The 69,546-nt window shown below is 38.1% G+C and overlaps 3 protein-coding genes across 10 annotated transcripts; 1 reads left to right on the forward strand and 2 right to left on the reverse strand.

Annotated features, from left to right (window-relative positions):
- Window positions 1-201: 201 nt before the first annotated feature.
- On the reverse strand, window positions 202-14,005 carry hnrnpk (heterogeneous nuclear ribonucleoprotein K). Of its 7 annotated transcripts, none has more exons than XM_059338184.1 (17): window positions 13,921-14,002; window positions 12,611-12,684; window positions 12,315-12,478; window positions 11,464-11,561; window positions 11,075-11,131; window positions 10,060-10,103; window positions 8,533-8,605; window positions 7,906-8,019; window positions 7,385-7,513; window positions 6,699-7,033; window positions 6,082-6,129; window positions 4,459-4,498; window positions 3,637-3,652; window positions 3,232-3,264; window positions 3,020-3,087; window positions 2,367-2,536; window positions 202-1,124 (listed from the first exon to the last, which is right to left on the reverse strand). In XM_059338184.1, exons 3-17 carry the CDS (start codon window positions 12,370-12,372, stop codon window positions 1,094-1,096), a joined length of 1,314 nt encoding a protein of 437 aa, XP_059194167.1. In that variant the 5' UTR covers window positions 12,373-12,478; window positions 12,611-12,684; window positions 13,921-14,002; the 3' UTR covers window positions 202-1,093. The 7 variants fall into 7 exon arrangements, with proteins under 7 accessions (XP_059194167.1, XP_059194171.1, XP_059194169.1 ...); XM_059338188.1 differs by having other exon boundaries at window positions 12,315-12,461; window positions 13,842-13,932; XM_059338186.1 differs by having other exon boundaries at window positions 13,842-13,932.
- A 66-nt stretch (window positions 14,006-14,071) lies between these two features.
- rmi1 (RMI1, RecQ mediated genome instability 1, homolog (S. cerevisiae)) lies at window positions 14,072-27,303 on the forward strand. 2 transcript variants are annotated; one of them, XM_059338182.1, is made up of 9 exons: window positions 14,072-14,372; window positions 14,487-15,088; window positions 16,734-16,844; window positions 20,268-20,417; window positions 22,316-22,386; window positions 22,664-22,787; window positions 23,082-23,166; window positions 24,157-24,340; window positions 24,959-27,303. In XM_059338182.1, exons 2-9 carry the CDS (start codon window positions 14,927-14,929, stop codon window positions 26,118-26,120), a joined length of 2,049 nt encoding a protein of 682 aa, XP_059194165.1. In that variant the 5' UTR covers window positions 14,072-14,372; window positions 14,487-14,926; the 3' UTR covers window positions 26,121-27,303. The 2 variants fall into 2 exon arrangements, with proteins under 2 accessions (XP_059194165.1, XP_059194166.1); XM_059338183.1 differs by having other exon boundaries at window positions 14,114-14,163; window positions 14,869-15,088.
- A 27,584-nt stretch (window positions 27,304-54,887) lies between these two features.
- Window positions 54,888-68,364, reverse strand: LOC131975001 (solute carrier family 28 member 3-like). The gene is made up of 17 exons (XM_059337521.1): window positions 68,286-68,364; window positions 67,531-67,616; window positions 67,305-67,387; window positions 66,152-66,341; window positions 64,952-65,096; window positions 64,751-64,864; window positions 64,434-64,511; window positions 63,279-63,359; window positions 62,979-63,059; window positions 62,743-62,868; window positions 61,494-61,624; window positions 60,490-60,658; window positions 60,164-60,361; window positions 57,892-57,973; window positions 56,800-56,898; window positions 55,271-55,385; window positions 54,888-55,087 (listed from the first exon to the last, which is right to left on the reverse strand). Exons 1-17 carry the CDS (start codon window positions 68,352-68,354, stop codon window positions 54,970-54,972), a joined length of 1,965 nt encoding a protein of 654 aa, XP_059193504.1. The 5' UTR covers window positions 68,355-68,364; the 3' UTR covers window positions 54,888-54,969.
- Window positions 68,365-69,546: the final 1,182 nt, after the last annotated feature.

Consider the following 69,546-nt stretch of genomic DNA (forward strand, 5'->3'; position numbering starts at 1 on the left):
TCAAATGTACTGTTAATGAAAACCCTTGATAGAAATAGCTTCAATTAAAACATGCATGAAATAGCAGCTGGACCACCGCCTTCACAATCACATTAGCTTTTAGCCCAAATGCCATCTGTGCACAGAAAACTGATCCAGCTGCAATGGTTTTGCACAAATAAAAATAGTTCAATAAGCAAGCTCATTAAAAATGCAAATTGGTTCAGTAAAAAGTGGCACCATCTTTATTCATTTTACAATTTGACAATGTGAAGTCTACAGCATGGAGAGCAAACAAGTGTAGAGCACAGGAAATTGCAGGGACAAAATAGATAGTTCAATATCTTTTTCTCTAATAAAATGTCAAAACAAATTTCTAGCTACAAGTTTCCATTTGTGAGGAATTACTCAAATTATTTAGATTTATTTCATCACACAACTACAATGGATATTCGTACAAATTTGTCAGACTGTCCTGTATCTGGTGTGTACATGAGTCCTAACTTAAACATCCCAAAATCCACTCTGAAGGGTAAAATGTCCCACATCTCTTAAAAAATCAAACAAAACAAATGGTTCAATATGAAAACAAATGTCACTTACATTCTGCATGTTGCACAGAGTGGTAATGTGGTACAACTGTGAGTGAAGAGACCGATATAGACGAGAGAGCACACCCAACCCACACACGCTGACATGCTCGCACACACACATACAGGACAAATTCAAACCAGAGACACAAACATACACATATAAGTCATAAAAATCAAAACCATCAAAAATAAAGGTTATGTTTATTTTTTTGTCTGTCAGGAGACTGAAGAAGATTTTGATAAATGTGAGTGTTAGAAAAAAGCAAAGTGTATCTGATAAACTATTGGACTACACTCTTAAAATGCAGAACACCTACATTTTATTTGATGCACAGGAATGTTGGACATTTATTTCATTAAAAAATACAAAAATAAAATTCAAAAAAGACACCCACAATCCAGAATAATAGTCTGAAGGGGATGTGTTGGACAGGGGCAGAAAGGTTGAGGGGAGGGGGCAAGTGGGGGGGGGGGTGGGGGGGGGGGCAATCTGAGTCTGCTTCAATCTGAGTCTCCTGGGTCTACAGCAAATGACCAGAGTACTGCTTCACACTGAAATAAAAAGAGTGGAAAAATAAATAAAATACACAAGAAGAAAATTGCAATTCACAAGTCGGTGACAGTGTAAATATATAGCTATGCAACTGTGGGAGGATGAAGTCTTGGGAGGAAATGGATGGGGAGGCAGAGCAGGAAGAGAGACAGACAGCGAGGAAGAGAGACAGGCGAGGAGAGGAAGACGGGGGAGGATGTGAAATAAGTGGCCGACTGAAAGCAAGGAAGAGGAAGAGGAGGAAAAAGAGGGGTGTGGTTAGTCCTTGTGTCCAAGCAGGTGCAGCACACTGAAGAGGGAGAGGAGGAAGGAAGAGGGAGGCAGGGTTAGTTACCATGGCAACACTACACTACTCATGAGACAGCGGCGGCAGGTCTACAGCTGTATTAGCAGTCGGGCTAAGCTCAGATAGCATCAACAAGGAAGTAGTGTATTATACGTGCCTACTGGTTGCCAGAAGGGAGACAGAAGAGGAGGAGCCCGTGCTATTTGGCAGACTGTGATTTGTTGTCGGTTGATCTAACTAAAAACAACAAAATCACTAGTCTTCCATACAGCAGCAGCCAGGGGAAGAATCAATCCACTCCCTGCTTCACAGTGAAACGGCTTTGATGGCAAATAGACATTCTATTTTATTTATTTATTTTTTTTTACTTCTACCAATCATATTCAATGGACAAATGTGACAATCAAAGAAACATGTCAGTCACATTGACCCTTTAAGTTTGTTTAGTTTGTCTACTCCTTCACAGCCATTTCATGCAAGAGGAAGGTTTGAACTAGTTGCAGGTTGCATGGGGAAGAAAGGAAGGGGGTTAGTGGAGAAGAGACAGCAGGCAACAGAAATGCATAACCCAACAGGAGTGGGTTAACTAGTATTAGGATGCAGTTTTAGAAAAATACGTTTATGCATTTACAATCTTAGCAAAAATGTATCTTCTATATACTTCTGGTTCAGTGGGTTGAAAGTGAGGTAAAGAAGGAAAGCATAATCTATAGTTCTTCGGCTTGCATGAGTTTTACAAGACTGCACTTTGTAAACTATTGTGAGCTCAGGCCAGGTTAAGAGTCCACCAGACAATGTCATGGAGGTTTTGAAAGGGCTCTACTGCAAGAACACAAGCTAGTAGGGTCTGATGACAGAATCTGATGGAATAAAGGTTTCAACTACAACTACGGTGCTAAATTAATTAATTAGATGGAAGTCAGTGTAATAAAATAAAGGTTGCGTCACAACTTGCCTGTTCTGTAGAAGGTACTGGGCATTCTGGATCTGATCCTGGGTGCCAGTAATGGTGATTATTCGGTCCTCGGAACCTTCCAAAGGCTCATCGATCTTGATGGAGGCTCCTGACTCATGGCGGATCTGTTTGATCCGTTGGCCTCCCTTACCAATGATAGAGCCAGCCAGCTGTCGTTGTGGTACAGATGAAAGAATGAGAAGGATAGAGAGGAAAAAAAAACAAGAATGCAGAGAAACATTGTGGGCATAGTGGAAAACATGTGGAGCTCAAAAAATGTGCTATGTGTGATATGTTCAGGAAAATATGGTATAAAATATTTAAGGTGTTTTGCCACAATGTGAAAAGATGAAAAATATTTCTCAAATGATTTTTGCTAACACTGAAATACTATTATGACCTTGTCTAGTGAAGTCCGTGTGTGGGAGACAACATGACTTATTGGTCCCTACGACTGGAATACTGTACCAGTCTATTGCTGCACAAATAATGGTAACTTATGAGGATAATGAGAGAATGCAGATGATATAATCACAAATGGAAACAGGGTTTTTACTCAGTCTGACTGAATGTTATTTATGACAAGAGGGATATTATGGGTGAAGTATGCTGATCTTTCTTTGTTGTTCCAGTTTGTAGGGTAATTTACTTACATCTTTAGGGATCGTCACTTGTGTGGTGATGACAGGGCCTCCCATGTCATTATAGGAGCTACGTCCACCTGATAGCAAGCCAGAAAGGGGAGTGAAGAAACAGAGGCAAGGTAAGTAGAGCACTAAAAATCCATTATTGGCTGCCAGCATTATCACACATGGCTCAGCACATTTTTCTAATCATTCTGATTGATAAAAGTGTATGGACTAACCTGACTGGTAGCTATCCCATGAGGAACTGTTGTCTGAGCAGGAGAGAAACCAGGACAGAACACTAACTCAGTGATAAACATTAATTCAAGTATTTTCTGTAACATTTGTAAACAAATGAACCATCTCAATACTAATTCAAACATGTGACTCGACTGTTAAATGACATGATACAGCTTTAACAGAAGGCACAGTATTATTGCAACAGATAGCCACAACGCCTTAGTGTGAGCTGCAATGTCCTTCCAGCCACGTTGTCACTGTACAGATTGTCATTTCTTCTATGAACACTACGTTTAGAGAAAATGACACTACAGTAGATTGAAAGAACATAGCAGGCTGCACACTAAGACACATTCACAGCCTTGAAACAACATTCATATAATGACAAAAAACATGAGACTTACCATATCCTCCTCCACTCTGTAAAAAATAAACAGAAACAGAAACGGGTTACATACGGTACAGCCGATTCTTTTCATCTTCCCACAGATCCCAGATGAATGGACGCAGGACTGTTAGCACAAATGTATGGATGATGCAGCAGCCTCGTCCATGGAGTAGACTCAACTAAAAGCCACCCAGTTTTCATCCATAAGCCAGACTCCTCCTTCTCCTTCCCTCCCTCCATCCCCCCTTCCCGTCTCTCCTTGCATCTCCATCAGCCCCCATTTTCACCTGCTATTCAGCTGCTGCTGTCACCAGGGCAACAGGCAATTCAAAAAGCTGTTGCTGAGCAACGGCAGGCAGTATCCTGCCAGCTCTCAGAGAGGGAGAGAGAGAGACCTTCCAGTCTGTCAACAAAGCGTTATTATTGCCTAGCAACCAACCATGGCCACCCCCACCCTCCCCACCCCCAACATCCTCCCTCTCTTTGCAGGAAAAACAGGCTGGCCGTGAAAAGTACACAGTAAGAGGGCAATTATAGCTGATTATTATGGGGTGTCTCTGGCTGTGGTGATTACGGTCATTTGGTGGGATGGCTTATACCATGCAAAAACTACCTTCAATGCATGGCCAGGGCTGAGATGAGTGTGTGCACATGCATATGCACACAAGTGACCAGTTACAGTTGTATTGTCAATAAACCACTATTATCATTACAACACAATGGACAATCAGAGCATATTGTCTAGTGCTACGACCAACCAGTGTGCAAGCCTGAGGATGCTGGCACCCAATGAGATGCTAGAACCAGAGCTGCATGCATTTAGCAAAGGGTCACTAACCATGTTATCACTATAGCGATCCGGTCTGCCTCTTCTGTCACTGGTGACGAAAGTGTCATAGAGGGAGGGAGAGGGGCAGAGAAAGACAGAGAGAGAGAGATAGAGAGAGACAGAGATAGAGAGAGATGGGGGTGGGGGGTGGAAAGAAATAGAAAATGCTTAGAAAAAAGCTTGACAACATTCCAAAGGAAATTTCTGGTCTAGGTCAAACTGCACACACACGCTGAGCAAGATTACAGTATAAACACATTTCCACTCAGCCATCTTCCCACACAGTAACAGGAACAGCTCTGACAGTGTTATGGTGAGAGAAGTGACAGGTGGTGGTTATGATGATCAGAGCCAAGGGCTGCTGCCCCCCCCCCCCCCCCAAAAAAAACGAGCTCAAATTGAGAATTTGCTGAATTAGAAATTGCTTGTTTGCTGTTCTTGGACATACATGTATGAATGTCACTTAGTGTCAAACTAATGCCTCAACATGACTTAATATCACTTGTTTGCTGTAGCCATGTAGTATTATAAATTTAATCATTTGCAATTATGACACCAATATTATTTTTTTTATTTTTTTACAAACAGTATCAGCCATATTTATATTACTTAGATTTCCATTCATTTGGATGTGGACAGCTGACAGCAAACCGAGGCCAAGTCATGACAGTATTATTCTGGTTGTCAGGAGTGCGGGGGGGGGGGGGGGGGGACGACACATCGTATTGTTTTGTGAGTTACTCTGCGATTCCCACCCCCATTGCAGCTTCCTATTTTCCGTGTTAAAGTCTACCAAAATGGTGCATTAATGTGCAACTGTCCACATTAGTATAATCTTTTTTTAATTACAAGCCAGCTGGTCAAATTCATTTTTCAGGGGACAGACATATGTCAGCTTTACATCAGCACATGGCCCTCATACACACCACCACAGATACTTTCTCTCAACCTGGGAAAAACTGGGAGTGAATAGCAGATTGGATGGTTATTAACACAGGAAAGAGGAGGGCATACAACATCACTGCAGTTTCCTACAAAGCACTCCAAAAAGAAGTGGAGTGCGAACAGGTGAATGGGGATCAGGGTAAGGGTCTTAGACAGGCTAGGGCACTACAGAGAAACAGACAGTAAAGCAATGAATGTTCATAAAGGCAGTAATTAGTATTGAGGGCTAGGGATGACAGAGGGGCAAAAGTTTAAACAGGGTGTCATTTTCTCATGAGCTATGAGAAGAAGTGAATAACCAGGCATATTCAACAAACTGCAACAATAAAGTAGTAAGGCAAGAAGATGTGGGTTGTGTAAGAATACCTCAACACTTACAACTTTGTTTTAAACAAGCATGGTCAAGTATGTGTCACATTTGTAAATGGAAATTATGCTGAACACCTGTCAGTGTGAGTTAATGACTTATTCCTCACAAAGACCAAAGGATGAAATGCTACTCTGCAGGAATCACCACCCAGTGGTATTAATGAGGAATCATTGCTTCTGTGGATTACAATTACAGAGTATATACCTATCCTGTGGTAAGCACAAGTTATCTAAAATGACAGAATATCAAAAAGTCAAAGTATCCCTGTGAATATAAGTTAGGGAGGTTTAGGCAAAGGTTTGGGGACAGAAACTTACTTGGACCTGTCATCTGAGCCACGGTACGAGTCATAGTAACGGTCTTCTCTGTGGGCGAGATGGAGATGGGAAAAAGACACACACAAACAGACACATCCAGACATACAGTGATGAGCACATACAATAAATGGAATGATAACCATGAATACAAATGCTCCCAGAGGGGACCATGGACTGACTGGACTACATGCAGAATACTGGACTCAATTTACCCTCTGAATCTGAACGATGTAAAAACACCTGAATAGAAAATAAGCATCTGAAGAGGGATTAATCTTTGTATATGCAGATGCAGGAGGAAACAAGTGCTCTAAAAGAGGAACTCTGATATTTTAGACATACTAGAATCTGTTCAAACACTTAAAACTCAAGAGGTTAAGAGGAGAAAAGGACTCTCAACTTCAACTGATGAGTGGGATCATGCAGTCATTTGGCACCAAAGTGTTTCGTTAAAGTACACAAGGTTGTATCTGAATTAGACATAGAAAACATGTCCATTTATAATTTTAGACTTTTGTTTCAGGAGAACATGTTGGGCAGAAACTAAACAAATTTAATTCTAGTAGCAAGCCAAAGAAAAAGCAAAGAAGGAGAGTGACAGAGAAAAGACTTCTTACCCTCCTCTGTGTGGGTGTCCCATGGGCATGTTGCGTCCACGGCCACTCCCCCTGCCAACTCTACTCGGGTGGGGTGGTGGAGGAGGACCTCGGCGGGGGCTCATCTCATCGTAATCCCGACGGGAGGGAGGCATGGGTCCCCGTCCCCCTCTGCTAGAGGGCATTCGGTCAAATCCGCGGTCTCCCCCGCTGGACCTGCCCCCACGCATGGGGAACCCTCCCAGAAGCCTGCGACCACCTCCCCTTTCTTCAAACATCACAGTGAAACCACCGTATTCATACGTTTCATCGTAGAAGTTTGGGTCGTAGGGCTGGGCACGGCCCTTTATGGGAGCCTGGAAAAGGAGAAGAGAGGGAAATTAAGTGATCTGTTCAAGGGCTTTTGAAGTGCGATTTACAGGAATAAAGGCTTGCTTTATCAACAATAGAATATTCCTAACATAGAACTTAATCTGACTGTAAGGGCATTAAATAGCCAACATTTACAACATCTGTTGTAGAATGGCATGTTGCTGACGTGTTTTTACATTTGAGTGTCTGACGACAGGTTTTAAATTTCCAACCATCAAAGTATGTTTAATTAGACAAGGCATTCAATTAATGGCTTTGATATATTGAAATCCTTCAATGTATAAAACTTAACTGACAAAAAGGCCTCTCAACCACTGTTTCAACCACATTCTTACTTCAGCAATGAGCTCCAGCATAGTCTTGATACACTCCACCACCCTCTCAGTTTTACCGCCGACCAGCACCACCCGGTCTGTCGACTGAGGACAACACTCCTGAAACAGCTTGATGCTGGTCTTTGTGTTCTGGAGACACACAGACAGACCAAATATGAGGATCAAAGCAAAAGAGAAAGCTGCTACATGACACAGATTTTAATATAAAAGAAATTAACTCCAAGTATTTCACACATCATGTTTGAGGTACATGAAGTATTGAAGGACAAGAAAGGTTGAGTCAAATTAATTAAACGACAAACACAAACAATACAAAAAATTTACAAGAGAAAAATTACATCCTGTCTGGCTTCCTCCAGCTGGATTTAATCCAGCAGTTTCATGGAGGGTGTTCTTGTTACAACTGAAAAACTGGCAGCGGCATCAGGCTGTGTAAAAAATCTATGTTTTACATTACTCATATTTCAGTTTGTAAACTGTTTAGTTGCAATAAACTGATCCCCATCCCTTGTTGAACATACCTCTCGGAGCTCCTTGATCTTGGCTCCCTTCACTCCAATAATTGAGCCAGCCAGGCTCTGGTGGATCAGCAGGCGAAGCTCACAATCAAAATCCATGCCATTGTACTGCTGGTACTGAGGGAACGTTTAGCATGTTAATACTGATACAATTTTTTTTATGTCTGAAAGACTTCTTATTCTTGAAAAATCAAAAGCTAAAAGGCACATGATGCAAAGTTAATGTAGAAGGTATACACAATACACTAAGAACATATTATGTATCAGTTAATGTGTATTACATTTATGGTAACAGAAAATCTATTGCTTTTGATCTCATTTAAAATTTCTTATAACATTTTTCCACTTATGAATTGCAAATACAGAAAGATGGCAACAGCGTTAAACAGAGCTTCAAAGTATAGAGTATACACAAACCCTTTAAAAAAATAAAGACAAAAGTTAAAACAAATTCACAAAAACTGAACAGATTTACAACATATTTGATAGAAAGTTATCAATTTAGTGATAACTGTTACCCGACTTGATAAGTTCCAGTATTGTTTTCACATCCAAACAAATGTTTTAGTTCACTGGGTTTAACAGAACTTCAGATGAAGAGAAATTACAAAAACAAAAAAAAGTCCTCACCTCTTCCAGTGTTGGGATAATTTTCAGCAGGATTTCTCCAACTGTCTCGATGTCTGCACTGATGCTTAGGATGCTTCATAATTCACATAGAGGGTGGGGTTGGGGTTGCCAGCAAGGCATCCCAGGGGGGAGGGAACAACATTTTAGATTAGAGAATTCATGACATCCCCTTTTTTGCCATAAAAAATAGTCACACCCCATTAAACCAACTGAGACTAACACAGCTAAACAGCTGAATTGTTGACATCCAGTGTATTCTAAACGTGTCGTGGTAATTGATTATTCAACACTGTAACTGGAAAGAAAGCTGGTATCAAAATAATGCCATGAAAGAAAACAGTTGTTTGTCCAAAGAAAGTTAGAAAACAGACAAAATAAAAAAGGACCCAAAGAAAAGTGTCTGCATTGGTGACCACTTAAGGGGCAAGGTGGGGGAGGGGAAAATCTGAGGAGGATCTGGCAGGAATGAGCACCAAAAGACGCCAGAGAGAACTCTAAAGTCCTAAAGCATAGCTTGGTGGATGCACACCACAAATACTTTGACTACAAAGACCCCAAATAAGGTGCCCAACACAACTTATTTTATCAAAGCGTCATTTCAAATGGCTTTGACGGCCATTTTATGCTTAATTTGGCCAACATAGGTAGAATTTTGTAGTCTGCACCCACCTAGTAACATAATAAAATAAACAATGAATTAACTGATCAAGAGAACTTAAGCATTGTTTGTACATAGAAGTAGAATGGTAGACAGCTGAGGGAAAGTACCAGAGCAGATTATACCATGGAAATGAAGTTTGCCACCACTGGAGTTGATGCTTTTAAAGGAGATGGGAGAAGCAATAAACATAAAACCAAAGGATGCAGGGATGAGTAGGACAGACAGAAAATCTGTACGTTCAATAGCTTCAGCAGTCGAAAGAGTTCAGATAAAGCAGAAGACAGGAAAGGAAATATAAACACACACACACACACACACACACACACAACACTTGAATCCTAGCTTGCCTTTTGCGTCTCAGAATGGATGGACAATCTTTCAATATAATGAGGACATCTCAAGGAAAGAATAGGATGGTGCGAAAAGCAGGTGAGCTTATGAAACTAACGAAAAAACAAGTACACCAGTATATCCACTCTGAGGGGGGAGGGAGGTGAAACGCGAAAGATAGGAGGAGAGATAATCATCAATAAAAATAAAAAAAATAAAAAACACGGACATATTGCACAGATTACAGGAAAGATTTAAAAAGACAGTGGCAGATTGTTGAAAAACCCTGACACCAGCCTAAGTTTCAATGTTGACGTGACTTTAAAAAATGGCATATAAAAGGATGTTGACATGGCTTTTACAGGCAATTTTGGACATGAACGCATTTAGGCATTTTGACTTGGCTAAAATACTAAGAGAACAGGTAGGTTAAAATACAGTGACTTGACAGAGGCAGGATGACTATTTATTATTCATCTCTTGTTGTTTGTTTGACCTGTAGTCAGGCAGTGAGAGGGAGGAGCTTAGGGACATACCGCTCAGGCCCACTGCTGTCTGGGACTGACACACTGGCATTGTACTGGGCGTGGCATGGGCAGGGGCCAGGGCCATTCGAGCACAGATGTCAATCAAGTAAGGCGCCCATTTAGGGACAGGGCACGATTATGGACAGGGCCAACCAGGGTGTCAGGTGGGCGGGCGCAGGAGGGGCCATCCAGAACATGGGCAACAGAGGAGGAAGTGGGCAAAAGTCAACAATAAAATAATAAACAAGGGAGAGGGAAGAGGGAAGAGGAATACATTTTTAATATACAGGCTCTACACTGTTCAAACGTGACTTTAATTTAATTCTCTCAGAGATTGGTTTGTCAAAGAGAGAAAAGGAGAAAAGGTGACATTGGAAAATGGGTAATGGCATATTAAGAACATGATAAGTTCAATGTTGGGGAATAGACCAGAGACAGTGAGAGAGAGGGGAAGAATAAATTGTGGAGGGCTAGAAAAAGAGGCAATGGCATTGAATGAATTAAGAATTGGTCAGGTTGCCTTAACATTTATATATATATATATATTTAAAAAATTAGCTGGTGCTGCAGGTGACACCATTAACACTGTGCCCATAAAGTTTAATTAACAAGAGCATCAGTGTTGCCACAACAGCATTATTACAATGAATTATCAATATAGAAAAACAAATGGACATGAAATTGGGCTTTTGTGTCCGGGGCCAGTTTAGCTGAGGAAATCACATGATGAGCTTATGAGAATAAAAAGATAAACACAACCCAAAAATGGTTTGTCAGATGTTTTCATGAACAGAGGGCTTATATCAATACAGGCATCAGCTAACCACACCCTTTATTTACATGGAAGAAAATATTGCCAAATACCAAAACAAGTTTTTAAACAGTTATCCGAGTAAATGTTTGTAAAAAGAAAAAGAAAAAAAGAACTTATGTCCTTTAAAAGAGGCTGGGTGGTCATTGAAGAGAAAAATAAAGAATACAAAATAAAAATTGAGGGTGTGTGAAATTAATAAAATATACTCACGTCTGTACGAAGGGCTTTAATGTTTTTGCCACCCTTTCCAATTACAGCTCCTGCATTCTGAAAATACAGAGAATACTTGCAAAAACTGAAAAAATAAATGAGAAAATGTAAACTATAGTACTGCAATTAAAAGACTTTATGCAAGATAAAACTTACAGTGAATGTCTGAAAAAGACATGATTGTATGAATACCTCAAACATAGGATGGAAATTAATTATTCAAAGGGTAGAGATGTGATCAGGGTAACAAAAAGGAAACTATAAAAAATGGAGGAAGTACAAGAAATCAGCAGTCTTGCTGAAGGGGTGCACAAAAGAAAGAGACAAAAATACAAGTAATCACATAACAGTTGGACATAAAACGTGAAATGAAAGGGGAACTGATTTACTTTGCTCTGCAGGAGAATGCGGAGCTCAACCATCTCGTCCGAGTTCCTGGAGCGCTTGAATGATTTCTGCTCATCTGCATCCTCAGCAGGGCGCTTACCTGGAATAGGGAGATAAAAACACACACTGACAACAATGCATACACAGCCCTCCACTAGATAAAATGAAATAATCAAAAAGACCACAGAAAGCAGTGAAGAAATGATCGCAACACTGTTTTCATATTATAAGCTTAATCTACAAAGTACACTGTGTGCAAAACTTAGAAATACAAAGATAATTGAAATGTTTCTTTTAAAAACATGAACACAACTTTGGAGGGGAGATCAATTCTTATAAACGGCGTAGGCCCTTCATTTTTTTGAATCCAGAGTTTGCTATATAGCTTATTTACATCTGTGGTCCCTGACAGGCACATATCAAAGACAGTATAGTAGAATACGAAGAATAAAAAGCAAATCCGTTTGCAATGTAAATGGTTTGCAAAATCTGCAAACAGTGCATCACATATAAAATATACATTACATGTCTCCAAGTTGTCTCCATGTCCCCAAGCAATGATTTAAATGGTATTTTAAAATACTGAAGCTTGTGCTTTGTCTGATATGGTTGGGAATTGAGATGCATTTATCTGTTGTTCTGACTGAAAATGTTAATGACCACAAGCAGCATCTAGTGACAGATTTATTTATAGATAACTCTCACTATTTTCTGAACAGTAATTCATCAGCTACAACGGCATTATTTTTGCATCCTTTCACTACATAACAGATATTTCTAATGTAGATAGATTTTTAAAGCCTATAAACATCAACAATGTGAAAAAAGAAGAAAGAAGAAAAATGTTTTATACCGTTAGTCTCCGTGTTGCCGAATGAAGTATCTTCTTGCTGTTCAATTTCTGTCTCCATGGTCTTCTAACAGTGAGGGAGATGGGATGGGTACCTCGGTCCGGGGAACAGGTGGTAGCAGCAGGGAGAGAGAAGCAGAAAACTTGCCCCTGTGAGATGTAGTAGTCTGTCAACATTGTAAAAGGGGAAAAAAGACAAAACAATTCAAGCAGTGTGCTGGAGATCCAGCTATTCAAGAAGCTGGCACAACATGACGAGACAAACGGGAGAGAAACACTGGCAGAGAAGCGGCACTCACCGATATTTATTACAGGGACAAGGGCGTGTTGATAGGCGGAACTAAATAAGCAACGACCAAACAGCTGCTGCGACCTGTCGGGGAGGGAGAGGGCCGCTGAAATGCTACATAAAAAAGGCTCAGGATTGACAGCAAAGTTTAAAACGGACCAATTATGATTACATACATTTAATTTCGTCCCTATGTTTGAATCGCTGTGATTGAATATGAACTATTACATGTCAACAAAGCTTACGAACATCAATAATCCGCATGTGAACGGACATCATTATAATGTTATCAGTTATCGTGACGATAATAGGATCGTTTGGATGGAGAGAGAAGCAGGCATTTTGCATTGTTTCTGAGTGAGGGAAGTGTGCGACTGCTACGGTCCTACAATCGATGGATGAGTTAATTGATCCATGATTAAAGAATGATATTGACGTAATTAATATAACGAAGAATGAATGAAACACAGTCAAGAAGTGTAGACGCTCACTCTGTTTTTGTTTTGTTAGGTGAAGCATATCGCTCACTTGTAATCTGTTTTTGGGTTTTTTTGTTTTAAATTTTTATAATGTTTATGTTTTGTGTTTTCAACTGTATATTTCATACTGTTGGACCCCAGGAAGAATAGCTGTGGCTTTGTTGCAGCTAATGGGGATCTTAATAATAAACTAAACGTAAGATACCGAAATACCGTTTCTAGTCAACTAGTTAGCTTGTTGCTATATCAACCGGCAATCGGTACAATTTCAAGCCATGCAGCGTTACATTTAGCTAAATAGCTGAAGTCAGGTATAAAGGCACATTAGTGAACAGTTATACTAGTCTATAACGGTATACTGACATTGACCAAACCGAAAGTGAGCGACCATTAGCTGAGCTTAATGTTAGCTAGCTACCTGGGTTGCTTCATAGCCTGAGGGCAATGCGTTAGCTACGAGCTTCGACGTGTGGGTTAAAAATTTTCGCCAAGTGTCAACCACACACAATTTTCAAACACTGTAATAGTTACACACGAGGAAATGCGTCGCAACGTGTAACTTTAACGCGAGTGGGTTGATAAAACATGATCAATCGATCAATACAAAGCCCAGCCCGAGTCACACAGGCTAGCGGCTAAAAGCTAATTTCGCCATGTTGCCATGATTTCGGTTACGCACAAGGGGAGCTAGCGCGGCCAGCTAATTTGGCATCGTTAGAGCAGACACAAAAATGGGAACAAAGTAACTGCTAAAGACATTACCTTTTACAATACCTATGGCCTTCAACTACATTGGGTTCAATGTGGCAGAAAATAGAGCAAATGTCGTCAAAACACAAACCTGCAGTGCAACACCTCGCTCGTCCCCCTTCCTTCTCTACCGAACCTGGAAATGTACAAGTTTAGCTAAAGGGTGCTGATTGGTTGAACGGAAAGCAAATCAAACAGACGAGAGTCCCAATTGGCTAAGGCGGACGTCAATCACAAGAATAGAGGCGTTTCCAACGCGACAGGATAAGCCCTTTTCCGGGTGCAATTTAGTCCACAATTTAGTGTGGTTGCTCAAGTTATTCCTGTTTATAAGGTAAGGTCAGCAAGGCTTATATTAGGCGTTGTCCTCCTAAGTACTCGAGACGTAATTGTTATGTTTTAAAACTATTGTTGTGTATAAGAGCCACTGTAATCATGTTGCACAAAGCTAAGGTACAGTAGCACCAAGAATGCTAAATAATTTGGGTCAACTTTGGCGCCTTGGCTTATTTCCGTGGAAAATCCTGCCTCCATGCCTCTCAGGTAACCTCTCAGCAAATACTCAAACATAAACTCTTTTTGATGTCTTTATTATTCTGCCGCATGCTATCCCTGTCTGTATTTCTCATTCAGTCCCTCTTTTCCTCTCCTCCACAGTACCCAGACGTGACCATCCGCAGAGACACTGGGCTTACCAAAGTTGATGGGACCACAGAAAAATAACAGAAAGCAATTGTCTCAAGTTCTTGCATCATAATAAACTAATCCCTTTCTGTCGATAAATCACCACACGATTTGGTGTTAAGTGCTTCTGGAAATACAAAAAGAAGATGACCTCTTAACATAGAAACTCCCTTTAAGCCCTCAGGGATTGCAGGGTGCTAGGCAATGAATTAAATAACATGTAACATTACAACCACTACCTGGTTACTGAAAAATGTGATTTACAAAACCATTGCTCTTGTGTTCTACAGAAAAGAATCATTACCAATGAATGCAAATTAATATGAATAACTGACCTGTCTTTTGTTAACATCAGGAAGCAGTGGAGAATATATCGGGAAGGGGCCTAAGTGAAATACACACACAGAAAGAGGATGGCCCCTGAGATCCAGGCGGTGGTGCATGCTACCCAAGCCTGGCTGCAGTCCTCCTGGCATGTCCAGGTACCATTTGCCTGGCTGGAAGCCTGTGTGGAGTGGCTGCAGGAAGAGGCCGGAGGAGCAGGTCGCATGTCACAGCAGCAAATCAACCAGCAGGTAGGCATGGTGTCTAATGCCTGAATATCTCACTGTGCAAAGTGAGAAGTACTTGGGTCACATGATAACAGGTGGGCGTGTGGAGAGGGGAGATAGTTACTTCTGTCTCTGTTCCAAGATGGTTGATACTGCAACTGGTTTTGGTCTGGTATTAACAGACAGCCGATGTCTGTTTCCGGTGTTATTCAGCCTCTTCAGGTCTGTGTCTTTTCACCTATTTATAGTTCTCCAAAGCTTTCTGGATCTGAAACAATTAGTAATTTAGGCCATTTAATCAAGAAAAAAAAGTAAACATTATGTTTATTTCTGATTGGTGAATGTGAGAATTTGCTGTTTTTCTCATTTTGTTTTTATTTTTCATCTACTACACGGTTAATCTGACATATAGATAAAATATTAGTCAATTTTGGAAACATAATTGAATATTAGGTGTGTCACAATATCTAAAATTAGCTTTTATTTTCAGTTATTTTATATATATATTTGTTTAAATTGACCATGTTACCTCAGTCTATCCTTGAAAGAAGACTTTGAAAAGTGAATGACAGTTGTCGGAGCATAAAACCAATAATCTATTGACCTTTACGAACCAAGACTCAGTAGTCTAACAATAGCCTTCAGTGCTGAGAAGAAAAATGTTTAAATCGAAAACTGAATAACATCATGACCTTTAAATTGAAAGTCTAATCGTATCTTGGATTTGGAGGATCGTGACACCCCTATTGATTATGGTGCTATACAGCGCTGCTCTTTACCTCTCTGGGGTGATTCTGTCTGTATGGACTCATAGTCTATAAGGAGTAACCCAGATTGAATTGAAAAATCTCTTTGACACAGCAGATAGTGTATGCCTCTTTCTTTCTTGTTTGGAAGGAAATTCCAGTGCATGATTTAAGTAGCTGCTTTATTTAACCTTGCATGCCAAATATGCCTTACACACTGTGGGGCCCAGTATACGGCAACAAACAAAAAGAGAGAAAACTTGGAGCAGATCAGCATCTAAAGCCCACAAGCATGCACAACTCTACTACAGTCAGCTGATAAGAGGAAGATCATGCTACAGTCAGTAGTGTTCGACAAAAGTGGGCGATATAGGGGAGCGAAAGAACACCTCCTGGTCTGACAAATCCTGGTTTCTGTTGCAACATGCTGATAGCAGGCTAGCATTTTAATGTATGAATCCGTCCTGCCTTGTGTCAGCTGTCCCAGCTGGTGATGGCATCATGTGGGGGTATGTTTTCCTGCATTTACTCATCATTTGTACGCCGCAGTGTTCCTAAATATTTTTGCTTTAATGTTTGATTTCTCAAGGCACAAGTCATCTCCTGATGGTTCCAGGAACATGACAGTGATATCAGTTCATTCAAGAGGCCCACACAGTCACTAGATCTCAACTCAGGAGAGCACTTGAACTAGATTAGAATGTTGACGAATGAGAACTGCACAGATTTTATGACAGTACTGAGTCACTACATTCCTGTGACGTGATGTTACTTTATTTAATATATCATAATTTGATGGCCAATTATGTCTCAGAAGTGAATGCTAGCAATTCTTTGTCATGTTACATTAAGACTGTGAATGACAGAATTGCTAAAAGCAAAAGCAACCTTTGTGACCCTCACTGCATGATGTGGAATTGTAGGCCCTGGACCAGTGGCTGTTGACAGACCTGAGGGACCTGGGCCACCCGGTTCTCCCTGAAGGGCTCTCTCAGGCTCAGAAGACTGAACTCAGTGGCACCTTCTGTGTCCAGGTACAGGCTTCTCGATTATATCTTTCATGCTACATAAAAAAATGTTGTGTTTATTGTTAGATTTTATGTTTGGGACAATGCTAACATGTATGCTGCAAATTCAGAGGACAATATATGCACCTATGGCAAAATCAGGTAAGGGGGGATTGTAGAACCTGATAATGTAATAAATTCCCATTAATGTAATAACCCCGTTAATGTAATAAAAATCTGCACTTGAGTCCAGTGAAAATGTAATAAAACCTGATAATGTAATAACTTCCCAATAATGTAATAAAGTGCATTTCCCAATAATGTTATACACTTTTAACCAATAATGTAATAAAGTATTACATTAATGGGAGGCTATTACATTATCAGGTTAGCCTTCATTTCACAAGTCCTGATAATGTAATAACTTCCCCATAATGTTGGCCGTGACAACCAATCAAACTTGATGGCTATGTCGCCAAACAGGAAGTAAGCCCATTTCTCAGCAACCCTTTAACATATCTTTACCAAACTTGGTACATAGAGTCATGACATCATCCTGGGAACACCTAAACAATTTGGTGATCTTTGACATCTAGGGGGCGGTGCAATATCGTAAATGTGTTTTAACTTCTATATCTTCACATAAGTGGATTGCAAACTTATTTTTCAATGTCTGGTGATATTGCCAGACCTCTCCAAATAGCTCCAAAACTATTTTGCACATCAGAATTTGGCTGCCATTCTGATCTTTGAGCATCCTGGTGTTAAACTTTAACTCTTATTGACATCAAAAAGTGTGTAAAGTGTGTGTGTGTTTGTTTGTTTTTACTCTTCCTGTAAGTCACTTTAGATAAAAGCGTCTGCTAAATGTAAATGTAAATGTGTGTGTGTGTGTGTGTGTGTGTGTAATTAAATTATGGCATAGTGACAGCAGAGGTGGACAGACTGAAATTCCTGGTCTCGAACAGAAAGCATTTTTGGCAAAACCATAATACCTATCATTGATCCGACTTCACTTTGAGCGTCCTAAGTTCTTCCTGAACGTCTACATATGATTTTTTTAAAGAAAAATGAAAAATAGCTTCGTTAGAGTGATCTAAAAAAACAGTTTTTTTTTCCTTTTTCCGAAATCTTCCTGCGTTTTTAATATGGGAGCCAATGAGGCTGTTGGTGGGTGATGGTGGTGCATCTCTGTGTCTTACGCCCAAACTATAACTCTGACAGCTTTACCAGAGGATTGTGAGTGAGAAGACACATTTTCCTACGTTTCTATGTATAAATTATTTCTGTAGAGTAGAATTTGCGGCCTGGAGCGCAGTTTTAAAATTTATTTTTTGACAGTTTTACCTCTCCCTCTACACTCTGAGCGATGACATCACACACTTTGACACGAACATTCCGTGCAATACACACCCATTATAATCTCAGAATTTCTCCAAAAATGATCATGGTCATTGAACAGGGATTGATAAAAAACTATATGACCTATCGAAACGTGGATTAATACACCGATACACAATACTTGTGTCTACTGTTTAAAGTTAAACTTACGTCGCGAAAAATTCATATTCTGTAGAGAAAAGTAATAGCACACCGATCCCGATCAAACCGCACGTTTTGATATATAATTTGTCCTGCAACTCTTTAAGTTGTAGGACTAGTAGCGGGACGAAATTGCATCCGGAAGAGGAATAAGAAGAAATCCACAGTATAACAGTAGTGCTCGGTGCGATTGCCCCGAGGCCCTAACTAGAAACAACTAGAGTGGATGCAATATACTGGCTAAAATGTTGCTATGTTGCTGAGCTCACTGAGCTAGCTGCTTAATTTGAAACACGTGCATGAAGGAAATATAAGGAGAGACCTTTGACCTTCATCATCAAATCAATTAATCTTTAAGTCCCTACAAACACTCATACCAAATTTGAAGCACTTGCACCAATGCATTCTGGAGATACTGCACTCAAGATTATCATGGCTGTCAGAGAGCCAAATGGTTTTGAATTTGAAAAAGCTGTTTGACACATTTGTTCAACTTGGTCTGAAGATCATATGCAAAGTTTCATGAAGATTGGACATGTATGTGTACAGTATGTGGCCCCCTAGAGGTCAAAGGTCACCAGATGTTTTGGGTGTCCCCAGGATGATGTCATGAGTCATACGATGATGGCATGATGTCATATGTACCAAGTTTGGTTAAGATATGCTAAAGGCTTACTGAGAAATGGGCTTACTTCCTGTTTGGTGATCTCACCATCAAGTTTGATTGGCTGTCACAGCCAAGTGCCTTTGAATGTCAAGAAGATTAGAGAAGATAGGACAAAATTTGTGATAAGAGAGGCCTTTTAAAGGTTTTTGATCAAATCAAAGATGGCGGAAAATCCAATATGGCCGAAAACCCCCATTGAGGATGCATTGAGTTTGGATTGGCCCAAGGGCTCCAGTGATACCTTGTTTGTGAAAAACGGATGAACGGGTCAAAAGTTAATAAACATTCAACTTTGACCTGTTGGTGGCGCTAGAGCTCTTGAGCTAGAGTTGCCTACACAGTATCACCACTTGAACCCAAGTAATGGGTGGTCTGCTGCACTTTATTACATTATCGGGAAGTTATTACATTATCAGGACTTGCGAAATGATGGCTAACCTGATAATGTAATAACCTCCCATTAATGTAATACTTTATTACATTATTGGTTAAAAGTGTATAACATTATTGGGAAATGCACTTTATTACATTATTGGGAAGTTATTACATTATCAGGTTTTATTAGCTTTTTAAATGGACTCAAGTGCACATTTTTTATTACATTAACGGTGTTATTACATTAACGGGAATTTATTACATTATCAGGTTCTACAGGGATTGCTAATGCTAGTAATCTTTTTTTTTTTTTTTTTACCACTTAGATTTTATTTTAATTTTTATGAAAGCAAGAAACACAAACACACAGCCCAACAAGTATAGCTGCCTGACATCCAGAGTTCTCAAGTCAGGAAATACAAAGCATATAATGTTACAATCATATAACAGAGTTGCAGAGAAAATTAAAAAATAAGGAGGCGTAACTACCAGCCACGTCCTTTATTCCTTCCAGTTTGATGTCCAGTCAGTCTCTCTTTGTCAGATGTTTCAGTCTCAAAAGGAAAGTCAGTCTCTCTAACTCATGAGTCTCTTTTGTAACCATTTACATTTTTTTTGCTACAGTGAGTATTTTTTAGAAGAAATCTCGCTTCCTGTTATTTCTTCTGGCAGGTCCCCCAAATATAAAACTGTAGATGTGTGAATACTTTCTCAGAACTGATGTAACTTTGGGCAGCTGTGGTGGTTAAAACTAATAATCTCAAGTACAGTACTGTATATTCATTTATATTAAAGGCCATATTGTCAAACATTACACTAGATATTTTTGGAAAGGCAACATAATCAAAGGTTGCACTTTGTTTTAGGTTGACTCACTGCTGGACATCAGTCAGCCTGCGTATGGTCAGCTGCAGAAGTGGAGGGGCTCGGATTGCGCTAACGACGAGGTGTCTGATGTCACGCAGGCCACCCAAAGACCCTGGGAAGCCAGAACAACCCGTATGCTTCTATTGCAGGTCAGACACATGTATGATATAAAGTAGGTATAAAAAAATTTGATGTTGACATTACATGAACAGAACAAGTTGTCTGCCTCTAAGACGACCTCATAGTTGTGATAAAAGCTAACCAAGAACTTAAAGCCTTGAAACACAAAGTTCAGGGGATGTAAGATTAAGAAAAAAATAAAAAGTATTAACAATTAAGACAGAGATAAAATAAAAACTAAATTATTATTATTACTTGCATATTATTATTTTGTTAATTAAAAGAAGTTTCTGGTCACAATAGTCTGAGAGCAGTTAAATCTCTGTCTCTTAAATCATTGATAGTGGGAACAGCCAACAGTCTTTGTGTTGTGTTTTTATGATGGTTGACTCACAGTGTCCATTCTGTAATGATTTGTTTCTAGTATCTAGGGGGATACAAATGAATGGTTTCTTTACACAAGCGCAATAACCATTCACTGACAAATCAGAGGAACAGTGGTCTAACCTTGACCAGGATCAAACGTTTTTTATTGTTATTAAAAATTAAACCACAAAAAAGTATGAGTACACATTTAATCAATTTGGATATCACTATATTGACTGTCTCTCGCAGATAGACTATAAACTAATTTACAGGTTTTCATGCAACAGCTACCTGGGAGACATAAACCCGTTCAGACTTGTTCCCCCGGCGATGGGTTTTATAGCTGCACCGTTACCTTGGATACGGTCTGGGTAGCCTAGTATGAAATATGAAATAATGGCATAAAAATATGAAGATAACACATATGTACAACATAAAACTATCAAATAAGGTTTTGCTGTAGGTGACCATTTAAAGCTTAAATTATGTTTATGTGTAGTGTAATATAATGTGGGTAATACTTCACTTTTTTTAGCATTGTGTACAGCTATACTCAACAGTCAAACCATATTCTATGATCATCTTTATGTGTGTGGTTGAGTAGAATAATGAAGACTTCTACTTCTCTTCCTAACTGAATCAAAGTGGAGCTGACTGTAATTTTCACCTTAAGTAATACACTTGTCACCGCTCTATGGTTTCTCAAGAATAGCACTGGTGTTGCTTAGAAACGTTGCAATGGCTTTTTCCCTTTTTTTTCTTTCTTTTTTTACAGTTTCTGAGACTTGAAGTCTCTCAATTCAAGGAGCCATGGGATGCAAAGACCCATGGCAGTTTAAATACACTGAAATATCTGGCATTAGGCAACATAATAATGCATATGTGGCCAGACAAGCTTTGACCAGCTTTGTGTTTTGAAAAGTCCAGGCCAGCATATGGGTCAGTGACAAATACGGATTGGCAAGATGTCAAATGGTGTAACCACAAAAAAATGATAAATATTAAATACTTCATCCACCTACATTGTATTTTATATTATTTTTTATATATTAGTGGACTTGGACTACATATAATTACTTCATTTTAAAAAACATCAAATTATTTTTTTTAACCATTTCTACATTTACACATTTTTGTCAATATTGAGCAGAACATATTCTAAATACAACCATATTTTTCTTAAGTTTTGACAAATTATGTAAAATTTGTTGTATACCATAGTGTTGCAATGTAAACATGGATTGTATTTTTTTTTCTCATTTTAGTTCACATTTATTGTCCTGTATATCATCAGATTTTAATGGGAAGAAAATGACTGGTTACACCAACTGACACTGGGTTAGATCATGTCATTGACCCATATATATAATGAAAAAATAGAAAGGCATATATTTTTTAAATTCACTCAGTGTACATTTAAAAATGACATAAGAGTGTTGCAGATGAACAACCTCCTGTGTGAATTGAATGGTTATAAACCTTAAATGTATTTTTGTAGTTATTTCACAATGATTTTCCTCTTAAGTTGTTCATGGTCAAATACACCTTCTCTGTTGTGCAGGTGACAGATGGAGTCCAGAGCTTGGAGGCCATGGAGTATCAGTCTATCCCTGCACTCAGCACAGCGCTCAGGTTAACAATCAGTCTGTGAAACATTTTACTGCAGTGTGGTGTCTTTTCCTGCTACCAGTGTAAAAAGAAACATGCCTTTCTACAATATCTTTGTTTCAACTGTGTCTCAACAGCTGTCACTTATTTCTGTTTGTAAATGACAGTAAATAAACCTATTTTTGTTTCGTCCCTGCCAGTTTTTCAAGAAACATGATTGATTTTCTGAAACTGTTGTACTATATTTTTAGAAATGAAACTATATTTTTAATAGGCATCATCTTTTTTTTTTTACCCTCAGGCCTGGTGTGAAGCTCCAACTGCAAGGGCAGATAGTTTGCAGACTTGGGATGCTTCTGTTGAAACCATCTAACATCAAGGTCCTGGGTGGTGAAGTGGAGGACCTGGTGGAGAGGAATAACCAGGTAAGGTGTTGGTTTCTGTTCTCTATCAAAAGCAGATTTAAGCCAATACATGTTTATGTTTTCTTAATTTATGTTACAAATTTGATATGAATACTATTTACACTTAATCGGGCTTTGATTCATCTTTCATTTCATACAGTAAAGAGATTAAACCTAACTGTTATGGGGCAGTTACAGTTTTCACAGTGCATGAAGCAAAAGTGAAGACATAATATTAGCTGTTCCGATTCAGCAGTGTAAAAAATGCAAAAATGTATACGGTTCCAGTGGTATATTTCTATCCTACTCTGACAGGGCAGGATGCTGTGTCGGACACTAGGACTTCCTGAGGAACAGCAGCAGCAGGAGGGGGAGGTGGCCCCTCCGGCACCACGTCAAGGTATATTCAATTCAACAATTCAGATTTTATATAAATTAAGGCCTGTTTAAGAATGGAAACAGATGCCTATTTCTGAGCTTAAACTACTCTTTTTTTATTGAGGACTAGAGACCATTTTACGATGGGATCATACCAGCCATCATGCTGAATCAGGCCAGGGGCGTACTTCTGGTGCTCTTTCTCAGACCACACCCAATTTCGAACACAGGCTTTATTTTATGTTTTGTGTCAGCATCTTGCCTGGTTGTGAGGCTTTTGCAAAATGCACCTGGCAAAGTACTCAAAAGTGCTTCTGTGGCAGGTGGCAAACTCCAGGTCTGAGCAGTGAGGCAAACCAGGATGTGCATTAAGCTGCATTCTACAGAAAATTCCTGCAGGGGGCGCTGACAGTGGCTGCAGAAGCATTTTAGTCCATTTATTTCAATACTAAATGATATATATATATATATATATATATATAAGGACGTTTAGCAGTCACACTGTTTTTTCACTTAATGACAGTTTATTTGAACGTTTTCTTCATTAAAAATCTCTTGTTCAGCATTTGGTTGGACAAATAGACTACATAGACTAAATAGAGACACTGTTAATTTTTCTTAGGTAAGTAATGTACAATTTTTTGCTATCAAAAATTAACATCCCAGTTAATGCTCCAGTTATTGTTAACATGAATTAGCAGTGACTTCGCTCAGTCAGGTCGCCGGTGTAGAGAGGTGTGACGTCAGCTCTCTTGCTCCTCCACAGTCGAAATATGGTCTGCTCCCCGTTTCCGGAAAAAAGGTGGCAACACAAGATGCCTCAAACGGGCAGTCCACAAAATGACTACGTCCATTATTTATACAGTCTATATTCTGTGGTAGTCCCTGCTACAGTAGTTGTCTCTAGGACCACATTTCGCGACGATGACAACACGCATTCAGACTCAAAAGGTGAAAACAGCCACAAATGATAACGGCTGGTAATAATCATGACTTTTTGTCTTCTCTTCAGGCAACCAGGAAGTGGAGGATCTGGAGTTAGATGATGCAGAGTTGCTGGCCAGTCTGGAGGCCCAGGAGGAAGTGGAAATGGTTCAGTCTGTTCGAGACAGTGGCTACCAGACGCTCAGTGAGATCTCCACTCAGTCCTCGAGAAGCTCATCTGTCAGGAGCCACGTCTCAGCAGCCTCGTCCAGGTGGGTGGTTAACAATGTGATGTCGTGACATTTTGATGCTGGAACTCCTCACTGTTCACTGTCGGGCAAATATACCTTGACATTTTCAATTTTAGCATAATGTTTGTCTTCAGCATTTATCTTCCAGCTACTTTAGGAAGCATTAAACACTTTAATTTTACAGAAAAACTTATTTGATATAATGTTTCTTTATCTTTGCTTGCTGTCCCACAACCACCAATTTCCTGCACAGTCAGAAACAAATGAGAATAAATTGCCACATTATTTGTTCGCTTTGGTTTGAATGGCAAAGGCAGTTCAGTAATAAAATCCTAAATAAGCTGTCCGGTGTCAAGTTATTGTAACTAGACCAACTTGAGACTGTTAAAAATGAGAATTCACAATTTTCAATGATATCTGACTTATAACGATCTTGATCTGCTTTTTTATGTCGCATTAGAGCTTTTACTTGTTTCAAAAAGACTTTTTACTGGGAAAAAATATCCTGACACGAACTGTAAAACCACACTTGAAATTGTGTGGTATACCCCCTGCTAAATGGGCCTGCCAAGGCTGTTACAAACACTGGTTTAAAGCTACTGTATATTAACTCTAAATTTTTTGGCTGGTCTCAAACAGAAGTGGTGCGACGCAGAGCAACAGAGGTGGTTTAGTCCAAGGTCGTCGCCACGGTAATGAAGAAGACGACTCTGGCCTGTTGAGTCAACAACAGATCCCAGAGCGCAGTCCGAGAAACGAAGACTTTCCTGATGAAGACTTTGACGATCTTCCTCTGGATGAGTTGGACAGTGTGATTTTTCAAGACGGTGCAAACGTTGCTACACATTCAGACAGCAGTCACAGCAGCACGCCACAGAACAACAACAGAATAACAGGGAACAGTGCAACAAAAGCCCAGACTGCTCAGTATGAGCAGCACACTCTGAATTTCTCTGAGACACGGCTTGGTTCGAGCAACTCCAGATCCACAGCACAGAAAAGAGACTATCAAGGCTGCACTAAAAGAGCTTCAGAGCCCTCACATGGATTAGAGTTTACTAATGATGACTGTGATTTAATGGATGAAGACATGGACTGCTTTCTCACAGAGGTAGAAGCTGTGAACACTGGAAGGCCAAATCGGCTCCCTGTCCATCAAGGACTTAGTAGAGACAGAGAGAGCACAGAATTGTGTAGACTTAACAGTGACTCATCAAGAAGTGTAAAAGACAGCATTTATACTAAGATGGGGCCTGAATTTGAGAGCTCACACAGCACACCTAAGGGGCAAAATGACACCTCAAGCATTGGTGAACTATCAGCCACAAGAGAGAGTGAACACTCAGCCCCTGCTCTCACTCTGACCTCCCCACCTTTTACATATTTGTCCCTGCTGGAAGAGATGATGTCCAAACCACAACCTCACACGATAGAAATCCACGTCAAAGCTTTCATTGTGACTCTCTTGGGGAAACTAAGCAGCAGCAGTGGTGTTTGGCGTGTCTGCGCTACAATATCTGATGGAACTGGTTATCTGGACGTGGAGCTGTCCAATGAGGTTTTGACAGGCCTGCTGGGCTTTTCGGTAGCAGAGAAAGGGGCTCTGAAGCGTGACCCAGCCCGGAGAGGAGAGCTGGACACTGGGATGCGGAGATGTCAGGAAGAGCTGGTGGACATGTGCTGTGTTATGACCATTGTGGTCGAACCAGGCGGCAGAAAAGCTGTGGTGACCAACGCTGACCCTGTCACTGAGAAAATAGTCCAGGAGCTAGAGCAGAGGGTGAGAGGCAGGAGAAAATAGACACAGAGCAGTGCTGGAGGAGAAGTAGGTGAAAATGAGAACATTACAACGAGCGGAGAAGTATATTGCCCTTAAACAGACATGAAAAATTGCATATATAAGCATCGAAACTAAGGTGGGTTTTTTAAAGGATGGTGATCAACCTTCTGCTTCAGATTTTAGAGCGCAGAATGTGTGAAGTGGATGTTTGATGATCAGCAAGCAGTGTGGTGTCATGCATCCCATCTGCTATATGTGAATGTGACATTCTGTCATTAGAGGATTTCATTCATCTATTCAAAGACCTATTTTCTGCTTCAACTGCGCTGTGTCGCTACCAAGAAAAGTAAACAGATACATAATGTCTACACTGTAGGGTGGGGCAGACGGATGCTATTATCATCCATCGTTGATGGCTGACAGTTTAACCACTGAGCCTAATGTGATGGAAAAGTGATATAATGCATAACCTTGGTGGTTTACAGTTCAGGTCTGCTGGTTTATTAAGAAAAAACCCTGACCCGTGCATCACTAGGTGGGAGGAAAGGAAGTTCAGGTGAGTAGGTGAGGGTGAACAGTGAATGGGCTCAAAAGCACAAAAAACTAGTAATTGATATTTAACAATAACATACATGTGAAAAGTAGAAAATAAAGTATATTAAAAAAAACAAACAAAAAAAACAAGAATATCATCATCCATGGTGATGTTTCACTGTGGACGTTGTGATAGGCCAATTTGATACACATCACCAAACCCAACTACACTTTATATTAATGACCGGGCATCAACTTATTAGTTCAAGCGCTCACGTTGTATGAAACATTAAAAACTATGTGAAGAGAAGAGTGAAGCATGTGAGAAGAGAGAAGGGAATCATATTCTGATTGTTGTAATGAATTGCCAGGCTTTGCATTCATTCAGTACTTCCATTACTTCTGACTGAAAAATGATTGAATATCCAAGGGCAGCGTGGGTCTTTAATAAACTCTTCCAGAGGAGAATGAGAGGAAAGGGAGATAAAGGAGAGGCCATGAGCTTTGATTATTTTTGTTCATTATAGAGCCACATCTGTTTTTCTGTCTTCATAAATGTATATATATATATATATACTACAGTTTTGATGCTATGCCTGTATTTACTATATATTGAAATAAAATTGTTCTTATAGTTTTTTAATTTTCTGTCATACTAATAAAACACGCTGAAAGTAAGTGCTTGTTTCTGTTTCTCCTTAACAAATAAGTATTGTGTTTCCTCAAGAATAACTAGAAAAATCAATATCCGGAGAGGAGAAGTGTTTTATTTGGTTTATAGTAATTGATTAAATGCATCTTTTGTATATGCACTGTTATAGCACACATGATGCTAATTAACAGTAGCCTTGCAGGGGCGTCCCGGTGGCTCACACCGGTAGAGCGCTAACCATGTATGCCGTGTGCTGTGGCGGAGCCGGGTTCGAATCTGGCCTGAGCTCCCTTTGCCGCATGTCTTCCCCTCTATCACCCCCTTTCTATCTCTCACTATCAATAAAGCAACAAAATGCCAAAAAAATAATCTTTAAAAAAAAAAAAAACAGTAGCCTTGCAGTATTATCTGGTCTTGTAGCTCTTTCGAGGTGCATTTTCAACATGAAACATCTCAACAATTTGTGCTACTCAAATTAATTTGTTACTTGTCTGCCTTTATACAATATAATTAGACGTCAGTCTCTTAAATGTCCCCAGTGTGACAATAAGCAGGCTAATAAAGGTGCCACAGAGAATATGTGTAAGTGCGAATGTATGTCTGCTTACATTTGTGTGTCTGTGCAGCAGGGCTCATGCATGTTTGCTATTGTCTCATGGCGCTGTGCGCACTTCCATTCAGGTAGCTGGTCTCGCTTCATTAAGGGCTAATCAGGTTGAACGTCTAAATCAGAACCCTGCTATGCATGGCGATAACCTGTTATGTGCTAATGAGGCTGGATACGATGGAGGAGGGGGAGAGAAGCCGCCGTTAGGGAGATACAAGTGGAATAAATATTGTGTGATTGAGTAAATGAAACAAGAGGTGACGTGTGGCTTTATAAACCTTTGTCAAAATTATATGACAAGGTAAATTAAATGATGTTTTTCTTTGTTTCATTTTCAAAAGGTTTATGTGTAGTCAGGATGAAAAATAAGAAACGAGAAGGAGGGAGAAAACACTACACAGGGAATAAGGGAGTTAAGGTCCACATGGTATGGCTGGGCGGGGGTGGGGGTCTTCAGTGGGAGATAGCAGGTTAACATTAGATGCCACACTGTAGTGTAGTGCTTAATCTGAAAGATGGAAAATGGAAGATTAATTTGAGATGTAGTTAAATTTTTTATAGCCATAAATGTTATTGTGTTTTAGGTTCAGCACCTTTACAAATGTTATAGGGCTTAGAACATTATGATGGGAGTATATGATGGTCACTGTCCTGCTCAGTTTGTCTGGGGGTTAATACCGTTTGTTACAGAGGTTTGCAGCAAAATTTAACCATTTTTTATTATTATTTTATTGATTATTGATTTAAAAAGTAAAAAAAAGAGCAAAACTTTCTAAATTCCACATTAGGACAACAAAAACCTGATAAACACCAAGGATAAGTCATATTGTGACAGGCTTTTGACAATTGGAGATTTCTGCAGGAACTGCATTTTTCTGTGATTGGATAGTAAGTGAGAGAAACCCGCTCATTGTTAATATATCTTCTCATTTAATATACTGTGTTTTTTTTAGGACAGTCCCGACTTAAAAGTGGGAACATCAAGGTCTGTAGATTATCTTGAGTAACTGTGTCATCATTTCTGGAGCTGCTGTGGAGGTTTTCAAACAACACAGCACAACACAAACGACCACATGGACCTTGAGATTAGACTGTTTTTCTGTTTCTCAGGAGAAGAATGAATTTTGGATAATCAACTTTTAAGCAAATGTGGACAAGAAGTCCTTGAAGTGTACAGAAACAACATTGATCGTGACCTCAAGAACATCTGCTAAATGGAACATTGAAGGAGATTTTGTCAAAGGATTTTAGTTTTTATCATTCTTTGAATTTCTTTTAAAGATTTATAAACCATTTTATTGTCAACTGCAATACATTTCATGATGGTATTATTTGCATTAAAGTACTCTGCCCTACAAAGCCTAACTGCAGTAACTACATTTTTGGTCGAAATTGAGTTATAACTAAAAATTAACTCCTTGATGTCTGTTTTATCTTGTGACAAATTTTTAGATTTCAATTTTGCTTATTTTCAGAGAAATAATGATATAAAAATTGCAGTAACTACAAAATCCAACTCAAAACCAAAGCAGACCGCAGTAACTGCACTTACTGCGGTCCTCTTTGGATATATATACGAATTTAAACATAAAACCAAAGCAGACCGCAGTAAGTTCACTTACGGTCATTGTGTTGAATAGTGAAGACAAGAATAACAGAAATTATAAGTCTATTTGATAGGGAAACTATCACTATATAGTGATTAAGTAAAAAAGTGAGATAAAATTATATTAAGACTAAATTATAACATAACTTTATAATATCAAGTCTAAAATACACAAATCTTTGAATAGAGTTGTTAAACACTTTTAAATACACTTATAACAAAATCAATTTGAAAATGTTTATTCACTGAAAACAAAATATAAAAGCTGAAAGAAGACAACAACATTGTAGTTACTGCACTCTGCTTTTGCATTACTATGAGAACCTTTTACAGCAATGCAAAACCAGAGTGCAGTAACTACATTTTTGGGGTCAAAGGTAAAAAAAATCATCATGATTTTTGAGCATAAAAATTACATCATCAATACATGCAGAAATAAGTGTCATATCACTTACCTACCTATAACCCATTTGGCTGGCCGGTTCAGAAACGTTCAAAAACTTTAAAGCAGTTTTTCTCAGTTTCACCCTTTGCGTAGTTACTGCAGTTAGGCTTTGTAGGGCAGTACTGTCTACAAGTTTTGGGAATATTTTAATTTATTGCTGCTTTTTACTTTACTAATATTTTACTTTTTCTTTAACAGTTATTTGAGGGCTTTAGTATACAATATACGCTCATAAAATTATGTATTCTTCTAGATTAATACATCAATATTATATATATAATAATAATCCTTGAATATATTCTATATAATAACACAGCACACTTGTGGACATTTAGTTATATATATTTTTTAGATTTTGTGTTTTTTAGCTGAAAGCACTCTTGTCCTTCAACCTGTTCACTGTATTTTTCTCATACTTAAGTGAAGGATCTGAGTTCTTCTTCCACCGCTGCTAGTATACTACATGAATGAAGCCTTTTAGGCAGCAAATTACCAGAAAACACAAACCAGCAGGAATGCTTTTCTCAGAGATAATTTATGAAGCCCATGACCGTCATCATTTCCTCTTAAATGTTTTAGATGTGCTCTGTGAGTCTGGGGTTCATTGGAAGGCTGGACTGCACTGTCTTGTGAGGAAATTGCCATTTTTGAGTCTTTAAAAGTTCGTCATGCAGAGCCACATGATAAATGACATATTTCAGAAGCAGTATGAGAAAGTGCTCGACCATCCTAATAGCTTTCCATTTGCAATATTATTTCCGCAATGTTAGTCTCCTACTTCTGTCTCAGTCCGGAGTGGTAGCTGGGAGAAAAAATAGGCTTTTTCATTCCCCTGTGAGTTTGGATGTACCTTTCGAAATTGCAGATAGCAGGTGAGTGGAGGAGATTGAGACAGGAGGGACAGAGCACTGTGCTAATTTCTCTAATGCTCATATACAGCTGCACTGTACCTCTTTGGTCATTACAAATATCAATGAAAAAAGTACTTGAGCCATCCTAATATCCCTCCTGCTGTAGCAGATGTAATTTTCTTTGCCCTATTACATTTAGTAATGAAAAATCCACTCAACCTCTCTTTTAGGCCTCCATCAAAATGAGCAAATGGTTTCTCTTCATGACAAATACATACCTGTGTGTGTGTGTGTGTGTGTGTGTGTGTGTGTGTGTGTGTGTGTGTGTGTGTGTGTGTGTGTGTGCGCGCGCGGCTTGAGGACGTAAATTATTAATGGTATTAATGGAATAGAAAATTATGAGTAACTCAGACTTAGGAAACAAAGTACCTCCCTACTTTTTTTTGGCTCATCTGGACAGAAGAGATGATTAATGTGATTTTAAAAGAAATGAAGAAAGGACTTATTTTGTGCTCATAACAAAGTTTTCAGGAGGTGGTGGAAAGATGCACTGTCAAGATGTTCAAGGCCATCTTGAAATACCCGGATCATCTTGTACAATAAACCTTTATGGACCAAAAAAACAGCAGTGGACGGCTCCTCTCTCTACGTTGCAGGACGGAGAGATTCAAAAGATCCTTTGCTCCCACAGCCATCAGGCTGTCTCATTCTTCCAGAATTACAAGACTGAAACTAAATTTCCCCTTGAGGATAAATAAAGTTTTTTTTTTTTTTATTGTAGACATCAAAACTATGAAAGAACACATATGGAATTATGAAGTAAAAAAAAAGTGTTAGACAAACCACAATATGTTTTTCATATTTTAGATTCTTCGAAGTAACTGTCTTTTGCTTTGATGACGTATTTGCTCACTTCTGTTATTCTCTCAGTCAGATTCATGAGCTGCTCACCTGTATGGTTTTCAGTTAACAAGTGTCAAAGGGTCAAAAGTTAATTAGTGGAATTTCTTGCCTTTCTTAATATGTTTGAGACCATCAAAACAAAAGCTGGCAACTTTGAAGAATCTAAAATATAAAACATTCTGGTTTGTTTAACACTTTTTTGTTAACTACATAATTCCATATGTGTTCCATTATAGTTCTGCTTTTTCAAAAATATGAATCTAAAATGTAGACGATTTAATGAAAATAAAGAAAAAACATTAAATGAGAAGGTATGTCCAAACTTTTGACTGGTTGTGTATATCATAAAGCCTAATTAGACCAGCAATGCCTCAACATATATATCAACATATACCTGCAAACACAACCAAAACACATGCGTGACCCGAGCACCTACACATATTAAATTATTTGTAGTTTACAATTTTTCAAGCCTGTCTTGAAACAATAGTCCTGTTTCAATTTTAACATTGAAACCAGTTTTTGAAAAATGAAAGTGACAGATGATAAAACTGTTTCTATACCTACAGCATGGCATTTAGTAAGAGAGAGAGAGAGCCCTTTCTGCATATGTATTTTTACACACAGAAATCCCATTTAGAACTAGAAAAAAATCTTTTTCAGTTATAAACAATTTATAGACAGTTATAAACAATAAACAGTTTTCCATTTTTGACAAACTTTTTTGAAAATAAAAGGGTTTAATCCGACAGCATTTTTTGCAAACAAGTCTGGCTTTTGTATTATCTGACCAGAGCTAAAAAAAAATATACCCAACAATTTGATCTACAAATAACATTACACAAAGTTCAAGTCAAGTATGTAGCTGTCTGACGAATGCCATTGCCAAGGCGTACCTTCTCAACGGTCAGGATGAAAGACAAAGGGGGTGGGGGCGGTCAAAGATGGTTCAATTACAGCAGAAAAGTAATGGTAAAATAATAATTTTAAATAATCCTTTCCTTAATGGTCAATTTATAGTTTCTAGTTTCAGTAGATTAACTACACAAAAATGGCAAAAAAGTAATTTAACTACTTAAATCACTACACAAATATAAACAAAGTTTAACTACCGACAACCACTGCTTAGTTAGTTAGTTAGTTAGTTAGTTAGGTACTTTATTGTCCCCAAAGGAATAATTGTTCTCACACAGTCAGGTTTTTTCAGGACAGCATACATTTAAAAAAGAAAAAGAAAAAAAGAAAAAAAAAGTGTAGCAACACTGTGTAGCACACAGGTACCAAATGCCCCCTCTTCCCACATATACAACATATAAAAGATAACCCCTCTTCCCACATATATCACAGATAAAAATATAAGAACATAGACAGCAGCAAACATCCCACCCATTCATAACCCCTCACATGACAGATAACAAACCTCACCACAAACCTCTCACCACAGAAAAACATCTAGACCAGCATAAACATGACATGGACAATATACGGTGATGCCAGTGGAATCTACACATTCTTATTCAGTGCTATGATGGCTGTGGGGACAAAACTTTTTTGATGTGGGCCTTTTTGCAGTACAATACCCTATATCTGCGGCCAGATGGGAGCAAAGTGAAGAATACTAGTTTGATTACATGTAGTTGACTTCTCCCGAACACTATTTGCTTGATGTAATCATTTGTCCCCTTGATACGGACCATTAAAGTATCCCTTACCTTCATGGAAGTGATGGGAGTCAAAGTCTACAGTACTTGCATAAATGTTCCTTCAATGCAAAGGTTTAATTTTCAATTATTTCAATTTTATCATTTTAAACCCTTAAAAACACATAGATATGCAACATTATCAGTAAGAGCTATTGATGTGTTTTTGATGCATTTTGTATGTTTGTCAGCAGGAAAAACTGCTGGGCTGATTTTCATGAAACTTGGTGGAAGGATGTAGCATACGCCAAGGAGGAACCCATTAAAGTTAGGTGTAAATCCAAGTCACAGGGCGATTGCACAAATTAATTCTAACTTTCATTAATGTTGCAAGATGTCAAAATAATAGGAAAAATATATTTTTCTGATCAAATTTCATGGCTCACTTGATCAGTTTCCATTGCTCGTGTCCCTCATATATACCGGAAACAGCTATCAATATGGTGTTTAAACACTCTTGTATGTCATGTGCACACACAGCCCGCACTGAGGTTATACAAAGCTGGTTTATAAGCGGCAAATTAGCTTGTAGGAGCTCATGAGCACACCTGAGTCAGAAGAACGACTTCCCAGCTCAGTAAACAGGACCATCTGAGGAGCACATGAATGGACCATTGTTCTTGGCAGAGGTCTTTGAGTGCCACTCCAGTTGAATATGTTTTAACAGTCAAACTAATGTTGAACACATCATCTCTTCTTTGGAACATGTAGTAATAAAGCAGTTTAACACAATGCATGCAGAAAAGACCGTAATGATTTTGAAGATGTATTCTTGTGATTAATGAGAAACAATCAATCCGGTCTTTGACCTCCAACAGATGACTCAGGTGAATGATGGTTAACTAGATTTAATAGGAAAGCCTATTAAAGCTCAAAGAGGCAGCTCTGAAAGAGTGCAGACAAACGATTGACAGGCCCACAATACAGCTGGCCTCTCTCTGCAGCCTACTACCACCATTTGAATATAAGCAGGATGTACTTGAGCAGCAGGACTTAAGAGAAAAGACGCAAAGGTAAAATACAAAGAGACGAATGGGAGATTTTGTTGTGACAAGGAAGAGAATGGAAAGCTCCCTCCACTTGTCCTTTCTTTCTCCACGGAGACGAGGCAGCCTGACAAGCTGGCCATTAGGAAGGTAATTTGACAAACTGTGCGGAGTGCTTTTGCTGTGCCCTTACACCTCTTGAACATCATGAAGCCTTGTTCTGTACCCCTAGTTAATATTAAGAGAATACGCAGGCTGGAAAAGACGACAGACAAACAGGCAGCGAATCAAAAGTACCGATCAGATCTCTTTAAACCCAGAAGAGTGAGACAGTCAGTTAGTCGTTAGCCAGCTGTTCAGGGTCCGCAACCTGTCACTGAATTCTTGTAATGTTTTATTCATACAGGATATCACTTTGGTTCATCTTTAGGTCACCTGGTCGCATTGTTTGATGAAGACATCACAGTCGTATATGTCGTTAGGGTGTTAATTCATGTACTATGTGCACCTGTTTGTGTGTGTGTGAGTTAATGCCTTTAATTCATGAGGCAGGATATGAAAGGAAAGGTCACCATCAGGAAACCACTGGGACAAGAAAGAATTAAGGGGAAATGAGATCCACCAGAAGAGATTATATAGGTTAAAGCGAGAATACTTTCTCTGAATGGGGAGCTTCTATACCAAGAAAAAAACAACAAAAACTTCATGTTTTAGCTCGTGCCTGAAGGGATATTTAAATTTATTTTACACACAGACAGTCAGGGAATTAAAGGTTAAAGTGACAGACATGTCATCAGCAAGAGTCCAAATGACATCTTAGGACACACACACACACGCACATGCAAACACACACACACACACACACACACACACACACACAGTTTCGGCAAATGCTGTGTTGTTGCTGTCGTGATTGGCATGCAGGAAAAAGCTTCAGGTTTTCTTGTAAAAAAAAAAAAAGGCAGCATTCACTGCTGAAGGCTGGATGCATACACAACCCACCATCCAGCCTTTGCACTTATGTTATTGTTATTCTGCGCTTTTATCTCCTCTACACCCTCCACCCTCCGCCCTCTTTCTCTTTTTAAAGGCTCTATTCTGGTTCCTTTCTATCTCCCGATTAGTCTATTAAAATTGTTGTTCTGTACATTTTCTGCACTAATAATAATAATAATAACAATTACTATTATTAATATTGTTGTTATTAACCACTGGGACAAGAAGGAATTAAGGGGCATATTATTATTATTATTATTATTATTATTATTATTAATAATAATAATAATAATAATAAAAATAACAATTATTGTCATCATTAATAATAATAAAAATAACAACAATGTATATATTGTATATTGTATTTAAATAAATTAACTATGTAAAAAATAAATAAATAAAATAAATAACCTTTTTTTCTGTATTATAACGACTACACTGAATTTTATTGTTGTGTTGTAAAATAATAAAAATGCCTGCTGCACCTTACTAGATTATTATCTCTTTAGGGAGAGAATGATTCATATTCACTGTGTTAGCAAACACCAGAATTGAATCATCTAAAAATAACACTGTCCAAATACATTCACTGGGGATGCGTTCTCATGTTATTTTCCACATGTTGCACTTTACTTACTTGTATTTTCTGGAAAATAAAATAATTGTTTGATGAAGCTTGGCTTAGATATAGCATTGTTTTACAAACACGATAGATCTACTGTATGGACTTTAAGAAACTTATGTATGTATGTATGTATGTATGTATGTTTTTTTTTTGTTTGTTTTTTTACAAAAACAAGCAATTATATCACACTTGATACCTCTGAAAGACGAACTAGAAATAGTGAATGACATTTGTCAGGGCACATAACCAATGGTCTGCTGATCTTTATGGATCAAGACTCAATAGTCTAACAATGGCATAACCTTCAGTGTTAATAAATCAAAATTGAAAATCACAATTGAATGGAATCATGGATTTGGAGAATAATGACACCAAACTCGCCACATTTCCTCACCATTAGAAGAAGAATTTATTTTTGGACAGCGGTGCAAGGTTGCCTGTCATACTGCCTGTCCTCCAAACAATACAACTACATATGTGGTTTGTTCCTAATCTCAAATACGACCCACAGGAGAAGTGGCAGGTGATCAAAATGTCCTCATAACTTAACATAACGGTCACCAGTGGTGGAAAAATTATTCAGATCCCTTACTTAAGTAAAAGCACAAATACTTGTGCACTGTGAAATTACTCCACTACAACTTAAATTCCTGCATTTAAAACTTACTTAAGTAAAAGTACAAAAGTATCAGCATCAAAATGCAGAATGGACCCACTCAGATTCTTATAGATATTCCACATTTATAATTGTGTTATCATTATTATTATTGATGCATTTATGTAAGCAGCATTTTAATTTTCTCAAGGTAGGGCTCATTTTAACTTCTTAATATACTATTAGATGAGAACATGTGTCATGTTTTTTTATGTTTAATCTCGACTTGAAATTTAACTAAAGCTGTCGGCTAAATGTAGTGGAGCAAAAAGTACAATATTTGCCTCAAAATGTAATGGAGTAGAAGTATAAAGTTAAACTAAATAGACATAATCAAGTAAAGTACAAATGCCTCAAAATTGTACACAAGTACAGTACTCGAGTAAATGTACTTCGTAACATTCCACCACTGACAGTCACCATCAGTTAGGGTACAAAACAATTTCCCTAAGGTCAGGACAAAATCCACGGGACACAAACTTTGTTTTATGGGTGAATGTTTTTTTTACCCATCCACTACTCTTCCAGCTCTCCCCAAGTGGACTTGCTTCCCCGCTTTTCTTTTACACTCATAACCTCACCTCCTCTGTGGACGTGTCCTTCATGAAGGTGTCCTTCATATTGACTATGGCCACTACAAGGCGACAAACATAAATATGGGTCATTATAAGCTGCTGTAGAAGGCATCGCATCATATTTTAAGGGGAGGACAGTCTTTTGTCGACACTATATACTATAATTATGGCCTTAGTATGGAGCCTATAGAAAATATAAATGTTTCAGCCACAATACAATAGCATCCTGGGAGTAGAAACTCAAAGCCAGGCTGAATGTCCAATGTTGACCCATTTATTCCAACACAAAATAAGGAGTCTCTCAGACACGGCTTTGTTGTTAGACGAGTCTTGTTGCTATGCCAATATGTTTCTATTTTATGGCGAGTGACATGAAAAGATGGGAGAAACCCAGGCCACAAATTTTAAAAAGTGTTTTCCACACTGGTCTCTCTGGCTCTTTTTTATATTGTGGGCTCAACAGTAGGGTGCTAATGCTACCTATCTTTTGTTGTCTGTTTCATCTCCAGTTTCTTGTCAGGTACTGTATAAAACGTAAAACAGAGGTACATCATGTTTATATTTACTGTAAGTAGTTACGCTCTCGTACATTCTTTCTCATATGCACAGAAATGACAAGTGAAATACCCAGCACTTGGGGGAAGCAGGAGCAGGGTTATGAAAAATTATATACAAATTATACAAACAATCAAAATTACTCATTCATTTATGCACACTCACACACGAGACACAAGTCTTGGATGTCTATGGGGACATTATCAAGTCTTATTAATGGACCCGATCAGAAATGGTCCAGCTGGCTGCTAACAGTTGCTCGTCCATTAGAATGCATTATCACACTCTTGCAAATGTCTTGCCCTGTAACCATGTTTGTTTTCTATTGACGCTGATGCTGCCTAATTGTGTTTTATTGAGCTCCCATAATGTTAGAAAATTGAAATATTGTATTTAGTGGATGATTTATTCAATTTTAACATTAGGAAGAGTGGCTGGGTAATTTTTTTCTGTTTTTTTTTAAGTTTTTCGTTTCTGCTTGGTTGTTGGTGGCAGTTTTTCTTCAGGTTTTCTGTCTCAGTTTGCACAGGCCTGGACATAAGTAAAATGGTATCCATCAGCGCTGTAGATGGATCCTCTTTCAGGATTGCAAACCTATAACTAGCTTTTGTAAATAGGTGTATCTCTGCTGCACCTATACTAATTTTATCTTGTTTTTTATTTTCTTGCAGTTCCTTATAATCACCTCCTCATCCTCATGTTGAAACCTTCTGCTTTCAAGGTACTTATTCAATCACCTGTTGCTGAAGAAAACTGAGAAGGCTTTTACTCCGAAACCCAATTTGATGAGCTTAATACAACAGCGGATGAGGGATAAAAGAGTGAGGAGGAGAATGAGGAGGGGGAGAGAGGAAATTATAAGGGCAATATAATAAGGATGGACAGTGAGTGAGGAGAGGGTACGGACAAAGCTGAGAGGAGGCTGAGGGAGCGAAAGAGAGACGAGGAGAGTAGGGAAGTCTTAATCGTACCATGAATAAACTTATATCGTTATCTTTTTCTTATACTTATTTATGTCCTCAATTTGTTTTTGACCGTAAAGCAATTTGATCTGCTACCATATATACTGTAAGTGAAGGTTTGACTGATTGATGACTGGTTGTTTGAAGAAAGCAGACATTGGAAAATCTGAAGCTGGATTGACTTACTTGTCTCATCTGCACACTGGCTCCAAACCCTAAACTGTATTTACAGTGGTGGGATGTAATGAAGTACTCAAGTACTGTACTTAAGTACAATTTTGAGGTATCTTTTAGTTTGCTTGAGTATTTCCATTTTAGGCTATATTTCTACTCTACATTATGGAGGCAATTATTTAACGTTTTACTTCTCTACATTATCATTTTAATAACTTTAGTTACTAGTTACTTTGCAGCTTTAAATTATCAATACAAAATATAAATTTAGCTTGTGATGTATTATTATAGGTTAACTTACCCAGAAGTATATTAGGTAATAAAAACTATCCCCACATTTAAAGCTGCAACATTAAAGTGATGAACACAAAAATGCATTAATTATAATCCAGAACTATACTACACATTATTCTGAAATGTGTCATTCTGCATACTTCTACTTTTGGTACTTTAAGCATATTTTGATACTAATACTTTTTAAATGTTGAATACAATTTTACTTGTAACAGAGTTACAAGTTAACTGTTACTTTTACCATATTTAATTTTATCTCTTATCTTTAATTTTTATCTCATTTCACTGTAGCAGCCTTCTGGGTAAATTACATAACATTTAACTGAAAATTCAGAAAAGATTGTAGCAATAGAAAAAAAAACACCAAGTTTGTTTGGAAACATGACTCTTCATTCAGAGTTAGTTTGGGGGTGGGTGGCTAACTTTTAGACTCTTAGAATAAATCTGTTTTAATATTTGTATACTGGCCAGTATTAGCCTATCATAGACATATTATTATCTATCAGTAGAATTTTTAGGTTATTTCATTTAGGTATTAAGGTTTATTCCCTGTTGCTATTCAGTTACACACTGTATTATGACTGCAATATTGCACTTTGAATTTAATGTGTCTGACTAGAAAACTAGTTAAAATGCATCTATAAATATCATAACACATATTTTCTATTTCACAAACACACACACACACACACACACACACACACACAAACACACACACACACACACACACACACACACACACACACACACAAACGTTTTCACTGCTTTCTGTCTTTATACACACATCCTCCTACTCAACCTCCAGTTTACAGATCTCATCATCTGCATCAAGGCCGTTTCAATGTAATTAGTTTTTCTTCTTTTATTTGTCATTGAGATTTTGCTGTTTGTTTTCTGTTGCCACGCAGCCTCCTTAAAAAACATTATTATGTCTAAGGAGGGCACACATAAACTAGATATCTGCTTATAAATCAATGGTGTTATCACATTTTTAAAGCTTTCTTGATTTTAACCAAGCCGTTGTCAGTTATCTATTGTCCTTTTCAGACCAACATCTGAAAGGAATCCATGTTACTTTACAGCTGCTGATTAATGTCCTCTCCTCTGACACTACAAGTCTGATTTAATGCAGCATTAACTGCTATAGAAAATCAATAAATATGTACTTTCTTCAGAAGACAGTGTTATCCACCATGATAATACTTATCTCATTTGTTACGCTTTCAGCTGTAAATTACTATTCTTTTTCTTACACAGCTTCATTAAAGGCTAATAGTGCTTCATTTAGAGTCATTCAGAAAATACTTTTTCATGTATTCTTCATAGTTTTTACCAAATAGATTAAAAAAAAAAGAAAAAAAAGTTAAAAGCAGCTTTCTTCATCTTTAGTGAACCTCCCTTTACAGTTTTATTAAAATTTGTATATGCACACTCATTACCTGCCCATCCAGATTGCTCTCGGTGCAGCTCCTAGATGCACAGCAGGCTGCGGGTGTTTTCAGGCTCATCCAATGAACTCTGTGTTGGCCCTCGAGGCAGACCTGATGACAGTTTAGCTTACAGCGAAGATGTAGTCCCTCTTCGCAAGAAGGTCCTAATGCATCCTGAAGGGCCCTTCACCTGCTCTCCACTGCCTCAGTAACCATGGAGATTTGTCGAATTCAGCAAACGATAGGGTTAAATAAGTACACATTGAGAGAAGCATGAACAACAGAAAAACATGTAAACACTTGTTGGATGCCTGAAACAGACGGTACAAAATATAGGGAAAGACATGATGCTTTGATATGCTTTTAAAACTCTCATCCTTCCTCTCCTCCACTCAAAAAAAGGAAAGAAAAGGTTGGTGCCATCTTTTAGTAGCTGTTTGTGAAGGGACACTAAATGGGATCTGAATTGATAGAAAGATGGACAGAAGAGCTGGTGGAGGGATGGCACGAATGTAAAGTCTGAATAGAATAAAAAAATTAAACAGCACTTGATATTCTTTGGGCCCCCGAGGCCATTAGGGGAGCGGCATGCTCTCTAAATTAGAGTAATGAGGAGTTTGGTACCCAGCTAGCTACATGAAATAAGGACAGAGGGAAGGAGGGGAGTGTAGGATCAAGACAGAAAACACATGAATTTTTGAGGGAGAGCGAGAGATAGCAAAAAATCAGCAGATTTCAATCACAAATATCTAATTGCCTCTATAGGTTCAGGAACAGCCCTCTGATGAGTTTGTGTGCAGAATACATTTGAAACACTCAGGGTTTCAAAGGTACAGGGGGGTAAACAGAGCAGGGAGAGGTGGGAGTGGGGGTGTCAGTGAGGAGAGAAAGAAGGAAGCGAGAGATTAAAAGAGAGAGAAATATGAATCACACTCTGCTGCTCTGATCCCAGCATGTGCCCATCTCTGTCCCAGCCAGACCCCCCGCCTGCCTCCAGGGAATTTATCTGCGTGTGTGTGACTGACAGAGAAAAAGCGTGCATCGGTCAGCAAGCCTATGCGTGTTGGTGTGTTTTTGTGAGCTTGTGCGTGCATGTGTGTCTGTCTGAGCTCTCCCAGCAGGGGTGAAAGCACATGGGATGAAGGGCACATGTGGCTCAACACACATTTAGTCATAAAACAGTCACTCGACAGAGGCTTTTCTCAGAACTTGCCACAAACAGGTGTTGTTGAAGGCATTATTTGTCAGAACAAACGGCAAACACACTCTTGATTGCTGAATCTCCCACACTCATGAATGCAGCTTGAGCCATATGGTTAAAGAAGCACCATTTTCACGTTAGCTAAGCCTGGACAAGGTGGTCTTTAAAGTCCCCGCAGATAATTCAAAGAGCTGTCCAATGTGCAGCATCCTGTATTTAATGGGGCCACATAATGCTGGTGTTTCACAGATTCTCCTTTTATCGCAATATCGTCATCTGTTCAACATGTTCAAAAAACACCAACATCTCTTCACATTTCTACTGTGCTGAACAGCAAAAAAAGATGGATAATGACCACTCAAATAAGGAGCTCACTGTTATGATGTCAGGAGAGATTCATAAACACAGACAGCTTGTTTATTTGCCCTACATTAACTGTAAAGCTACAGCCAATAGCCAGTTAGTTTAGCTTAGCTTAATGACTGAAAATAGGGGGAAACAGCTAGCCTGGCTGTGTCCACTGGTAACAAACATGCATCTCTAAAAGCTCACAAATCAACAACCTGTTTTAGTCCATAATAAATATATGAATCGTGAGAAGCATTAAATATATTCAATTAATTAATTAATAAGATGATAATGTGACATTTTATTGTTTACTGTTTTCAACACCTGTAACTATCAACAACATGACATTAACCCCCTGTTCCCAACACTGTTAGAAATAATGTGCTAAATTTGTAAATTTTCCATCACCTGGCCAAGCGATGTATGTCAACTGCTTCTTCCATCATGTTTACAAAAACTGCTGTGAGTTGTATGTTTAGTGATGAAAATGATCTGTTTCATTCTGAAGAGTCAGATTTTTCAAAACCAATATGGCTCAGTTCAAAATTTTGTTTCAAAACAAAACTTCTCATCAAAGGGCATCAGAGATTAATGTTAATCGTAATTCATTTTGACAGCCCTAGTAAAAACTACAATTTGCTATTTTTTATCAGGATCATTTGTAAGGCAACCAGCCATGAAATAGTCACACAACTCCCCATTAAATGTAGATTTTTTTTCTTTTATGCTGTGTTTTTGTACAGATTCAACAAGCAATATATGATGTGTTCATTAGTGAGCTTTAGAGGTGCTGGTAGATCCAGCAAGATAAATTAGCATTTGCTAGGGTCAGTGGGAAGCTGTGGACCTGTGTAGTGGAGACAAAAGCAAAGCAGGTAACTCTAACATCTCCAGTATCAGTCTGACCAATAAACAGATAGATGAGTAAATAAGTGAACATGTTGTTTCCCTGAGTTTGCATTATCTCCCTTAATTTTCTCTGGGTGCTCCATTTTCCTCCTGCAGACGAAGGGACAGGATAGGTGAATTATACCTCTAAATTGAGTGTAGGTGTGAACTGAGAGTGTAAATGTGAATATGTACAGTACTTACCCATCCCGGGATGGATAGATGGATTATGGATGGATGGTGTGGAGCTTTTGTTGTCCACTGCAAAAGATAATTTAAAAACATATTTAGTATTGGGTTGTAATTAAGTACATTTACTCAAGCGCTGTACTAAAGTACAATTTTCTTTTAATGCCGATTTATATTTCTACTCCACTACAAATACACTACAATTCAGATGGAAATAAATAATACATAATGCCCAATGAGGTCCTCATTATCAGGAATTACAGGAAGATGGGAAGGCCAGGAGAAGGACAATTGCCTCTGCAGAGTCCATTTATCCCTGATTATATTATCATGGTCACCTTATTGGGCATATTCCTGCTGATGCATGGTCACCTGCGAAAAAAATAAATAAAATAAAAAATTACACCATTAATTTATATTTTCATGCATTTTTAGCCTCCAAATTCTTCCTTTCCTGTTGTTCTACTTTAATTTTACTCCATCTATCCATCGTTACCCTTTCTTCCATCCTCGTCGTATCTCCTCTGTACTGCTGCTGCAAAAGTATAATAAAAAATAGTATTGCATAATAATAAAGTATAATAAAAACATGGAGGTATGATTTCATAATCATTCTTTGCACTAGTCTGATTCTTGAACGTAAACCTTTAATAAAAACCTTTAGCCTAGGAACAAATTACCATCCCATAAGGTTCTTATGCAATGAAAATGTTGGTCACTACTCCACAGCTGTTACCCGAAAAGATAACATTACACGAGCATTATTCAAAGTTAATAACATTGCTGACAGTTGGAAAACAGTAAATATCATCTACAAGTATGTTAAACAACAAGAATAGCTATCCAGGCATGTCAATGTGCCCAAAGTCATTACCATGATTTTCACAAACAATATGTTGTGACAGATAATACTTCACAAATTTGTTTTGATTTTAACATAAAAACCAGAAACCTTTTCTCAATAAATGATGCTTTGTTATAGATTAAATGGTTTGTATTTGTAAACCTAAAATGCTTAATTGAATAATCAGTTGTTTAATTGACAGAAAATTAGTTGACAATTTTATAATTGTTTGAGTCTTTTAAAAAAATTTTTTTTTAAAGGCCAAACATTTCATGGTGTGAGCTTCTTGCTGCTTTTTGTATTAGTTACCTACTTCATTACAATTTATTTATACAAACGTGAAGGTATCTCTTTGGGCCCTGGATAGTTGTAATCTGCATTTGTCACAATTTTCATTTTTTTAATCCAAACAAGAGAAAACAACCAGCGGATTAGTCTGTGATAGAAAATAATAATTAATTGCGGTTCCTAAAAAAAAAAAAAAAAAAAAAAAAAAAAAATCATCTCTATGTCCTTTTATTTCCATGCTAGATTTATTTTAAAATCTACACATTAAAAATGTTGATTGTTGAAAAAAAAATCCCTGTAAAGTGGTATTGTTGCCTAAACAGCTGTTTTCCACTTGTAGTGATTTTAAGCCAATATGGTCGCGTGCTCGAGGTTTTGTACAGTTACCACAACACCTTTCAAACAGTGTAAACTCTGTGTATAAATTATGTCAATTCGACTAACACGATCGCGACGTTTGTGGGTAATTTTCTGATGAGAAACATGCCATTGTTCACCACAGTTAATTTAGCGGAGCGTCTATCCGTCTGCACACATTTGTCAGGGATTCTCCTGTTTAATTTCGCTCTCTGCGCAGAGACACGTCCATGTAATTATGTGTCAACGAGCAATTAAAGCATCAATTAAAGTTTGTTAGGCAGAAACATATCATGGAGAACAGTGATTAGGCACAACAGTCACATAAATGTTTGTGTAGCTTGATGAGATCATCAATAATCTATCTATCTATCTATCTATCTATCTATCTATCTATCTATCTATCTATCTATCTATCTATCTATCTATCTATCTATCCTTATTCCATACTTTCACCCTCTCTTTCTTTTATTAATAATCATCTTTCTAAGTGCCTCTGTGAATCCTTCAAACCTCCAGTTTCAATCAATCTGTTTTCTATCATTCGTCGATCCAACCTCCATATGCTTCCTTCATCCCAACGGCCTCCCTCCCTCCCCCTCCTCTCCCTTTGTGTGCTCTTTGGAGTGCTGGTGGATGACAACTTCATCTCCATCATTCAGTTTCTCTCTCCTCCTCTTCATCCCCCTCTCCTTCTGTTGGAGTGGTGCTACATGACAATCCAATATCCAGCAGTCTCAGCCTCCTAATGCTCACCCTCTTCTTGTGTTTTTTTTCTTCTTTACTTTCACTCCATCTATATCCGTTCTTCCATCCTGTGCTGCTGCTGTAAAAGCCACAATAAAGAATAATAAAAACACGGAAGTATGTTTTCACAATCAGTGTGTGCACTGTATCCTGAGAGCAGAGTCCTTGAGAGCAAGCGTTTAATAATATGAATATTATTAAACATATTATTATATTAAATATTCATTTTACTAAAACTTTTTTGTGTGTAACACAATATACTAAAAGGACAAACACTAACTGAAGTATTACTCATTTTTAAAATTAGTTTTCTATCAATTTAGGGTAACTATGTATAATTCAAGATTGCAAATTTTAAAAAAAGTTTTATTGTTTTGTTGCTCTTATGGCTCAGCTAAACTTATTTGGGATAATAGCAGGGCCCATTCAGTGCACCGACCAATTACTGAAATGTTCAGCCAAATTATTAAATGCCATGTTTTTCTTTCTTTCTTTCTTTCTTTCTTTCTTTCTTTCTTTCTTTCTTTTTTTCTTTCTTTCTTTCTTTCTTTCTAAACACAAACAAAAGCTGCTTTACAGTAAAGATAAACCAGATTCATCCAGACCAGTAGTCCCACAAGTATAATTTTACCACGTTATATTGCTATTGTGTTATTTTATCAGGATTTCTTCATATATTAGCCAGCATATAGAATTCAAAAAGTCCCTCGTTTTTGAAAAAAAAAAAAAAGATAATATATAACCTTAAAATATATCATGTCCTTTACTTTGTATTATCTTTCCTACACATTTTAATTTACACATTTCCCTCCTGATTTAACAGCTCCACCTTTTGAGGAAACATTTGAGTTGCTGAGAAAGATGACCATCAACTCACTTTGATATGTTTTATGGGTGACACATGGCAACACGAAACCTAAAAAAGATGTGTGTCTGTGTCTGATGACTGATATCTAATCTTCCCTCACTGTGGGTGTGCGAAACTCACACATGTGAGCACACCTCCTGCCCGCGAGAAGGCAGCCAGCTGACCTTTAGCTTGTGGTGGATTTAATGAAGAGACTGTCATTTGCTGTCTCTGTGACTGCAAGCTTGTCTCACACATGCAGTTGTTGAAAGTGCACAACCTTAATACCCTCTGATCATTTCTGTCAGTGTTAATGAGCCAGTGTCTCGGACAATCTGTCTGCCAGTTGAGCCGGTCTGACTGATGAATCTGACATGCAGTTTGGTATTTGCTGGCAAATTAGAAAAAAAGAAGACACCAGTGACATCCAGTGGCCAAGCAATACACTGCTGTTACTGTTATAATTGGTATGACTGGTTTTCGCCCTGACTGTACATATTTTGCTTTCTTTCTTTTGGTCTTGGAAAGATTTCTGGTGCAGCTTTTGCACCATGTGATTTTATAACATTGTATAGTGGCATTTGTCTATGACATCCTTGAGAATAAAATGGCAGCTGCAGGCAGATAGGGAACAAACAAAAACATGCATCCAACATAAAAGACGTATGAGACAACATGGACAAGCTAGATTGCAGACGGGTAAATAAAGGCCTACATATTACTGTAAAACAGAAACAAAAATGATGGAAGTAGATTAATTAATTAAAATCACAGTGCAAAAATACCCTGCTATAAGCAAAGGTTGAGCACGCAAAAGTATAAAAGTGCACCAACCGCAGTAAAGGTGTATAAAAAAAACAGAAGGATGGATCCAGGCCATTAAAAGGACGGGCTGTGCTTTTGTACCCTACATCAGTGGTTCCCAACCTTTTTCTTGAGGGACCCACATTTTTACCATTGTAAACTTTTGTGACCCCCCCATTGTCTATTGCTTCTATGAAGCTGAACTCAATGTGTCTTTCATGGTACTCTCTCTTTTTCTTTTGGAGATATTCAGCATTTTCGTCTCCCTGACGCTTCCATTTTTCCATTAGCTCCGTGGTTCTGTTGTTAGGTGAGGTTACCGCTAGGTGAGGTTACCACCAGGTGAGGTTACCTCACCTGGTGGAGGGATGTTACACATGTCCTTATTCTCGCGATATAGCCTTTATTTTTAAACTTTCTATAGTGATTTTTCTATTTTAAATAAATGAATAAACATTTAATGTAGCCCTTATTTAGTTGTTTTTGCCCCACTAATGAATTAAATGCTGACTCATCTATATTTAATACATTAGATTTACTACATCCCTTAAAATCAAGAAGGCTTCGCGACCCCCCGTGGATCTTTGGCCCCCCCTGTTGGGAATCACTGCCCTACATCACAATCTCTGTTTTAAACAAGTTGTTGATGCTGTTGAGCCATTAGGTTTAGCCATCGAAGCCACCTCCTTAAGGTTGAGGCACCAGAAAATGATTAGGATAGGCAAAAAACAACAACAACTCTTCTTCTGGACATTACTTCCAACAACAGGACACAAAAATGGTCTCCTATAAGACTGGCTGTTTGACCCATCTGCCAACCCAGCTGCCCACCCAACAGGTTACATATATATGGCTTTTTACATTACATTACATTGGGCAAAGATTTATGAAATACCTACAAATTCCAGTGCATTAGTTTTGGCAAGAAATCAAACAAACGATAAGACAGCCTGCATACACACATAATGTTTCATTTATGGAATATTCATGAGAACATTACATTATATTAGGGAGTTGTTAAACTGTTTTCCGGCCTGAGCACTGACTCAGTCAGTGAGGGACCTATTGTATCCACAAGGATTATTTTTCTGTTTCTTCTTTTTCTTATTTTATAAAAAAATGAGGTGCTTGGGCTACAAACTAAATATGGCACAGTTGTCCGGCTTGGTGAAAACTGCGATCTGATATGGGTTTCAGGAATGGGTGTGGCAAATTGGCTCTGTAGCCCCCCCTACATTATTTCCTGAGCTCCAAGATTGACAAAAATGTATAAAATTCAGTAGGCTTAAAGAACTCTTCCAGACGAACAAAAAAGTCAGCAGGACCCATATCCTAAACTCAACAGCAAGTCAGCCGTTTTGATTTGTATGGCAACATTTCCATGTGTCATACTTTAACAAAGTCCTTCTAGAGATTTAACCCGACCGGCTTCAAATCTGGTCAATCCACTCATAAGACATGTACAAAGAAAAATTGCAAAGCTTTTAACTTTTTATCAAAGGGCGCCACCGTGGCGAGGCCTCAAATTTCACTCTTTTGCCATAAAAGAGGAAGTAGTTTTAAACATGAGTGAACATTGTCCAATCTTGTCCAAACCTCTCATGTATGATCACAGACTCAGCCTGAAGACATCTTTGTGTCAGTAATGAGTTATCGTCACAGCTGCTTCAGGAAGTTATTGTCTCTATACTTTGATGTTCTCTTCTGAGGTGGTTGATCTGATCCACCTCAAACTTTGTCAGAACAGCCTTAAGGAGTGTATGATGCTTCACTGTGAGAATTATAAAACTTTTGACTGGGGGGCGTAGTCTTGGCGGCACAGCGAAATTCGATGTAACGCCATGACATAAGAACCTGCCGTTACTCCACTATACGTGTTCAGATCTATTCCAAACTTCCCAGGTTTGACGCAAATCACGGCCTGAAGACATCTGCAGGATCATTTTGAATCATAGTCATTGCGCCTCCTGCTGGCAACAGGAAGTGACATATTTTATACTGTGAGGTCTTGCTCCGTAGTAGTTGAACAGATCCGTCTCAAATCAGGTCAGCAGAGACTTAACCCCTCCATGATGCTAGATCTTGACGCTTTTGTCTTTTTATTGCATGCTGTTGCCGTGGTGACCATCTACGCCATAAAGCAGGAAGTTGTTGTGACTTCAACATACATTGTCCAATCGGCCCAAAATTTGTTATGATTCACAAGGGTCCATGCATGAACACATCCCTATATCAAAATGCAGTCAAAGTCATAGCGCCCCCTACTGACAACAGGAAATATGTCAAAACATTATGTATTTTACAAAACACCCTCCTTGAACTTTGACGTACATGGATGAAATTTACACCGTGTTCCAAATTATTACGCAAATTGTATTGAAGTGTCATAAAGATTACATTTGTTGTTTTTCAATTAAACTCATGGATGGTATTGTGTCTCAGGGCTCTTTGGATCACTGAAATCAATTTCAAATACCTGTGATAATTAGTTTGCGAGGTGAGCCCAATTAAGGAAAAACTACTTAAGAAGGGCGTTCCACATTATTAAGCAGATGACCATTTCCAAGCAATATGAGAAAGAATAAGGATCTCTCTGCTGCCGAAAAGCGTGAAATAGTTCAATGCCTTGGACAAGGTATGAAAACTTTAGATATTTCGTGAAAACTTAATCGTGATCATCGTACTGTTAAGAGATTTGTGGCTGATTCAGAGCACACACGGGTTTGTGCAGATAAAGGCACAATGAGGAAGGTTTCTGCCAGACAAAAACATCGGATTAAGAGAACAGCTGCTAAAATGCCATTACAAAGTAGCAAACAGATATTTGAAACTGCTGGTGCCTCTGGAGTCCCACGAACATCAAGGTGTAGCATCCTCCAGAGGCTTGCAGTTATGCGTTATTCTATCAGTTATTCTATTCGGCCACCCCTAACCAATGCTCACAAGCAGAAACGGCTGCAGTGGGCCCAGAAATACATGAAGACTAATTGTCAAACAGTCTTGTTCACTGATGAGTGCCGTGCAACCCTGGATGGTCCAGATGGATGGAGTGGTGGATGGTTGGTGGACGGCCACCATGTCCCAACAAGGCTGCGACGTCAGCAAGGAGGTGGCGAGGCATGTTTTGGGCCGAATCATGGGGAGAGAGCTGGTCGGCCCCTTTAGGGTCCCTGAAGGTGTGAAAATGACCTCTGAAAAGTATGTGGAGTTTCTGACTGACCACTTTCTCCCATGGTACAAAAAGAAGAACCGTGCTTTCCGTAACAAAATCATCTTCATGCATGGCAATGCACCATCTCATGCTGCAAGGAATACCTCTGCATCATTGGCTGCTATGGGCATAAAATGAGAGAAACTCATGGTGTGGCCCCCATCCTCCCCTGATCTCAACCCTATTGAGAACCTTTGGAGCATCCTCAAGCAAAAGATCTATGAGGGTGGGAGGCAGTTCACATCCAAACAGCAGCTCTGGGAGGCTATTTTGACATCCTGCAAAGAAATTCAAGCACAAACTCTCCAAACACTCACAAGGTCAATGGATGCAAGAATTGTGAAGCTGCTATCAAATAAGGGGTCCTATGTTAAAATGTAACTTGACTTGTTAAGATGATTTTGATTGAAATAGCTTTTGATTTCAGTAAATATGACCTCTGAATGCTGGAAAATCCAAAAATGAGCCCTTTGTCAGTTCTTAAAAACCTATAAAATGTTATAAAACTCTGTGGTGCGTAATAATGTGGAACAGTGCATTTTAAGTTTTTTATTTAAAAAAAAATATTGTTATCATTGAGAGGTTTGTCCAATCACATTACAATTCATTAACCAAATGGTTGATGACTTAAATTATGCTGACTGTCATTTGCATCGACTATTTAGGAAAATCGGAGAAAAAACTCAGTTGCATAATAATTTGGAACACAGTGTATTTGGTATGTGTAAGTCCCAGAGTCATACTATAAAGCTTCTTTTGGCTATAATGTTAATTCAACAGGAAGTCAGCCATGTCTAATTTTCTGTGTCATAGTTGCATAAATGTGTTGTGTTTTTGTGATGCGATGTGAATTTCATTCTCTTTATTTAAACCAAGAACTCTATTTAGTGGTCCGAGCATATACAAGTAATGTGTCTTGATGTTCATTAGTTCCACATTTTATATGAAAATGGCGTGTCAGTGCACTGAATATATTTGTGTTTTTCAGGTTAACATTTACCAGAATGCTGGGAAATTTCATAATGTATAAGGGCAGGCACCACAGACATCCAATGCCTTCATTGGCTTTGTAGATCTTTTTTTTTGTGTTGTCAAGATTGAAAAGTGTATGTCTGAGACCTTTGGTTTGTGGTGGTTGCCTGAATGCAGAAGGACAGGAGCATTCAACAGTTTCAGCTGCAGGACAAGGAGCATAATGTTATTTTGTAAAGTCAGACACAAGAGAAAATGCAAACAGTTTCCAGAAAAAGGCCCAAGCCAAACAAGAACTCCATAACAATGTCTCACTTCCATATAGCAAATTAATTTTGAGCTTCAAGTATATCGTGTTCAAACTGGAAAAGTGACAAAATAAAGAGTACCAACGACTTTTATTACTTGATTTTGTAGTGTACTCTTAAAGTACACTATTCTCTCACAAAGCAATATATGTAGAACATGAGAGTCACGCTCACAGCTAAACTTTATTATTTTTTTAAAATGTTGCAGATGATGGTGAGACAGCTCCAAAAAGATCTCAACCATGAAAAACACTTTGCTTTTGCTTGTGAAGTTTATTCGTTAGTAGTCTTGCAAAGTCGCAGTTTTAGCTTTCATCCAACAGTGTACAAGTATATTCAAAATTTTGCATATAGTTTAGAAATTATTATGTACTATAGTATGAAATTGGGACACAGCAACTGTTTCTAAGTAGTAAACTTGACCCCAAAGTCCAGTCTATCATCATATCAGGTGTTAAAATCAAATGTAGCAAAATGAATGAGAGTAGCACTCAAAGACACTTCTTCTCAGAAATCTGCATGTGCATGCTGTTCGTCTCAAGCAATCACACCCAATATAAAAATGGTATGGTATAGTATAGTACAGTGGGAATGGTTTGAGAATTTTCTATGGGTTTTTGGTTTTAGTATTTTGATGTCTGAGCCTCTTCACAAGCTGTGCCTTCATCCTCTTAAGCAGAAAACTTTCTAGAGCCACTTTTCAAGTATTCAACACTCAATTTACAGATTTTCAACGGAATGCTCCTTTGAGCTCGTAGTGGGCTGCAAGTCGTAGTAAGAACAGTGTTGTTGATGAGGAAACAGTAGTATTAGTCACACTGAGAAGAGGGAAGCACATACAGAGCAGCTTTCAAGGGACATGTAGTGAATTTACATAACTGTATTTGTCATAAGCCTGTGAGGAAAAAAAAATGCACATCAGCATAACCAAACTACAACTTTCACAAGGCATTAACTGATATTTCACCAACCCAGTGTTACAACAGAGCTGAGCTCAATTTCGAGAAGACGCTCTAAACATACACTGCGATCCTGCCCATCAGTGACCAGGACTGCACATTGTTTTTCTTTGGTAGAAGCTATGACCCAAAAAGCATCTGCCAGCTTGTTTGGGTTCCTTTGGCATCACTGAAAGACGGGACATTTGGACTTATTGCCACTTGTCCAAAGTGTGTGTCACACCGTGGTGAGGTCTTGGGTTTTTTATGTTTTGTCTCGTCACTGCTTTTATTTTGAAAAGTAACTCTCCTCTCGTTTCAGATCACCTGCCCCTCCCTGTGTGTGTCACCTGCCTGAGCGTCTCCCCTAATTACCAATTGTGTTCACCTGGTGCTCCCTCCCTCATGTGTTAAATAGTCTGTGTCTCCCTTGTCCTGTGCCAGTGTGTCGTTTTTCGTCTCGCCAGCATTTCCACAGTTCTTGTCATCGCCACAGTCATCTGCCTTGCTTCGTTTTCAAGTTTGTTCTCCTCATAAGAGTGATTTTCTTTTGTAAATTTTCACAGCTTAGCTGCTCCCTTAGTTTGTTGGTTGTTTAGATTGCCTTTTTGTATTTCCTCCTTAAGAGTGATTTTGTGTTATTTAGTTTTTGCCCTTAGATTGTTCCTCCATTTTACGGAGTGATTTTTAGTTTAGTCCTTTTTCCCTGTTTAGGTTTTCCTCCCTTTTGGAGTGCCCTTAGTTTATTAGTATTTTAGTTTGTCCCTTTTTTCTCCCTTTCCCTTGTCTAGTTAACTGTTCATTTCCCCATAGGATTGTTTGCCCTGAGATCAGGATAGTCAGGAGTTTTGTGTTTTTCCCTCCTTGTAGGGATTATTATTGTTAGGTCCTTTAGACCGTTAATGTTTATAGCCTTTTTTCGGGGAGTTCCTCTTGCTGACCAAGTACCTAAATAAAGTGCTTTTGACATACTCTGAAATATCTCTGCGTCTGAGTCCTGCTTCGAGCCCGGCCTGACAGTGTGGGGTTGCTCGATTTCTAGTTAAATTTCTAAGGTGCAGCTACGTGCATCATACACGCTTTGCATGTGCTTTCCCCTAGCAAGTTAAGAGAAACTTTCTCATACTTTGATATTTACATGTGTCTAATTAAGCTTTACAGCCTCTTCTCACACGTAAAGAGTGGTGTTACTGGCTGCATTAGAATCTGAGACCCAGTCTGCTGTTGCCCTGTAATAAGATTGAGGACATACCTTCCTCATTTACCCATCCAGTTTTGCAACTTGCCTCTCCTCCTTCCTCGTCATCGCCTCCCACTCTCTCAGCATTCACTCCATTGTTTCCTCCTCAAGTGCTTAGCCTTGTAACCTCTGCCCGTCCTATCACTTGTCTGCTGGATCCCATTTCTTCCCACCTGTTCCAGTCTTGCTGTTGCAGTGGTGACTCTCCACGCTGTGAAACAGGAAGTTGTTGTAACTTCACCATACATTATCCAATCTGCCCCAAATTTGTTATGTTTCACCGAGTCTCCATGCCTGAACACATCCCTATATCAACATGCAGTCAAAGTCATAGTGCCCCCTACTGAGAACAGGAAATCAGCCTCATACTACAAACTTCATCCGATTAACATGACATTTTCAATGTCTGAAACCACCGCAGTGCCTGCTGGCGACCGGCCAGCTCCCCGACGCACGTGGGTGCGAGGGCCCATTCACTGCTGCTTGCAGCCCTAGTTTTACTTGTGCCCATATATGCAGCTAAATATTTGAAACATTACAGTTAGATTTCAAAGCACTGAACGTTAACTGATGCTCAGAACATCATTACCACTTATGGACCTGGTAGAGTTTATTGTACTCAACCTGTAAACTATATTTTTTATTTATTCATTTGTACTGTGTTTTATCATACTGATTTTGTTTATTTTACTATTGATGTACTCTTGGTCTTTGAATTTTCTTATAAACAGAATAACAGTCACACACACACACACACACACACACATGTTGTGTTTTCATCCCTTAAGAGGACAATATTGACTTACATTCATTTCCTGGAGAATTTCCTAACAAACAGCTACTTATCTAACCCCTACCCTTACCCTAAAGGCTTTGCCCTAAAATTGAATGATTTTCATTATGGGGACTTTTTCCATATTTTGTCCCTATAATGGAGGTGAGTCCCCACAACATGACTGTGTTAACAGATGTATGTCCCCACAATGTAAAAAAACAAAAACACAATTATTGTATTCTTTTTTTTTTTTACAAAATCAATGCAACTGTATTGGAAACGTATGTAAAAACAGTAAACATTACATATAAAATGATCACATGGCTCACTACGATTGAGGTGTGTTTTTTTGTTCACAGTAGTTCAAACCACCAGGCTGCAGTTGAAGTGTGTGGGGGGTATGAGCGTGCAGCAGTGTTGCAAGCTGTTGTGACTGAATCCTTTGCCGATCGTCATGTTCCATGGCTCAAACACTGTCACACTGTAAATAAAACACACAATAAATCAAATATTGTCCCCATCAGCTCTATTCATCATTCATATTTTGTGATGAATTTATAAATGCACATATATATACAGTTACCATATATATATATATATATATATATATATATATATATATATATATATATATAGGAAACAGCTATGGCAGACATATACACACCTGTTATACAGCTGTGTGCAGCAGGTGACCAGTTCTGAGTTGCTGGTCACATTGGTGTTGTTGAACTGTGTGCTCAGGAAGTGTGGGCAGTGAAGATCAGGGATGTACAACACACCTAGAAACCCACAGAGCAATGTCTTCATAGAAATCACAAAAATGCTTGAGTGATAGGTTATATATTGTGCAGATAAAATATAGAGATATTCAGGATATTTTATCCACTCATTTCATTACTTGTGTCAATTAAACAACATCAATTTCACAATTTCAGCAAGTTAAAATAGAGCCAACAGATAGAAAGATAAACATGTATTTTACAAATATAACATTAAAGCGACAAAATGACAGTTAAGCAGTAAAAAAAGTAAACAAAAACAAATAAAATTGACAAAAGAGATTTAAAAGTCTATACATTTTGATGTACTGCATATATTAATGTAATAAAAGAAAAATATTGATGTCATGGCTATGTGTGGTCAGTATTTATTGTTATTACAAGTCCTTATTTAAAAATATATTGAATATATTGCATGTTCAATGCTGTACTGAACCAATGAGTCCAATAAATAAAACATCGAGAATAACCTTTGGTTGCTCCTAACGAAGTTGGTGAAAGGACAGCATGAATATGTGAATATTCATATAAATGTGCTGTGGATATTGTGATTAAAATCTTATTTGAAAATTCTGCAGTCTCTTACTATTGTCATAATACTTAAAAAACAATAGTTGATTGAGGCACTGATTTACTTTTTGACATTGGGTTAGAACTTGAGACTCAATATACAGTGCTTAACAAGTGTATTAGACCAGCGGGATATGTCCCAGTGTCCTAAATTAACAGTAATTACCAAAATAATTGTAATGTTTCTTTAATGATTAATACACCAGTACGTAGAAGCTGTTTAACCAAAAAAAATTTTACGCTACAATTATTATTATCCATGAATTTTCAAATTTACTGTTTTACAAAAAAAACTGTAAAATAGTAAAGCACATTATTATTTCTTGATTACGATGTCAAATTATAGTTATTTACTTGCATTCCTGAACAGAAAATTAGTTTTAGTGGTTTAATGTTATGCTTGCTTAATTTCTGACTTCTCAGAGAAGCCCAGTGAGCCGGCTCAAATTTGGGTATACAAAAGGTGATTTCAGTTTGTTATTTGCCAAATAAATAACAATAACATTTCTTAAAATATTGATGTTTTCTCATTTTTATGACAGGTGGTCTAATAATTTTGTCAACCACTGTATGTATTTATTTCCTTTATATTGCAGCTGCACAACATATTGAAAATGCAGTAACATTAAAATCAAATACAGCAAAATAAGTAATGCACTTTAAGTCAGTTAGGCAACACAATAACTGCAACACAATAGCTGCTTTTTAAGAAAACTGCTTAATTTTCATGGAAGGAATTAAGACAAAACTAATTTTATTAACTGGCAACAATGTCCACTGAGGCCATTATAACTACACTATGTGGATAAATGAAGGATATAGGCAAACAAGAGTAAACAATCACCTGCAATACAAGCAGTCATGAAACAGGACACGCTGCCTGCAATCAGAGCTCTGAAGGCACAATTTGAGATGTCAGTCCGTCTTTCTGGAGCCAAGCTCGCTGGAACAGAACAACTTCATGTTAAATAACAAAAACTTTCACAGCAACAGAAACGTACGTATGAAGAAACAATTAAATCGTTCAGTACACAATCTGCACGTACAATTTACTGGATAATCAGTAGGTAATGTGGTAAAAAGATAAAAACTATCACAGTTGGTTCTTTCTCAAATTTTATGCACAACAGACTGCTTTTTGTTTAACAATTCCTCATATTTACAAAATCAACATTTTCTACTGTTAATACTTGTGGATTTTATGTCTTCTGTTACTATCAGATACCATTTCAAAGTACATGAATTAAGGAAGACCATCTGAAATCTGAAATGTCGAGGGCATTTATATGTATGAGTGTTATATTTATGAACTTCTGAATATTTTTATTTGTAAAAAACCTTTGACACACACTGAAACTGGCTTTTTCAATTTAACACTTTCTTTTGTAGTTATTTTGCATCGCCTACTTGTAAATCTTGACCTCCTCTTTTCACACTTGGTTTCTGGGTGAAAACTTGTTTTTACATTTTAATTAATTCAGGGAGGCTTTTGTTGAAAATACAACATCTTTTTCAGTACCATCTTTCTTTGGACATGTTCAAAGCACTTTCACTTTTGGCATCTGTATCTTTATTTTGACATTTTTTATGAGTGCTTTCATTAAGTTTGGAAATGCACTGTTGTTATGTGTGTTTCAGGAGGGGGGTGGGAAAGCTGAGTTTCCTTTTGTTTTCCAGCCAGAGGCTAAACAGTTGTAGCTTCTCATTTAACCCACACACTGCAACTTGCTTCAATGTAACAGATGGATTCCTCACAACTTCCTCCCACTCGTGCCAGCCAAAAAACTCTTTTTAGTTTTCATCCTGTATTTTTACAATATATGTGAGGCAAAGATTCGATCTACTGCTGTGTGCTTCTGTGTGTAATATTATATTATTTTTTGTGTCACTAGTGTTTTTGCTTAGCCTTGTGAAAAGCTCATTAGGTGGCACTCACACAGCGCTCCAATCGACATCCCCAGGGAAGCAAGGTTGGAAAATCCACACAAAGCGTAGGTTGCAATGGTTTCAGAGTGGACCTGAAGGAAAAAAACAGAATTCATTTAAATTTGAATGTGACGTAAATATCTAAATAGACTTTAATGCCTCTGTTAAATTATACTTATAGATTCCCTATTGGCTAGCTAATTGCCACTGCATGTGAGTTAATTCCAGGTGGCAACCTCCGGGTCTGAGCAGGGAGGCAAACCAGGAAGTGCCTAAAACTTGCATTCTACCGAAAATTCCAGCAGGGGTTGCTAAGTGTGGCTGCAAAAAAAATTCTGTTAATTAATTAATTTTAATGCAAAATGAGAAAACTTGATTTATTAACCAGAAATTTTTTTTGGACAACACTATGGTCTCAATCGCTAGTAAAAAAGCAATTTGATGTTAATAGTGTAAATAATGGCTCCATTTCCAAGAAAATAGAAGGTAAAGAATCGTAAGATTTGGGGCGTGGCTACCTTTGATTTACAGGTCACTAACAAGGCGAGCTGTCATCAGAAGAGAAGCAGAACAATGCGTATCCACGGCAACGTGTCAATAAAGTTATATATAAATTTATATAGATATAAAAAACTTTGACCCTTTCAAACTATATTTTCACTTAATGACAGTTTATTTTAACGTTTTGTTCATTAAAAATGTCTTGTTCAGCGTTTGGTTGGACTAATAGACACTCCAAGGAGTCACTGCTCAGTTTTCTGAGGTAAGTAACATAAGTTTTGTTTTTATTTTTGCTAGCCAAAATGAACATCGCAGTTAATGCTACAGTTAATGCTAACATGAATTAGCAGCGGCTTCGCTCAGTCAGGTTGAGGTGTAGAGAGGCGTGTAGTCAGTGTCGTCAGATCCCTCTCGCTCCTCCACAGTCCAAATATGGTCTGCTCCCCATATCGGAAACAAGATGGCGACGCAAGATGGCGACGCAAGATGGCTTTAGGCCGGACAGTCCGGCTTTTAAATGCCCTGTCCGGCTATAGGCCGGATACTCCTTTGTCCTCCTTTTGAGAAAATAACAAAAAAGGTCCGCCTTTTGACACGTTACCTTGTTAGTTTAATAATTATTGGCTAAAAGTGTGTGTCAAAAAAGCTGTGTCAAAATAAGTAATTTCATTGGTTACATTTTCCTGTGGTGACTTATCAACACATAGCTAATTTGAATATTCAAATAAGCCATGTGTTGATTCGCTACAAAGCGCTTCCATGCCAGTTGCTACGACCAGGCAGTCAATCAAGCTCTCAGCGAATGAAAGTCTTAAAATGCCAAAGCGAAAGACCTCCTTTAACCAAGAATGGGCAAGAGAACACGTGTTTGTTACAAGAAGTAAGTGGGAGTTTCATTTTTTTGTACATTATGTCATAGTGATGTAGATGTGAGCAGCAAAGGCAAAGCAGCTATCAAGAGACATGCTAGCACTGACAAGCATCAAGCTTATTGGAGTACAACTCTGCTTAAAACCGAATCATACCAAACAAATATCTGATTGCTTGTCCCGTGTATGCAAAGTGTCCTCCTTTTTGATATGAAGGAAATGGCAACCCTAACTCTAATCCATTTAACACTGACACTCTGATCTGTTCCCAACAGTGAGTGATTGTTAGCACTAAATAATGCTCTCTTACTGTAAATGATCTTTAGCAAGGTTCTTTGTGGTGTATTTTTATTATATAGCTTGTTGTTTTATGTTTATTGTCTAGGTGTTTTACTATGTTGTGTTGCTTTTATTTTGAAAAAGTGCCATCCAGTCACAGTGTGAAACGGATGCTTTTATTTTTAAATATAGTTACGGGAAATAGAAAGTGGAACGGGAAGGAGTGCTTCCTAAGTCGTATAAAGTATTAAGAAAAGCTTGTATAGTGCCTGGCTGCAAGGGGCACAAGGTTGGTTGGAGTTTCTTTTCCTCTGTAAATTATATAAGTGGCTATTATTGTAGTCTTATCTAATGTAAAAGTGTTAATTTGCTAAAGTGCTAATGCTAATGGCATTGTTTTCCTTCTCGTAGCTCATACGGTGTATTCATAAGGTGGCCAAGGATAGTTTATTTTTATTTTCATGGAGCTACGGTTTTTGCATAAAGCTTGTGAACCATCAGTAAAATAGTTGACCGTCATTCAGCCAGGGATGATCATCTCTACTTAAAGTGAAAAAAAAAATGAAAGAGAAGACAACGATAATCTGAAAAAAATCAAGATTGAGAACACAAGAAATGACAAGTGAGACTTACAGAAATATACTGCTTTACGTGGTTCACATATTCTGGCCCTCCTGCCTTCCGCCTCTTGATGTACTCCGACATTTTCTGATAGGCGACAAATTCATTGACAAACGTCTTTATTCCAATGAGTTCGGCCACGATGAAGCTGTCGTCCCAGGAAACACCCATCATGAAGGAGAGAGGCATGAACACGTAAGAGCAGATGAGCTAAAGGAGAGACAGAAAGAAGCAAAGAGTGAATGCATATATTTAGGTCAACGTTTGAATATATTTAGAGTGCATATATGTTGGAGAGTTGGTGTAAAAGTGTTTGATAGTCAGGTTGCGGCCTTTACCGAGAAGCTGAGCTGCGGATAATCAAACATCCCACCCAGCCAGGAGAGAACAGCATTGAAAAAGGCCAAAAGTGCCAGAAAGGCAATGAGGTTGACAACTATGTTGGCCACAAGCTCCACAGCAGAGGATGCACCTTGGGATGCCGCCTCCAACACGTTCTTACTCTCTCTGAGGGGACACATTAATGATTGAATGGTTATAATGCGCAATCCTAAACAGCATCTTATCAAAATAGCACAGTGTCATCAGCATACTGGTTGATGATGCGAAATATTGTTATTTGTGCTATAGTTCTGTAAATAAATAATATTTGGTTCATGTAAGGCAAAACATCCAGGGTTCATTGGAGAGTTCCTCCAATGGCCACTTCACCAACATTACAGCAATAAAAACATGTTAACTGGTAAAAAAAAAAATGTAAACACTGATTGCAAAGGCATTTGTAACATGCATACAATTACACTGCTACTATTTAAATTCTGTTCTCCTATATGTTATGCATTGCAAGAAAAATAATAAGCTATAACAGTTATTTCTGTTAGTAAAACAACATTAAATGCATACTAAGCTTTTGTAGAACTTTCTAATTAGATTTTATTTTACATAAAATAAAAACTGTTTTTTTTTTTGGTGTATTTCCTCAATTACTGATGAGATATATTAACCAATATGAACTTAATTCTTTGTGTCTCAGAGTATGTAGAGAGAATTTGTAATGAAGTTGGTTTGTTTTAGTATTGGTTCACTTTTAGAGTGTAATCATTGAAATCAAACCTAATTTATACTTGGTAAGCTAACCAATCTGAACTGGAATAAAAATACAAAAACAGAAGCCAAGGGTAAACAAACAGAGAGGATAAAGACACAAAGGAATTAATTCACGGCTTTGGGTATTGATCAAAAGACTAAATAGTATTTAAAACAGGACAGATGCTAGAATAACACTCCTCAAACATTTCTGAAACAGTTTAAATTGTATTGTGTTTGTACTGTCCTCTCCTACCCCTTGTCCAGTTGGAGGTCATGACTGGGTGACACATTGGGGGTCTCTGTTTCAGGCCAGAACATTTTGGCGACAGCCAGGGAGGCGGGAGCGGACATAATCGATGCTGTCAACAAGTGTGTTGCCTCGACCTTAAAAGAGAGGCACACAGAACAAGACACACATATCGTGGTTTAATCATTCACTTCCTGACAAAATCCTGTGTACACAAATGTCAGGGTCAGTCAGGAATCTGCTAAATTGACACTAAATAACCCTCCCATTTCCTTTGAAAGGGAATGAAATGGTGTTCAAACAGTTGTTGTTCTGTCTTGTACCTTTCCAGTTCTTATCCCTGTGACTCTGGAAAGTTAATCCAGGGTTGGTTAAAAATATCACAGGTTACAGGTAAATTACTGGTATTTACAACTTGGCACTGAAATAAATTGATTAATAATTATCACATTTTTTAACAACTCAATTGTTGACAAGAACTTCCCCTAAAGTACTGGCTTGAAATTTAATGCCAGTTTTTGTTTGATGATGATGATGATGGTGATGGTGATGGTGATGATGATGATGATGATGGTGATGATGATAGGTCAAGTAAATAATGCCAAATTTATTTAGTATAAAAATCAATACAATCATGGAAAAAATTATTAGACCACCCTTTTTTCTTCAATTTCTTGAAAATAACCAAAATCATTATCAAGAAAACCATGGAAAATGGCTAGAAATCAGCTCTTTAATTTAATTCTTATGAGCTATTTTTGTTGTTATCATTATATTTATCCAAACAAAAGTACCTCTAGTCTTCATTAAAATGAACAATAAATGGAAGAAAACAAGGGTGGTCTAATATTTTTTTCCATGACTGTAGATGTTATCCTAAATACTATCTATCCCAAATACTTCTTATTTGTTATATTTGAAACCTGTGTTCACATTTCCAACATCTAAATTTCTTCATTGAGCATGCTTGTTTTGAGCATTAAAAAAATCCAATCTCATGTCATTATTTTTTTTTAGTCTTTTGGGTCCAAAATGATTGTTGAATGTTGAAATGTCCAGTAAGTCAAAGTGAAAAAAAATCAGATCATATAGGTGAGGTTGTGCTGAAAAACAATGATACCAACGTGGCATGGTAAAGATTTTTTAAGAGGCAGAAAAGTATTCAAAAACAAAATAGCCCAGGTCTCCAAATGTGATAACCCCAGTGCCCTCTTCACCTCCTCATCCCCTCCCTCCCCTGCATCTGTCGCCTCACCCCAAAAGAGATATAGGCTCCCAAAATGGTACCAGAGACTCCAGCAAAACCTCCTGTCATCACTGCATGGATTTCAGAGCAAGTGAGCCCACTGATGTATGGACGAATCAAGAGGGGTGAGTCCGTCTGAAAGAGGAGAGACACAGGCTGGCTTAATTAAGGACTAGTGGAGTTATAGATGAATATACTCACTTCACGGATTTGAGGAGTTTTTTATTGTTTAAATGTTTGTTTACCATTCCCAAGAAAATATTTCCAGCTGCAGCCATTGATTCTGCAGGAGAAGTTGCCATGGTAACTTGCATTATGAATCCAATCTGTAAAAAAAAACAACAACAGGAAGTTAAATTAAAATGACACAGTGTTATAAAATACACTAGAAATCATGGTCATTGTCCTAATTCACAGTCCAACTTTGAGAAGTCCTTGAACTGTATTTATTATGAAAGGTCCTTTGAAAAGAAATGGTTTGAAATAATTGATTTGTCATCAAATATTTGCCTCCGTCAGAAAATTTAACATTCCCACTTCCTCACCTTGCGAATGAGCCAGTTCATGAAACCAATGAAGTAGAGGATGGAGATGACGGAGCTTAAAAAAACCAATATAGGCATCACCTGGAGAGAGTCCATAGCAATCATCATCATCATCATCATCATCATCATCATCATCATCAAGTATGTTTACATGCACAGTAGCACCTGGATTTTGAGCCAGCTATTTATTATTTAGTCCTGTGTCAAATGCCCTTTTTCATTTTTATCATATTTAGTTAACCTCATTCTGTTTTTTTTAATGAAGTTTATTAGTTTATTTAGTTGACTAAAAGTCTGGGCATTTTTAAGAAAACGTCTATTTTATTCCAGTTTTAGTCAATGAAAACTGTTGAGTCAATCAGATTACATTGAACATTTCAGTTAATCAAGTCAAGCCAAAAAACAATATTTTTGTCCTTTAAGTCAAACTTATTTGATTCGAGATTTCAAAATCAAGAGGCAGTGTTGCAAGAAACATAATAAATATGTTTGTCAACATTTTTTTCCATGAGACAAAGATGGGACAGCACGAGATTGTGACTAGATTAACATGCAACATTTTTGATGAAAAAAAAACACGCTGTTTTTTTTATCAGATAATATTCAGAATATCACATACAGTCATGGAAAACAATATTAGACCACCCTTGTTTTTGGTGGTCTAATAATGGTTTTCTTGATAATGATTATGGTTGAAGAAAACCATGGAAATGTCTAGATATCAGCTCTTAAATTAAACTCTATTTTTGTTGTTATCATTATATTTGTCCAAACAAATGTACCTTTAGTTGTACCAGGGATTAAATGAACAAGAAATTGAAGAAAGCAATGGTCTAATATTTTTTTTCCATGACTGTACATATAGAATAGGAAACCATATTATTCATAACCCTATCTACATGATTCAAAAAGTATCCAGACTTTAGTTTTTATCTGACGTATACTGTTGGTTGAGCTAAAGAAGCACACATGACATGTGATCACAAACACATCCTGGTTTCTGAAACTGTAATATGATGTTTACATGCCTGAACATATAACCCACATATTCCAGAAACCCAACCATATCTGGGTACTAATGTCTACATCTACTTATTCTTGCCACTGTTATTATTTCACCGTGTGTGTCTGTGTGTGTACTGGTGTGTGTCATACCTGGAAGACGAAGAGATGGTCTCTGTAGCTGTCACCAAACACAAACTTAGACCCAACATCTGCAAATGACATAAAAACCTGTACGGAGGAGATTTGAAATTGTTGGCAACAGAAAAAAGAAACCTCATAGTATCTTATGTAAATACACATGCAGCAGTAATATTTCAGAGCCACCGGAACTTGAAAATCCACCAAAAATCTAGGGAAATAAGGGGAAGCAATAAAATTAAAGAAGGAAACATAAAGAAAATGGAAACAAGGAAACCAAAGAAAAAAAAATCTATGTTTCTATATCTATATTGCGTGTGTGTATATACCTTCACTTTTTCTCCGACCCATTCCAATCCAACTAAACCGAATGTGGTCCTGAGGATCAGCAGTCCAAAGACAAACTGTAGCCCGATCCCACAGAGCAAGGTTTGCCAACACCACTGCAACACACACACATACAATATATACACATACATATACATGATCAAAACTGTGTGTGTGTACGTGTTTGTGTGTGTATCCCTTACTCTGAACGGGTGTTTGGAGAACAGCAGCATTAAGAAGATGAGGAGCAGCAGACCACAGAAAGACACCAGCTGTCTGGTCCCTCGCCGGGCTGTGTCCAGTGCCAGCCAGAGCACCACGGCAACCAGCAGCAGCACGTACAGTAACCTGAAGAGATGGAAGTAACACTTGATTCAAGTGACACTATTAAACTGATCCATAGCACCTAAAGTGCATTGCACAAGTTTATTTAGAGCGTCTAACTCCACTTGTTGCTGTTAATCTGGGTACAAAGTAAGGTGCGATGTGCAAAAAGGGTTTTTTTTAAGTGTGCTTTGGGTGTCACATAAATTAAACTATTCAGAGTTTCATCTTCCATTTCCTTTACAAGTAAGGAATGTCATAAACCTCAGTGTTTATGTCTCCTGTTAGACCAAAAAGTGAAAGTAACGTAACTTAACTTCTGTGCATCACATTTCATTTCACCAATGTCATCACTTCCGCTGTTATGTGCATTTATTTGACTTTTTTAACTAACGTCTGTAATGTTCAACTATGCACTCTTTTGGCCTAAACTTGAGGTAAAAGTGTGAAACTGCAACCCTTTGACAACGTTAGCCGCCTTATTAAAATGGTATGAGGACGTATCTCCTGCCACTGGTAAGACCATTCATTTTGGAAATGCATATTTGAGGATTGGAATAAACGACACGTGTTTGTACAGTTTGTAGTACTTTTTGAGGCCCGTCAGGAACAAAGCTACATAAACTGCAAGTCAAGGTAAATTCAGAATTACAGAAATAAGAAAGCAGAATGCCGTTGTTTTCATCCTGTAATGGGGGCCTGAAAGAAGGAGATCAAACTCCTTGAGGGTGAAAGTTGAGAATCTTTAACCCCATTAGTTACACATTTCTTCAACCTATCTTGTCATCAAATTCCTGTTATACTGTTGTTCAGTTTGTTCTAGTCTATATTGTGCTTCTGCTTCACCTTTCCACCTAGGTAAGTGCCCTTGAGCTAGCACAATTACCTTCTGTGCACCGTAGCACAGAGCAGTTCTTGTCACACTTCGCCATCAACCGCTCGTTTCCTTTATCGTGCCCTGTTTGAATTCAGTGCTCATGCTGATTTAATGAACAATGAATTTGCTCAGTCTGAGGACTTTTTCGTTGCTAGGAGACAAGCTGGTCTTGCACATTATAGGTGCATACAATAGATCTCACCATCTGATCCAGAACCAGTTTCTGCTCAGAAGGTCTCTGGTAGGAGAGAGCTCCTCCCACACCCGGTCGCCATACCGGCCCATCATCCAATCCCAGACCAGGAAGAATACGGTTACCAAGGAGATGACCAGCAGCACAAGAGCCCGGTGGAAGTTGAGGACACATGCCGCTATCACTACGGCAACAAAGCCTGCAACAAATTTTGCATTAATATCAATTAGATCCATTCAGCGTTTAGATCATAACAATTTAAAATCTTTTCATGTACTTGCTGCTTTACTTCCTCCGGTTTAAAAAAGACAGCAGGAAGTGCAGTTATTGTGAGCTCCAAAATCACTGGTGTGTGTAACTACACAGCCGAAAACTAAACACATCTTTTTCTTTTGACTTTAATTAAATTTTAATTATTTAGCCCAGAATCACAGATCACAGATTTGCCTCAAATGGCTTTATAGACTCTATGACACCCTCTGACCTTTGCTTTGCTTCAAACAAGGAAAAAATATTAACAGGGAGAAAAAAGATAAATCTGACGTATTTTTTAAATTATATTATTTATTATTATTTATTTCTTTTTACAATGTTACATTAGGAGAAATATTTTTGAAAATCATACATATCTACAATATATGCGTGAAAAGGACAAACAAGTCACTATAAGACAGATGTGAGAACGACTTAAATAAGCCTGCAGTATATTTTGTTATTAATACAGTAACACACAGAAACACACACACACACACACACACACACACACACACAAAAACACACACGCTCATGTCAATATGCTTGGAGGCAGAGAACATGTAGGTCTAACCAGAACAGCTAGTTTTCAAAGATACATTTAACAGCCCTTTACAAGCCTCTGTGAAAGTCCTAAAGCAGGACTAGAAATTGATTTTTCACTATACTCAGATTTAATCCTATGTGGCTGCAAAATCAAAAGAACCAAACAAAGAAAATCAATTGGAAAGAACAGTGGACACACTTTGTCTGCTGTGAAATCTCAACATGAGAAACTCTTTCATGCTGCAAATTTAAGAAGACTTTGATGCTGAGGCTTATTGCAGAACACATGTGGTGCATGTGGAGGCCTCCAGACAGACACCTGCAACTATTTAGGGTCCCAAGTTGATGAACAAGGATACTTTACCTGCTGCTAAAACCAGGTGTATAATCAGGCGGATCTGGTCTTTGTGCTCTGCCAAATAACTCTGGAATGCCTTTATTCGCAAGCTGGGCACACAAAAAGAGGGAAGATAAGGGGGAAGATAAGGAGAGAGCACATAAAATGTTACATCAAAGGGACAATGGAGAGAAGAAGAAACTGAGAAAATCTGACGCAAAAAATTTGTGTTGGGTAATAACAAAAACTCAACCATTTGTTTTCTTGGTCTTTCTTTTTGTGTTCGTTGTTGGTAACTTCAGGCGCACTGTCCCCATCAATGTATATCTGATCCTGCTCCTGCCACACACACACACACACACACACACACACACACACACACACACACACACACACACGGCTTGAGGATATAACATTATGAACATGCTTACTCAAGGTTGAAACATATTTACTCAGGAGCTAAAGTCAAACTGGTTGAAGGAGAGCTTCTTCTAGCTTGCCATTGTTGTTCGGCAAACACCTTGTGCAGGTGCAGAGATGTTGCTGTTTAAACATTTAACCACTTTAAACCCATGTGCCTGGGACAGGTTAGAGTGAAAAAATGTTTAAACTAAAGAAAATGCTTAAAAGATGCATCATTCAAAAAAAACATCTTCTAGTTTTTGATATTGCGCCTATTTAGCATTTAGCAATAGACATATTTTGGGGTCTAACCCTATCCAGTGCATGGTAGGTGGGTTTTAAGAGTATTGTAACTTGATTCGGGAAAAAAAACATTATGGCCATTTGAAACTCTTGGTATAAATGATAGAATTTCTTTGATTAGCTAAGCTTATGGTCTGGTTAAGGAAAAAATAACAGAGATGTTGTTTATAGAATTACATAACTATAAATAAATGCTTTCTCAGACCTATAGTTTGCTGTTGCAACTGATTGCAGGGGTTATCCAATGTTTCCAATACTTTTAAACTCTTAAACAAAAATACCTGAGAGAAATAAGTAGCTTACCTCGAACTCAAAGGTTGCATTGTCTTCCCCGCTTTTTTGACTGTTCTTCTCTATTCCATTCAGCTCCATTCTCTTCCCTTTCAAACACAGGTCAGACTTACTGGGAGTTGTTATTTTACAGCACACCTGTCCTGTCCCTTTCTCCTCCCATCCTCCCTCCTCCTGCAACTCTCTCAGTGTCTCCCTGCATCTCATTTCCTCCTCATTCTTCCCTCCTGCTCTTTTGTGACTAGGATCTGTGAATAATGTTTTTGTCAACAGTGTTGTGAGAACGCTATTAATTTGCTATTCTGTCTGTTTTTATGTCTGCCTGTCTGTCTGTCTGTCTGTCAGATACAGGCAAACACACATAAATGACCATGGTATTTGTTCTGTCTAGCTGTCATCGGGTCAAGGGTCATTAAGGGATTAGCTGAGTTCAACACACACGCACACGCAAGTTAATGTATAAGGTTGAGTCATGCAGGGGTGTTCAGCTGCAAACAGGATTAATTCTTGGCACAAACCTTCCAAAATCTGTCCAAATACCAGTCAGAATGACATGACCTCTCTCTTCTCACTCATTTCTTTCGGCCCTGAAAGAACACTCTGTTCATGTACAATGTTCCAGTGTTCGCAATATCAGACAGAGTTGAGACTTCTCACTCTGTCCCTTTCTTGAATTACATTATTTTCACAGAAACACTTCCCGCTCCATGGCAACATGTCATTGTCTCTTTCTGGTTGTTTTCTGGATGTTCAGTATCCCAGCAGCCACTAGAGAGCAGTGGTGCATCATTTCTCAGGACTATGATGTACACATGGCTGAGGGTACAATAGGTTCATGTGAGTCCACATGACAATAATTATTTATATTGGGTGACACAACAGGAGCTCCGATTCAAAGCTAAACACTGAGTTATCTAAACACAATAATTTACTTTATGAAATTAAAAGACATCCAATTTCAGTAAAATATGACCTTGATAATGAAGAACACTCAACATGTTACTGTGACTTGCTTGAGTATAAAAGCTTAAGATCCTGAGATGTAATCATCAATAATAAGACACGACTCCCATTCAAATGCAAAAGGAGAGTCATCTGTCTTACATTTAAACTGGAATTCCAAACACATTTCTCTCATGGGAGTGGGGGAACAGTCCAGTTCAGAAAGGTGAGTGTCATTCGGTCATTTATAAATTAAAAAAGGACACATGGGCCCCACTGAGACTATTATTCACCAACAATATGATGTAGCCAATCCACATGTTAAACCCAA

This window comes from Centropristis striata, chromosome 7 (assembly GCF_030273125.1).
Source record: "Centropristis striata isolate RG_2023a ecotype Rhode Island chromosome 7, C.striata_1.0, whole genome shotgun sequence".
Lineage (NCBI taxonomy): Eukaryota > Metazoa > Chordata > Actinopteri > Perciformes > Serranidae > Centropristis > Centropristis striata.

Excerpts from the sequence above, each read along its gene's own strand:
- hnrnpk (XM_059338184.1), bottom strand. The coding sequence starts at position 12,372 with ATGGAGACAGAAATTGAACAGCAAGAAGATACTTCATTCGGCAACACG. Across the intron at positions 10,104-11,074 it reads TTAAAGCCCTTCGTACAGAC|TACAATGCCAGTGTGTCAGT; the intron begins GTGAGTATATTT and ends TGCCACGCCCAG. Across the intron at positions 4,499-6,081 it reads GGCTCAGATGACAGGTCCAA|TGACAGAAGAGGCAGACCGG; the intron begins GTAAGTTTCTGT and ends TTTCGTCACCAG.
- rmi1 (XM_059338182.1), top strand. The coding sequence starts at position 14,927 with ATGGCCCCTGAGATCCAGGCGGTGGTGCATGCTACCCAAGCCTGGCTG. Across the intron at positions 20,418-22,315 it reads CCCGTATGCTTCTATTGCAG|GTGACAGATGGAGTCCAGAG; the intron begins GTCAGACACATG and ends TCTGTTGTGCAG. Across the intron at positions 24,341-24,958 it reads GTCTCAGCAGCCTCGTCCAG|AAGTGGTGCGACGCAGAGCA; the intron begins GTGGGTGGTTAA and ends GGTCTCAAACAG.
- LOC131975001 (XM_059337521.1), bottom strand. The coding sequence starts at position 68,354 with ATGGAGCTGAATGGAATAGAGAAGAACAGTCAAAAAAGCGGGGAAGAC. Across the intron at positions 67,617-68,285 it reads ATGCAACCTTTGAGTTCGAG|GAGCAGGATCAGATATACAT; the intron begins GTAAGCTACTTA and ends TGTGTGTGGCAG. Across the intron at positions 55,386-56,799 it reads CATGACTGCTTGTATTGCAG|GTGTGTTGTACATCCCTGAT; the intron begins GTGATTGTTTAC and ends GTGGGTTTCTAG.